Here is a 72089-nt window from a genome sequence, read left to right as displayed (position 1 = left end):
CTCTGATGCGAAGGCGCCAGAACCGGCTGGTACCCCAGTACGCACTGGAAGGGCGAGAGGTTAGTGGAGGAGTGGCGGAGCGAGTTCTGAGACATCTCGGCCCAGGGCACGAACGCCGCCCACTCCCCCGGCCGGTCCTGACAATAAGACCGCAGAAACCTACCCACATCCTGGTTCACTCTCTTCACCTGCCCATTACTCTCGGGGTGAAAACCCAAGGTAAGGCTGATCGAGACCCCCAGACGTTCCATGAACGCCCTCCAGACCTTCAAAGTGAACTGGGGACCCCGATCAGACACTATATCCTCAGACACCCCGTAGTGCCGGAAGACGTGTGTAAACAAGGCCTCCGCAGTCTGTAGGGCCGTAGGGATCCCGGGCAGAAGGAGGAGACGACAGGACTTGGAAAAATGGTCCACAACGACCAGGTTCATGGTGTTACCCTGTGAGGGAGGAAGATCGGTGAGGAAATCGACCGACAGATGCGACCAAGGACGTTGTGGAATGGGTAAGGGGTGTAGCTTACCTCTGGGCAGGTGCCTTGGAGCCTTACACTGGGCGCACACTGAGCAGGAGGAAACATAAACCCTCACGTCCTTTGCCAAGGTGGGTCACCAGTACTTTCCACTCAGACAGTGCACCGTCCGACCTATGCCTGGATGACCAGAGGAGGGTGACTTGTGAGCCCAATAGATCAACCGGTCACGGACAGCAGACGGAACGTACAGACGCCCGGCGGGACACTGGAGGGGAGCGGGCTCTGCACGTAATGCTCGCTCAATGTCCGTGTCCAGCTCCCATACTACCGGCGCCACCAGGCAGGAGGCCGGGAGTATAGGGGTAGGATCCATGGGCAGCTCCTCTGTGTCATACAGCCGGGACAGTGCGTCTGCCTTAACATTCTGGGAACCTGGTCTGAAAGAAAGGGTGAAAACAAAACGGGTAAAAAACATGGCCCACCTTGCCTGACGAGGATTCAGTCTCCTCGCTGCTCGGATGTACTCCAGGTTGCGGTGGTCAGTCCAGATGAGAAAAGGGTGTTGAGCCCCCTCAAGCCAATGTCTCCACGCCTTCAAGGCCTTGACGACAGCCAACAGCTCCCGGTCCCCCATGACATAATTTTGCTCCGCCGGGCTGAGCTTCTTCAAGAAGAAGGCACAGGGGTGGAGCTTCGGTGGCGTACCCGAGCGCTGCGAGAGCACGGCTCCTATCCCAGCCTCGGACGCGTCCACCTCCACCATGAACGCCAAAGAGGGATCCAGATGCACCGGAGCTGAAGTAAACAGAGCCCTTAGGTGACCAAAAGCCCTGTCCGCCTCAGCCGACCACTGCAAACGCCCTGGGCCCCCCTTCAGCAGTGAGGTAATGGGAGCCGCTACCTGACCAAAACCCTGGATAAATCTCCGGTAGTAATTGGCAAACCCTAAAAAACGCTGCACCTCCTTTACCGTGGTGGGAGTCAGCCAATTACGCATGGCTGAAATGTCGTCACTCTCCATCTCCACACCTGAGGTGGAAATGCAGTATCCTAGGAAGCAGACAGACTGCTGGAAGAACAGGCATTTCTCAGCCTTGACATACAGGTCATGCTCCAACAGTCGAGCAAGCACCTTGCGCACCATGGACACATGCTTGGCACATGCAGCGGAGTATATCAGAATGTCATCGATATACAACACAACACCCTGCCTGTGCAGGTCCCTGAAAAACTCGTCCACAAAGGCCTGGAAGACTGACGGAGCATTCATCAACCTGTACGGCATAACAAGGTACTCATAATGCCCTGAGGTAGTACTGAACGCCGTCTTCCACTCGTCTCCCTCCCGGATACGCACCAGGTTGTAAGCGCTCCTGAGATCCAGTTTAGTGAAGAAGCGCGCCCCGTGCATTGACTCAATCGCTGTGGCTATGAGAGGTAGCGGGTAACTGTACTTCACAGTGATCTGGTTAAGGGCTCGATAGTCAATACACGGGCGCAGACCTCCCTCCTTCTTCTTCACAAAAAAGAAACTCGAGGAGGCGGGTAAAGTGGAGGACCGAATGTACCCCTGACGCAGAGAGAGTCTCCATAGCCGCCGTCTCCGCCTGTAACAGGGGATACACGTGACTCCTGGGAAGTGCAGCGTTTACCTGAAGGTTTATCGCACAATCCCCCCGACGATGGGGTGGTAATTGAGTCGCCTTCTTCTTCGAGAAGGCGAGAGCCAAATCAGAATTTTTGGGGGGAATGCGCACGGTTGAGACCTGGTCTGGACTTTCCACCATAATAGCACCAATGGAAACCCCCAAACACCTCCCCCAGCACTCTTGCGACCACCCCGTGAGAGCCCTCCGTTGCCATGAAACAGTGGGGTCATGACAGGCTAACCAGGGAAGGCCTAGCACCATGGGAAACTCAGGAGAGTCAATGAGGAAGAGCCTGATTCTCTCCCTGTGACCCCCCTGTATCACTATGACCAAAATGAGCGGTGGCCTCCCTGATAAAACCGGACCCTAATGGTCGACTGTCCAACGCGTGAACTGGAAAGGGCCTAACCACTGGAACAATGGGGATCCCTAAACTTTGGGCGAATGCTCTGTCGATAAAATTCCCAGCCGCGCCTGAATCAACGAGCACCTTATGCTGGGAATGCGGAGAAAACTCAGGAAAGTTGGTTTGCAAAAACAGGTGGGCAACAGAGGGCTCTGGGTGAGAATGGTGCAAGCTCACCTGGGATTACGCCAGAGCGCTCTGCCAGCTGCCTCGACCCCCCAGAGGAACCAACCCGACACCGACCGGCAGTGTGACCCACAGATGGTGCACGTGAAGGCCCCCCCTCCGGCCTCCCTGAGCGCAGCACCCCCCAGCTCCATAGGCACCGGAGCGGTGGTGCTGGGAGATGGAACCGACAGAGCCGCGTCTGAACGTCCGCGGGTGACCAGCAGGTTATCCAGCCGGATGGACAGGTCCAACACCTGGTCAAAGGTGAGGGTGGTGTCCCTGCAGGCCAACTCCCGACGGACGTCCTCACGCAAGCTGCAGCGATAATGGTCGATCAGGGCCCTGTCGTTCCATCCCGCTGCGGCGGCCAGAGCCCGAAGTCCAGGGTGAACTCCTGGGCGCTCCTCGTCCCCTGCCTCAGGTGGAAAAGACGTTCACCCGCCTCTCTACCCTTGGGTGGGTGGTCGATGACTGCCCGGAAGCGGCGGGTGAACTCCTCGAAGTGGTCCAGCTCCGCATCTCCTTCTACCCACACGGCGTTAGCCCACTCCAGGGCTTTCCCTGAGAGGCACGAGACGAGGGCGGACACCCCCTCGTCAAGTAGGCTATATCCTCCTCTATTTCAGCAATAACCATGGAACTCTGTGATGACACAGCCAATTATTGCGGAATGCATCGACGTCAAACTATTATGGTTTGATCTACGCTCCGCTCCATAACAATTTATTTAGCCTACATGTCTTTTTCTGAATATTAACAACTGTTACTAATGATCCGCAGCAACAACCACATGGCCGTGACAGCATTTACAGGGGAAGCAAATGAAGGTAAACAAAACAATGTAATTAAATTGTTTTTGGGTTAGGAAAGCATGTACGAGTCATATAAAGGCTATGTAGGCTATACCAGCTAAAGGGAACTAACAGTAATTTGGCAGTTGAATATGTGTTGTTATTAGGCCTACTGATGGTCGATACTGATAGTGGCTAATATTTAACATGATAGAAATAGGAAACGGAGAAAGTCGCAGTAACCTATGATTAAGACATTTGAGAGTGGCCATCCCTACAAGTTAAAAGGCTGTACAATTTAAATTCTGCATAATAGCACAGCATTTCATGAACTTTACTGTCATATGCAGTAGCCGTGCGTGGGGAAGCCACAGTACACGCTTGTATTTTTTGTTGTCCTAGGCTACCTGGCTAAAATGCTTCTCAGGCCAGGGGCACAACAATGTATGAATTAATGGTTGGATCAGATTCACCGTTCTAATCATTGGCCAGTATAGAGAATTAAGTAAAACCACAAGTCCAAATCTCTATCTCCATCCATGGATAATTTAGGAAAGGGACAATTTTAGCTAGCTAGCTAGCTAGCTAGCCCACCGGAGGACAACAACATAATGAGATTCAACAATTGAAGTTTTTTTTGGTCAATGACGTATGCTCTCAATGGGATTTGATAGGATTTGACGTCAAAATCCAAGCTGGCCACCATTGACACTTTTTTTTGGTGCGCCAGGACCATTCACAGTTTAGCTCAATGCTGAATGGCAAGTTTTTTAATACTTTTTTTTATCACTGGAGGCCAAATGCTCACAGGCTTCACTTACCTTCAACGCTATGGGCGGCAACAATATCATACTCGTTTGGACCAGACAGCATCAGATAGATTGCCAACACGTAGAAAGACAGAGAGGTGCTGTTTCGCTTGCTCGGATGATTTCTCCTGTGAGATACATTCAGCCTCTTGCGAATTGAAGAAAAATGATGAGACACAGAGAGACAAAAGATCTATTATTTTTCTTTTTTCTTGGTAAATATTTTTGGGAAGCCTGGCTTCCCCTGGCAGCCATGAATACACACCACTGGCCATATGACATATCACATTTGCCTCTAGTGATTATAAGGTTGCATAGATCTAAAACAAGTGTAATTTATATTAACATTTCACTTATCAAAAGAGATGACTAATTTACCTAGCTCTTATCAATAGCTCTTATCAAGTTGTAAATTACAGTGCATGGAGAATTAAAAAATAAAGTAGATACTTTTTCCACTTGGAACCGGTAGGTTCCCTCAACCTTATTCATGGTTTTCTCTCTGGTAAAGGTGGTGGAATTCTAAAGGAATTAAGTCAAGGCTCTATGTAGTAGTGTGTGCCTCCCATAGTCTGTTCTGGACTTGGGGACTGTGAAGAGACCTCTTGTGGCATGTCTTGTGGGGTATGCATTTGTGTCCAAGCTGTGTGCCAGTAGTTTAGAGACAGCTCGGTGCATTCAAGATGTCAATACCTCTCATAAATAAAAGTAGTGATGAAGTCAATCTCTCCTCCACTTTCAGCCCTTCTCCCCCGTGTCGTGACTTGACTTTAACATTAATCTGAAGACTATTATTTATCTAAGTACCTGAATATGTTTAATTGTTACCCAATTAAATGTATAATGTAACAATTAACTAATTAGGATCTGGGGCACCACGGGAGTGGTTCTTTAAAGAGTTACCATCTCCCGAATTAAACTCTAAAGGTCTGTAACGGGTGTCGTAAGGATTAGACCAAGGTGCAGCGGGAACGTGTATACTCATCTTCTTTATTAAATCAAAAGAAGGAAAAACAAACAAATCACGTATACAAAACAACGAACGACACTAAACAGTCCTGTCAGGTGCACAGACACAGAACAGGAGACGGCTACCCACAAATCCCATAGAAAAAACACCCCTCTTAAATAAGACCTTCAATTAGAAGCAACTAGGAGCAGCTGCTTCCAATTGAAGGTCAACCCCATTAACTAAACATAGAAATAGAAAGACTAGAACTAACATAGAAATAAACTAACAAGAACATAGCCCAACTAACCCCGAAACACTCTAAACAAACACCCCTCTTACATAGGAACATAGCCCAACAAACCCCGAACCACATAAAACAAACACCCCCTGCCACGTCTTGACCAAACTACAATAACAAATAACCCCTTTACTGGTCAGGACGTGACAAGGTCTTTACCTATCACATCTATAAACAGTCAACTTGTAAATCATAACCTCATATCATATCATCATTCTGAACAGTTGTAACTCCTTGCATCTGCTAAAACCTGAACCTTACCTATGATTCAGTACTACACAAATTGGTTACATATTTTATTTACTAGCTAATTAAATGGTAACACAGGATAAACATACACACTTAACACGTTAAAACCTGGTCTCTAGCAGACTGACAAAAGAGATGGAGAGGATGAGAAAGAGAGGGACAGAGACACTTAACATTGGTGCATTTAGAAACTACTCTCACCTACAGTAATCGTATACTTTGCACACGAACCGCCGCCCGCTTTGAGTAAGAAATTCTGAATGTATTTACATGAAATGCCTTGGTTCGCCGGATCTTTCTCGGTGGAAAGGGAGTTGGGCCTTTTTGCGGCATGCTGGTAAGGCTCTGATTATCCAAAGGGGTTCCAACAAGTCTTCTACTGTTGTTCTTCTCCGTAGTTGTCCGGTATCCGGTGACTTGTCGTGTAGTCCTGAACAGAACTACAGAGTTTATTTTCCTTCCGTTAGCTCTTGAAGATGCTTCTTTAAAGATAGGCTAGCCAGCTGTGTCGATGGTTCCCCGTGGGGTGATGAGAGTAGCATAATATGATGATTTGAGCAGAGTAATAGAATGGTCCCACTTAAATTCGCTTTCGAAGATACTTTACTTAGGACAGCTAATCAGCCGTACCAGTGATTGTCCGGGAGGTGAGTTTACCATCTCTACCTCATGTTGAGATTCAAAGGTCAGACCACTTTAAACGTGCAGCTGCAGCTTGACGTTTTTCTGGTCTGCTATGTTAATTTCTTAATTCATAATTTAAACAGTTTGTTCAACAGGGACGATTCCGTCAGGCTGACACGCTCTCTGAACTCACTCGGGGCGTGACTTGTAACTTGTACAAAATTATGTAAAACAATTATCTCTTATAGTTTCTCAAATCACATACCTCTCTTAACAAAATCACTTTCATAATTTTTCATATTACATGCACAACGCATAGTATGGAAACTTCGTACATGTAGTGGGTATACTTTCCAAGTTACAGTATTTCCTTCATAACATTTTTAATGACAACACAAAATAACAAACAAAATGACATTAGTGTTCTATAGATCGCCTCTGACCATTCCCCACATTTCATTCCCCACGTTCTATCTTCCGTTTAAGAATGATGGAGGCCACTGTGTTCTTGGGAATCGTCAATGCTGCAGACATTTTTTGGTACACTTCTCCAGATCTATGCATCGACACAATCCTATCTCCGAACTCTACGAACAATTCCTTCAACCTTATGCCTTGGTTTTTGCTCTGACATGCACTGTCAACTGTGGGACCTTATATAGACAGGTGTGTGCCTTTCCAAATCATGTCCAATCAATTTAATTTGCACACAGGTGGACTCCAATCAAGTTGTAGAAACATCTCAAGGATGATCAATGGAAACAGGATGCACCTGAGCTCAATTTCGAGTCTCATAGCAAATACTTATGTAAATAAGGTATTTCTGTTTTTTATATTTAATACATTTCTATAAATCTCTAAAAACCTGTTCTCGGTTTGTCATTATGGGATATTGTGTGTAGATTGCTGAGGATTTTTATTTATTTAATACATTTTAGAATAAGGCTGTAAAGTAACAAAATGTGGAAATAGTCAAGGGGTCTGAATACTTTCTGATGGCACTGTAACTATATCGGTTGACAGATATTATCGGCCGATATTAGCCTTTCTCATAAATATTGTAACGGTCTTTATTCCACCAACAAAGCACCGATATTATATATACTGAACAAAAATATAAAAGCAACATGCAACAATTTCTAATATTTTGCTGAGTTATGGTTCATATGAGGAAATCAGTCAATTTAAATTCATTAATTAGGGCCTAATCTAGGGATAATTAAGATGTCTTATCTGCATAATATGCTTATGTGATATACTTGTTATTAGAATGTATCCCTTTGGACTCTAGTGTTGGCAGTTGCACTTCTTTCCTCAGCTGGGGCTCAGTCAACTGGAGCCCAGAGAGGAAGTGTGGCTCAGTTGGTAGAGCATGGTGTTTGCAACGCCAGGGTTGTGGGTTCGATTCCCACGGGGGACCAGTACGGAGAAAAAATTTATGAAATGTATGCATTCACTACTGTAAGTCACTCTGGATAAGAGCGTCTGCTAAATGACTAAAATGTAAAAAAATGAGAGGTCCGGCTTGTCTTCTAAATGTCCCTGGTGCCATGCAGAATATCAGAAAGGGAAGAGGACAGGAGGGAACATTGTCTTCATAAGTGAATGTATCTGTTAAACCATGTGAAGGGATGGTGTGATTAATGGGGAACCAATTATTGGTTTCCACAATGTCTGTGCGCCAGTCACTCCCTCCTTTGGCCTTGGGGAATGTGTGTGGTAGTGTCTAGAGCTGACAATTGATTTATGCCATTAGATGAGTTGGTGTTTTTGTGCTAGGAGTAACGGGAACAAGATAGCAACCTCGTCTTAGGTGCCAAACTGAACGATAATTTATAGTGAATGCTATCTGGCTGCGGGATACTCCTTTTTAATTTATAAAGTCTCACTTTGTGAACTGTTCCTAATATCTGTGGTTTGTTATGTCGACTAGGGGGTGGATCTTTGCTATAAAAGATCTCAGTAGCCATTGTGTTGTCACTTTCAACAGATCATTAGAAAATGGTGAATCGTTGAAAGTCATTGCTATTGCAAAGCTCTTATTACTAAAGATTTAGTTTAAGTATAACTCTGACTTGTGTGATAAGTTTGTCTCTCCTTATTTGATAGTAAAGAAATTAACCACCACAGGCCTGTGGATGTTGTTCCACTGCTCTTCAATGGCTGTGCGATATTTCTGGATATTGGTGGGAACTGGAACACACAGCCATACACCTCGATTCAGAGCATTCCAAACATGCTCAATGGGTGACTAGTCTGGTGAGTATGCAGGCCATGGAAGGACATTTTCAGCTTCCAGGAATTGTGTACAGATCCTTGCGACATGGGGCAGTGCAATACCATGCTGATTATATGAGATGTGAGACGTGAGATACAGCAGGAGGCTCCTACTGTAAGTTGGGTCACAGCCAGAAACTGTAGGTGCATCAACATCATATGTCTGCATCATCAACATATGTGAGTGCTAATATGAGCATAAACTGTGATATCACAATATACTATCACTTCATGGCATGGTATACTGAGAACTGCTTAGTTATTAGGTCATTTATGCCACACTCTTAGATAAATAAGTATATATTGTTTTCCGTATCCAACTCCTCTGAGACACCCTCGGAGGTTTCCTTATTTCCTTAAATGAAAAGTTATCAAAAAACGGTTGTGTCTTAACATTTTGAAGGTTAGAAAGATTAAACGTGGTCAATAGCATTGAGGAAGTCTTCTATTTCCTCAATGCTAATGACCACACTTGATCTTTCTGACCTTGGCTTATAGCTACAGTACCTTCAGAAAGTATTCACCCCCCTTAAATTTTTCCAAATGTTGTTTTACTGTCACGACTGTCTTCGTCTTCTGACGATATTGCGAAATCGTCGTCTGAAAATGTAGACCAATAAGCAGCGGATGTCGTGTTCATTTTTGAATTTAATTAATTGCTCACGTGAACACTATACAAAAAATAATAAACAATGACAGTGCAACAGTTTTGCAGGCTATCCTAACACAGTGCAAAAACAATCTCCCACAACAGACAAACACACCCTCATATATGGGACTCTCAATCAAAGGCAAATAGACAACACCTGCCTTCAATTGAGAGTCCCAACCCCAATGAACCCAAACATAGAAACAGACACACTAGACTCAACATAGAATTACATAAACATAGATCATAAACCAAAACCCGGAAATACTAAATCAAACGCTCTCTTACCAAAACACCACCCTGAACCACATAAAACAAATACCCTCTGCCACGTCCTGACCAAACTACAATAACAATTAACCCTTTTACTGGCCAGGACGTGACATTTACAGCCTGAATTTAAATTGACTACATTTATATTTTGTGTCACTGATCTACACACAGTACTTTTTTGTAGATGTTAGAAATGAAATTAATACACATAAAATGTCTTGAGTCCAAAAGTATTAATTCCCATTGTTATGGCAAGCCTACATTTGTTAGGGTGCAAAAATGTGCATAAGAAATCGCAAAACAAGATGCATGGACTCATTTCGTGTTCAATAATAATGGTCAACATGATTTTTGAATGGCTACCCCATCTCTCTACCCAACACATAAAATTATCTGTTAAAGTCCCTCAATCGAGTAGTGAATTTCAAGTACAGATTCAACCACAAAGACAAGGGAGGTTTTCGATTCCTCGCATAGGAATGGCACCGATTGGTCCATGTGTAAACATTTTAAAAGCAGACGCTGAATATCCCTTTGAGCATGGTGAAGTTATTAATTAGGCTTTGGATGGTGTATCAATACACCCAGTCACTGCAAGGATACAGGTGTCCTTCCTAATTCAATTGCCGGAGAGGAAGAAACTGTTCAAGGATTTCACCATGAGGCTTATGGTGATTTTAAAACAGTTACCGAGTTTAATGGTTGTGATATGAGAAAACTGAGGATGGATCAACAACATTGTAGTTACTCTACATTAAAAACCTAAATGACAGAGTGACCTGAATGAAGCCGGTACAGAATAACACATATTCCAAAACATTCATCCTGTTTGCAGCAAGGCCTTTAAGGAATACTGCAACAACAACAAAAAATTGTCCTGAATACAAAGTGTTATGTTTGAGGCGTATCCAACACAACACATCACTTAGTACTACTCTTCATATTTTCAAAACATGGTGGTGGCTGCATCATGTTATGGGTATGCTTGCCATCAAGGACTAGGGAGTTTCTTCGGATAAAAAAAACAGAATAAAGCTATTAACACAGGCTAAACCCTAGATCTATTGTGTTATATTCTCCTACATTTCACATTTCCACAAACTTCAAAGTGTTCCCTCTCAAATGGTATCAAGAATATGCATATCCTTGCTTCAGGTCCTGAGCTACAGGTAGTTAGATTTGGGTATGTCATTTTAGGCAAAAATTTAAAAAAGGGTCCGATCCTTAAGAGAGCTGTATGGCAAGACTTAAAAATGTCTGTCTAGCAATGATCAACAATACATTTGACAGAGCTTGAATAATTCTAAAAATAGAAATGTGAAAATATTGTACAATCCAAGTGTGCAAAGCTCTTATAGAGTACCCAGTAAGATTCACAGCTGTAATCACCGCCAAAGGTGCTCCTAGAAATGATTGACTTAGGGCTTGGAATACTTATGTAAATTAGATATGTCTGTATTTTATTTTCAATAAATTAGCAAAAATATCTAAAAACATGTTTTACTTCGTCGTTATGGGGTATTTTGTGTAGATGGGTGGGGAGAAATCTATTAAACCCTTTTGAATTCAGGCTGTAACACAACAAAATGTTGAATAAGTCAAGGGGTATGAATATTTTCCGAAGGCACTGTATAGGGTTTCCTCCTTGCAACAAGATGTCAATTTAGTTCACTGGAGAAAAAAAACTGTGTCTAATCCAAAACAGCACGTACCATTTTGCCAGAGGGGGATAAAACTGGTGCTTGGCTGTGATAGGGCAAGAAATTGACACCATTTTTTGCATAATGTTGATATACATGATGTCCTTGGTCTATAATGTGTTTGTCTTGAATATGGTTGGGTGAGGAAAAACTGGAAGTCTTTCATGTCATGATGAGAGTTGTGTGGATTTCAGACTACACCCTGATTGACAGAATAGTCCAGTTTTTGGATTATTGTTGCTACGGACTTCACTGGTAATTAATTTGTAGGCAATTTCGAAAGATTACACAGTCTTTTACTAAAAGACTAAACAAACAAAAAGGCATTTGACAAACACATGTAAATACACTTCAAGGTAATAACTGCTTTCTTTTCAAATAAAAGCAAACCATACTTTATTCCACATGACCACAGTGTATGGTTGAGATACTTGGAATGAGTGATGGTTATTCAAACAGAACGTTGTTACTGTTAAGAGGACTTTGCATCAGGTATCCCAGATTTGAGCAACTCCCAATGGAAGAGAAATGTGGGTTGGATTGACAGTTCCCTAGCAATAGGGTTGAGCCTTAAAAATAAAAGTGCTTCTCAGGCATAGGGGGTGCTATTAGACGTGAGATACATCCAGGTTGGGTCACAGCCAGATACTGTAGGTGCATCAACATCATATGCCTGTATCATCAACATACAGTATGTGAGTGCCAATGTGAGCATAAACTATGATATTAGAATTTAATATTACTTCATGGCATGGTGTACTGAGAGCTGCTTAGTTATTAGGTCAGTTATGCCATGTACAGGTGTGGTATCTTAATTTGATCACTGTTGTCACTGAGAATTTTCCTGCGGTGCATGAAATTCAAATGAGCCTTAATTTACATAAATTCCCTGAAAATCCCAAATGTTCTTCCTCTCTCGCTTGCTCAAACACTACAGTACTAGACAGAATAAATGTCCTAATACTGTATGTCCTTTTACTGCGACCTTCAAATGTGTAAAAATGTATCCGAAATGCAGCCATATACATTAACAACTGTCGTTTTTTAAAGCTTAGTAAGACAAGATAGATATTGGTCTCCAATATGACATACATGTGTATCTGAAATACAGCTGTAGGCTACACCTAACCTATAGCTTAGTGTAATCTATCAAAACTAATTTCTGGTTAGAAATGACCCCTTTATTTTACTCCTGAGACTGGTCAAATTAAGATGCTACACCTCACTGGGCACAAACAGGTTGAATCAATGTTGTTTTTACATAATTTGTCAACATATTGTCAAATCAAATGTAATTCGTCACATGAACCGAATTTAACAGGTGGAGACTTTACAGTGAAATGCTTACTTACAAGCCCTTTCCCAACAATACAAAACTATTGTTTAGAGGTTGAAATTTCAATCACAGGATTATGTCATAATTTTATTAGATACGCTACAGCCAAGCAGCAGGCTGTTAGCCAGGCTGCCAGCCTGCCAGCTTAGTGGAGTCTACCCCTAGCACAGTCAGTGTACCGGTAGTCAGCTAAGTTTTTCCCATTGAGACTGTGTCTGTGCCTCCATCTAGGTCAGGCAAAACTAAACATCACGGTTTTCGCAGTAGCAATCTCACTGGAATAAAGACCGCCTCCATTCCTGTCATTAAGAGACATCTCAAAATAGGACTACTTAATGTTAGATCCTTTACTTACAAGGCAGTCATAGTCAATGAACTAATCACATATCATAACATTGATGTGATTGGACTGACTGAAACATGTCTCAAGCCTGATGAATTTACTGTGTTAAAGGAAGCCTCTCCTGCTGGCTACATTAGTGACCATATCCCCCACGCACCACGCAAAGGTGGAGGTGTTGCTCACATCTATGACAGCAAATTTAAAGAAAAAAAAATGACTGCGTTTTCGTCTTTTTAGCTTCTAGTCATGAACTCTATGCAGCCTACTCAATCACGTTGTGTAGCTACTGTTTACAGGCCACCTGGGCCATATACAGCGTCCCTCACAGTTCCCTGAATTCCTGTCGGACCTCGTTGTCATTGCAGATAATATTCATATTTTTGGTGACTTCAACATTCAAATTGAGAAGTCCACAGACCGACTCCAAAAGGCTTTAGAAGCCATCATCGACTCAGTGGGTTTTGTCCAACATGTCTCGGGACCTATGCATTGCCACAATCATACCCGGTATCTAGATGTGTCCTGTGGAATAGGTATTGTGGATCTAAATATTTTTCCTCATAATACTGGACTATCGGATCACCATCTTAGTATGTTTGCAATTGCAACAAATAATTTGCTCAGACCCCACCCAACGATTATCAAAAGCCGCGCTATAAATTCTCAGACAACCCAAAGATTCCTAAATTCCCTTCCAGACTCCCTCCGCCTACCCAAAGACGTCATGGTACAAAAATCTGTTGACTACCAAACCGAGGATCTAAACTTAACCTTGCGTAATACCCTAGAAGCAGTCGCACCTCTAAAAACCAAAACATTTCTCACAAGAAACCAGCTCCTTGGTATACAGAAAAGATCCAAGTCCTGAAGCAAGCTTCCAGACAATTGTAATGGAAATGGCGCGCCACCAAATTGGAAGTAATCTGATTACCTTAGAAAAACCGTATTGTGCAATATCGAAGAGCCCTCACTGCTGCTTAATCATTCCTTTTCCAACCTGACTGAGTAGAATAAAAACAATCCAAAGCTAACTAAAAACAGCATTCCCCAAGTGAGGATATCCTTTGCTTCAGCAGTGATGAATTAATGAACTTCTTCGACGATAACATCATTCATTAGAAAGCAAATACAGACTCCTCTTTGAATATGCATTCTTATCTGTTGAAAATATATCAGTATGTCTCTGTGGATGGTTTGTCCTCTAACAAATGGTAAGTTTCGGTGTTCCTCAAGGTTCCGTTTTAGGACCATTGTTGTTTTCACTATATGTATTCTACCTCTTGGTGATGTCATTTAGAAACACAATGTCAACTTGCACTGCTATGCAGATGACACAGTGGTATATTTCAATAAAACATGGTGAAGCCCTAAAATTGCCTACTCTGGAAGCCTGTGTTTCAGACAAGGAAGTGGATGGTGGCAATTGTATTATTTCTAAACTCGGACAAAACAGAGATCATAGTTGTAGGTCCCAAGAAACAAAGGGATCTGCTAGGGGACCTGGAATCATCGGCCTGAGGAGGGAAACATGAAAGGAAGGTGAGATCCGGTAGTTAGTGGGGAGTTTGAGATGATAGGTTACCTCATTGACACTCCAGAGGACCTTGAAGGGCCCCACAACTGGGAGCTCAGCTTCTGGCAGGGCAGGCGGAGCAGGAGGTTCCTGGTGGAGACCAAGATGCGATCACCAGGATGGAACACGGGAGCCTCACTGCGGTGGCAGTACGCCTGATCCTTCTGACGGCGGACAGCATGCTGGAGCCTCAGATGGGTGGAACCTTTCGTCCACTGCAAGGACCTTGGTCTGGCTCGGAGTCAATAGAGGCAGGGCTGGCTGATATCCCAGGATGCACTGGAAGGGAGTCAGCTGGGTGGAGGAGTGTCGAAATGAGTTCTGGGCGTATTCTGCCCAGGGAAGGAACCGGGCCCACTCCCCTTGCTCGTCCTGGCAGTGACTCCTTAGGAACATCCCCAGCTCCTGGTTGGTCCTCTCCACCTGCCCGTTCAAGACCCACAACATGAACTGGGGACCACGGCCGGGAACTATGTCCTCCAGAAAGCCATAGTACCGGAAGACCTGCTGGAATATTGCCTCAGCGACCTGGAGAGCGGTGGGTAGACCAGAGAGAGGGATAAAACGGCAGGATTTAGATAATCTATCAACAATAAACATAATAGTGGTAAAACCATCAGAACGGTGGAGATCAGTTACAAAATCTATGGACAGATGTGACCAGGGCCGCTGAGGCATGGGAAGGGGAGTTGACATAGTGGGTGACGTCCTGCACTAAGGTGGGCCACCAGTACTTCTTGCAGAGGGATTGGATAGTGAGGGTGATACCTGGGTGTCCAGTGGTGAGGGATGTGTGTGCCCAGGTCAACAGCTGATCTTTTACCCCCGTGGGAACGTAGATGCGCTCCGGAGGGCAGGTGGCAGGAGCAGGTTCCCTCTCCAGAGCCTGGGGGATGTCCAAATCTAGGTCCCAAAACACAGAGCCAACGACACAGGAGAACCAATTGATGGGCACTTACAGGGCCCCTCCACCGGTGTGGAACCACAGGGTACGAGAAAGCATGTCGTCCGACATCCTGGTCCCCAGGTGGTAATTTTCATGCTCGACCATACAATGGTGGGGTTGTGATGTTGGAACCACGGGAAGCCGAGGATTACCTTGTGTAGAGGTGCGGAGGTGATGAAGAGGGAAGGCTTTCCTGATGCATGGGTCCCATGGTGAGGGTAAGTGGTGCGGTGATGTGCGTAAATGTGCCGGATCCCAATGGTCGGGTATCCAGGGCTTGGATAGGAAAAGTAGAGATATGATGTTAAGTTCAGGGAGGATGCAAGGGCCTGATCGATGAAGTTCCCAGCAGCACCAGAGTCCACTACAGCTGTAGAGACAACACTTGAATAACAGCTAGCCTGTGAAATAAGAACCATAAAGGGTTTGGCGGAAAGCGATGATAAGAAATACTCATGCGTACACTGGGAGATGGAAAGTCACGGGGCCGCCCCTCTGCTCTAGTGGACCCCGGGTTAGAGCACAAAGGACACAGCTGAAACTGGTGCCCCCCCTGGTTGCAATAGGGACAGAGCCCCAGCTGTCTCTGGCAATGCCACTCTACCGCAGAGAGGTGTGTGGCCCCTGCCTCCATGGGTTCAGGCTCTGCCTCAGGATAGCCAAAGGAGGGAGGCGAGTGACGAGGTGCACACTGGCGCTCCCAAAGAAGGTTATTCAGACAGATGGCCATCGAGATGAGAGCATTCAAGGAAATGTTGTCTTCTCGACATGTCAACTCCATCTTGACCTCCTTGCACAGTCCACTGCAGAATAGAGTGCGGAGCGCCGGCTCATTCCATCCACTGGAAGCTGCCACAATCCGAAAGGTGAGGGCGTACTCTGCAACAGTCTGGGCACCCTGCCAGAGCTGGAAAAGTTGCTCACCTCCCTGTTGCCCTTTGGAGGATGGTCGAAGATCACCCTGAACAGAGCCATGAACCTCTCATAGGAACCCAGCTCCTCCTCTCCTCTCTCCCAGACCGCCGTAGCCCACTCCAATGGCCGTCCGGTCAGCAGGAAAATTACCGTGGCAACCTTGGACCTCTCAGTGGTGCGGGCGCCCATCTGATAGGCGAAATAGAGGGAGCACTGGAGTAGGAAGCCACGGCATTTCGATGGAGTTCCGTTATATTTCTCTGGAAGGGACAGTCGGCATCGCTGACCTGGGCGGACGACTGGGTATGCTGGGGGGCTGGCTCACTGTGAGGCCCTCTGATAGGGGAATGGGTAACCTAGCTGGTGGTGTTGAAGTGGTGGAGAACGCAGAGGACGTCCTCCATGGCCGTAACCAGTTTCACCAGCAGGTCTTGGTGTTGATGGAGTAGATGACCCGTCTGGAAGAGAGTTGAATCTTCTTCGGCTTCCATATTGTTGAGGTGTTATTCTGTAACGCATACGCCGGGAATCAGGAAACAGGTGCAGAAGGTGAGTTTAATAATGAACCGAAACAGATGAACAAACATGAGAAGCGTACTGAAGGTGAGAGAAAACAATAACACCTAGTGACCGATGACAACTGAGGGCTAAATAAAGTGGGAGTAATCAAGGAGAGAATGACGACCAGGTGTGCGTAATGATGGTGAACAGGTGTGCGCAATAATGTAGCCAGGACTGGTGGTTAGTAGGCCAGCGATGTCAAGATCCGGAGGGAGGGAGCAGGAGCAGGCTGACAGCTCAACACTCCGGCTACCCAGATAAAGTACTAAATAAACTTCTAGTTAGTTCCATATACGACTGCAAGAATCTTCACCCAGCAGTGCTATTTGCAGAGTTAGCTCAGCCATTCCTGAACTTGCAACCAAAACAAGCTATATATGGACAGTACCAAAACAAATTATCTAATGATTCTCTTTGAAGCAAAATAGTCTCTTTGAAGCAAAATATGCAGAGCTGGGATGGTTGTATCCCCCACATACAGTTGAAGTCAGAAGTTTATATACACCTTAGCCAAATACATTTAAACTCAGTTTTTCACAATTCCTGACATTTAATCCTAATAAATATTCCCTGTCTTAGGTCAGTTAGGATCACCACTTTGTTTTAAGAACGTGAAATGTCAGAATAATAGTAGAGAGAATGATTTATTTCAGCTTTTATTTATTTCATCACATTCCCAGTGGGTCAGAAGTTTACATACACTCAATTAGTATTTGGTAGCATTGCCTTAAAATTGTTTAACTTGGGTCAAACATTTCAGGTAGCCTTCCACAAGCTTCCCACAGTAAGTTGGGTGAATTTTGGCCCATTCCTCCTCACAGAACTTGTGTAACTGAGCCAGGTTTGTAGGCCTCCTTGCTCGCACACACTTTTTCAGTTCTGCCAACAATTTTCCTATAGGATTGAGGTCATGTCTTTTTGATGACCACTCCAATACCTTGACTTTGTTGTCCTTAAGCCATTTTGCCACAACTTTGGAAGTATGGTTGGGGTCATTGTCCATTTGGAAGACCCATTTGCGACCAAGATTTAACTTCCTGACTGATGTCTTGAGATGTTGCGCCAATATATCCACATAATTTTCCTACCTCATGAGCCATCTATTTTGTGAAGTGCACCAGTCCCTCCTGCAGCAAAGCACCCCCACAACATGATTCTGCCAGCCCCGTGCTTCACGGTTGGGATGGTGTTCTTCGGCTTGCAAGCCTCCCCCTTTTTCCTCCAAATATAACGATGGTCATTATGGCCAGACAGTTCTATTTTTGTTTCATCAGACCAGAGGACATTTCTCCAAAAAGTACAATCTTTGTCCCCATGTGCAGTTGCAAAACGTAGTCTGGCTTTTTTATGGCGGTCTTGGAGCAGTGGCTTCTTCCTTGCTGAGCGGCCTTTCAGATTATGTCGATATAGGACTCGTTTTACTGTGGATATAGATACTTTTGTACCTGTTTCCTCCAGCATCTTCACAAGGTTCTTTGCTGTTGTTCTGGGATTGATTTGCACTTTTCGGACCAAAGTACGTTCATCTCTAGGAGACAGAACGCCTTCTCCTTCCTGAGCGGTATGACGGCTGCGTGGTCCCATGGTGTTTATACTTGCGTACTATTGTTTGTACAGATGAACCTGGTACCTTCAGGCGTTTGGAAATTGCTCCCAAGGATGAACCAGACTTGTGGAGTTCTACATAAAACATTCTGAGGTCTTGGCTGATTTCTTTTGATTTTCCCATGATGTCAAGCATAGAGGCACTGAGTTTGAAGGTAGGCCTTGAAATACATCCACAGATACACCTCCAATTGACTCAAATTATGTCAATTAGCCTATCAGAAACATCTAAAGCCATGATGTCATTTTCGGGAATTTTCCAAGTTGTTTAAAGGCACAGTCAACTTAATGTATGTAAACTTCTGACCCACTGGAATTTTGAAAAAAGGTATTATAAGTGAAATAATCTGTCTGTTAACAATTATTGGAAAAATTACTTGTGTCATGCACAAAGTAGATGCCCTAACTGAATTGCCAAAACTATAATTTGTTTACAAGAAATTTGTGGAGTGGAATCCAATGTTGTTTTGTGCATCAGTTCATAAACCACCTGCCATGGAATCGCTACATCGAAAATCTCTTCCCAACTATTTTGCAATCTATATGGCACAGCTATCAATTTTGGAGTCCTTAAATGAAACTGGAATACTTTTTTATTCATCACAATTGTCTTTAGCTAAATTTGATCATTAATGCAGGCCGACAGACAAGTTCCTTATTTTCTCCCCCTTCCACTGGCCTCTTTCCATTTTTGCGGTAATGCTGCAATTAGTTGGTTGTAATTTTGAGTAGAGCAGATATTTCCATATTTTGTTGTTAGCTGCATGTGACATAACTTCAACAGTCCTATTTATGATATCATTTGCAAAGATTATATATTTAATTTAATTTTAATTTTAAATATATATATTTTTTTATCAATTAGTATATTTGCGTTTAACCATAATATTTGTTGTAATATTTGTTCTGTCTTTTTCTGGTTGATTAAACTGAAATTGCAACCAACTTTCTATAGCTTCTTTAAAAAATATATACATTTTGGGCATTATTTCATTTTCAAATAACCCAAAGTGAGTGGTTGTAATCTAAATAAAGGGGGAAAGGCCATTTTTGAACTTGGGGTGAGAAATTCTTACTAATCTGCAAGAGAACCAATTCGGATTTAAGTATAACCTTTGAATGACTGAAACCTTTAGTGAGAGGTCAAATGCTTTAAAATGTTATAATTTCTTCCCGCCAAATTTATATTCCATATATAAATAGGCCCGTTTTAATTTGTCTGGCTTGCCGTTCCAAATAAAATGGAATATTTTTTGTTCATGTACAGCGCATTTTCCACATTTTGTTACATTATAACCTTATTCTAAAATGGATTAAATAGTGTTTCCCCCTCATCAATCTACACACAATACCCCAAAATGACAAAACAAAATCAGGTTTTTATGCATTTTTGTTAATTTATATATTCGTAAAAAACACGTAAATATCACATTTACATAAGTATTCAGAACTTTTACTCAGTACTTTGTTGAAGCACCTTCGGCAGTGATTACAGCATTGGGTCTTCTTGGGTATGACGCTACAAGCTTGGCACACCTGGATTTGGGGAGTTTCTCCAATTCTTCTCTGCATATCCTTTCAAGCTCTGACAGGTTGGATGGGGAGCGTCGCTGCACAGCTATTTTCAGTTCTCTCCGAGATGTTCGATTGGGTTCAAATCCAAGCTCTGGCTGGGCCACTCAAGGACATTCAGAGACTTGTCCCAAAGCCACTCCTGCGCTGTCTTGGCTATGTGCTTAGGGTTGTTGTCCTGTTGGAAAGTGAACCTTCGCCCCAGTCTGAGGTCCTGAGCGCTCTGGAAGAGGGTTTCATCAAGCTTCTCTCTGTTCTTTGCTCTGTTCATCTTTCCCTCGATCCTGACTAGTCTCCCAGTCCCTACCACCGAAAAACACCCCCACAGCATGATGCTGCCACCACCATGCTTCCCCGTAGGGACGGTGCCAGGTTTCCCCCAGACAGGATGCTTGGAATTCAGGCCAAAGAGTTCAATCTTGGTTTCATTAGAGAATCTTGTTTCAGTCAGAGTCCTTTAGGTTCCTTTTGGCAAACTCCTAGCAGGCTGTCATGTGCCTTTTACTGAGGAGGGGCTTCCGTCTGACCACTCTACCATAAAGGTCTGATTGGTGGAGTACTGCAGAGATAGTTGTCCTTCTGGAAGGTTCTCCCATCTCCACAGAGGAGCTCTGTCAGAGTGACCATCAGGTTCTTGGTCACCTCCCTGACCAAGGCCCTTCTCCCCAGATTGCTCAGTTTGGCCCGGGCAGGCAGCTCTAGGAGGAGTCTTGGTGGTTCCAAACTTCTTCCATTTAAGAATGATGGAGGCCACTGTGTTCTTGGGGACCTTCAATGCTGCAGACATTTTTTGGTTCCTTTCTCCAGATCAGAGCCTCGACACAATCCTGTCTCGGAGCTTTACGGTCAATTCCTTCGACCTCCTGGATTTGTTTTTACTCTGACATGATGGCGCCGAAGAACATGGCTGACGTTTTACATTCTCTCTACCAATTGTGTTACCTTAGCCTCCTAGTAGGAGGGAGGTGCAACATGAAGGAAAACACGCACAAAACGAAGTTGCCACACACAGGGAAACTCAATACACACACGGAGGAGAAACCTTGACTCCTAAACAAAATCTCGAAACGGTAACACTACCGAAAGAAACGAAAACCCTGTGGTGCAGACACGCACCCCTAATGTAGTAAACATACAAACAATCCCGCACAAAGACTAGCAGGCAGCGGGGTGTAAATAAACCCACCGAAATCAACTAAATGAACACAGGTGTGAAAAAACAGACAGACACAAACGAAAAGGAAAAATGGATCGGTGGCAGCTAGTAGGCCGGCGACGACAACTGCCGAGCACTGCCCAAACAGGGAGAGGAGCCACCTTCGGTGGAAGTCGTGACAGTACCCCCCCCGACACGCAGCTCCCGCAGCGCACCGACGCCGGCCTCGAGGACGACCCGGAGGACGAGGCGCAGGGCGATCCGGATGGAGGCGGTGAAACTCACTCAGCAGAGATGAGTCCAAGACGTCCTCCACCGGCACCCAGCATCTCTCCTCCGGATCGTACCCCTCCCAATCCACGAGATACTGCAGGCCCCTCACCCGACGCCTGGAATCCAGTATGGATTGAACAGTGTATGTCGGGGCCCCCTCAATGTCCAGGGGGGGGCGGAAGGACCTCCTGCACATCAGCTTCTTGAAGCGGACCAGCTACCACCGGCCTGAGGAGAGACACATGAAACGAGGGGTTAATACGGTAATAACGGGGGAGCTGTAACCTATAACACATCTCGTTTATTCTCCTCAGCACTTTAAATGGCCCCACAAACCGTGGACCCAGCTTCCCGCAGGGCAGGCCGAGGGGCAGGTTTCGGGTCTAGAGCCAGACCCGATCCCCTGGCGCGAACACTGGGGCCTCACTGCGGTGGCGGTCAGCGCTCATTTTCTGCCGGCCTTCGGCCCATTTTAGATGCCCCTGGACAGCCTCCCAGGTCTCGAGCGCTGCACCCAATCCTCCACCACAGGAGCCTCGGTCTGGCTCGGATGCCATAGTACCAGGACCGGCTGATACCCCAACACACACTGAAAGGGCGAAATGTTCGTTGAGGAGTGGCGGAGCGAGTTCTGGGCCATCTCTGCCCATGGAACGTACCTCGCCCACTCCCCTGGCCGGTCCTGGCAATACAACCGCAGAAACCTACCCACATCCTAGTTTACTCTCTCCACCTGCCCATTACTCTCGGGGTGAAAGCCAGAGGACAGGCTGACCGAGACCCCCAGATGCTCCATGAACGCCCTCCAAACCCGGGACGTGAACTGGGGACCTCGATCAGAAACTACGTCCTCAGGCACCCCGTAGTGCCGGAAGACATGTGGTAACAGAGCCGCCGCAGTCTGTAGGGCCGTAGGGAGACCGGGCAAAGGGAGGAGACGACAGGACTTAGAAAACCGATCCACAACGACCAGGATCATGGTGTTCCCCTGGGACGGAGGAAGATCGGTCAGGAAGTCTACCGATAGGTGTGACCATGGCCGCTGTGGAACGGGGAGGGGTTGTAACTTCCCTCTGGGCAGGTGTCTAGGAGCCTTGCACTGAGTGCACACCGAACAGGAGGAGACGTAAACCCTCACGTCCTTGGCTAAAGTGGGCCACCAGTACTTCCCCCTAAGGCTTCGCACCGTCCTATCGATACCCGGATGATCAGAGGAGGGTAACGTGTGCGCCCACCGAATCAATCTATCGCGGACAGCAAGCGGGACGTACTTCCGTCCAGCAGGACACTGAGGTGGAGTAGGCTCCGATCGAGATGCCCACTCGATGTCCGCATCCACCTCCCACAACACCGGCACCACCAGACAAGAGGCCGGAAGTATGGTGGTTGGATGGACCGCTCCTCTGTATCATACAGACGGGACAGTGCGTCTGCCTTAGCATTCTGGGAACCTGGTCTATACGATATCGTAAATCTGAATCTGGTGAAAAACATGGCCCACCTTGCCTGGCGAGGGTTCAGTCTCCTCGCCGCCCGGATGTACTCCAGATTACGGTGGTCAGTCCAGATGAGGAAAGGGTGTTGAGCCCCCTCAACCCAATGTCTCCACACTTTCAGAGCCTTTACGACAGCCAGCAACTCCCGGTCCCCCACGTCATAGTTTCGCTTCAGTGGCGCGCCCGAGCGCTGTGAGAGCACGGCTCCAATCCCAGGCTCGGATGCGTCCACCTCCACCATGAATGCCAAAGAGGGATCTGGATGAACCAACACGGGAGCCTCGGTAAACAGAGTCTTCAGGCGACCAAAAGCTCTGTCCGCCTCAGCCGACTACCGCAGACGCATCGGCTCCCCCTTCAGCAGTGAGGTAATGGGAGCAGCCACCTGCCCAAAACCCCGGATAAACCTCCGGTAGTAATTGGCAAACCCTATAAACCGCTGCACCTCCTTTACCGTGGTGGGAGTCGGCCAATTACGCACGGCTGCAATGTGGTCACACTCCATTACCCCCCCTGATGTGGAAATGCGATACCCCAGGAAGGAGACGGACTGTTTGAAGAACACGCATTTCTCAGCCTTGACGTATAAGTCATGCTCCAACAGTCGCCCAAGTACTCTGCGCACCAGAGACACATGCGCGGCGCGTGTAGCGGAATATATCAGAATGTCATCGATATAAGCCACCACACCCTGCCCGTGCAGGTCCCTGAGAATCTCGTCTACAAAGGATTGGAAAATGGCTGGAGCATTCTTCAACCCATGCGGCATGACGAGGTACTCATAATGGCCGGACGTGGTACTAAATGCTGTCTTCCACTCATCTCCCTCCCGGATACGCACCAAGTTATACGCGCTCCTGAGATCCAGTTTTGTGAAGAAGCGTGCTCCGTGAAATGACTCAGTCGCCGTAGCGATGAGAGGTAGCGGGTAACTGTAACCCACCATAATCGAATTTAGACCTCTATAGTCAATGCACGGACGCAGACCTCCCTCCTTCTTCTTCACAAAAAAGAAACTCGAGGAGGCAGGTGACGTGGAGGGCCGAATGTACCCCTGCTTCAGAGATACAGAGACATATGTTTCCATAGCCAACGTCTCTTCCTGTGACAGGGAATACACGTGACTCCTGGGAAGTGCGGCGTTTATCCGGAGGTTTATTGCACAATCCACTAAACGATGAGGTGGTAATTGGGTTGCCCTCTTTTTACAGAAGGCGATAGCCAAATCGGCATATACGGGGGGAATGCGCACGGTGGAGATTTGGTCTGGACTCTCCACCGTCGTTGCACCGATGGAAACTCCCACACACCTACCTGAGCACTCCTCTGACCACCCCTTTAGAGCCCTCTGTTGCCACAAAATAGTGGGGTTAGGAAAGGCCAAGCAGGGAATCCCCAGCACCACCTGAAACGCAGGAGAATCAATGAGGAAGAAACGAATTCTCTCCTCATGACCCCCCTGCGTAACCATGTCCATTGGAGCCGTGGCCTCCCTGACCACCCCTGACCCTAATGGTCAACTATCTAGGGAGTGCACGACTGCCGATCCAACGACTGCCGAGCACTGCCCGAACAGGGAGAGGAGCCACCTTCGGTGGAAGTCGTGACAAATTGTGAAATTTTGTTATTTTCTTAGCATTTTGTGTAACTTATTTATTTACTTATTGTGTACATAATGTTGCTGCTGTCGTCTCTTATGACAGAAAATAACTTCTGGACATCAGAAGAGCGATTACTCACCGCGGCCTGGAAGAAACCTTTTCCTTTACCAAGTCCTACGAGAAGGATATCCTGCTTTCACTGGAACAGGCCCAGATCCACAACTTTTGCGTGAAGAAAAGACGCCAAAGGGGATGCAGATCGGGGATCCTTCTGAGAATCCGGAGGCGAGCGAACAAACTCCCAATGCCTTTCATTCTTGCTAGCGTGCGATCGTTGGAAAATAAAATTGATTACCTACTATTAAGATGATCCTACCAACGGGACATTAAAAACTGTAACATCTTCTGTTTCACCGAGACGTGTCTGAACAAAGAAACGGACAATATAGAGCTGGCGGGATTTTCCATGCAACGGCAGAACAGAGACGCTACATCTGGTAAGACGAGGGGTGGGGGTGTGTGTCTTTTTTGTCAATAATAGCTGGTGCGCAATGTCTAATATCAAAGAAGTCTTGAGGTATTGCTCGCCTGAGGTAGAGTACCTTAAAATAAGCTGTCGACCACACTATCTACAAAGAAAGTTCTCATCTGTAATTTTCATAGTCGTCTATTTACCACCGCAAAACGAAGCTGGCACTAAGCCCGCTATCAACCAACTCTATAAGGTCATAAGCGAAGAAGAAAATGCTCACCCAGAAGCGGCGCTCCTAGTGGCCAGGGACTTTAATGCAGGCAAACTTACATCAGTTTAACCCAATTTTTGGTCGTACTGAATGGATTACTGTATCATCATAACAGGGTTGACCTTTGGGTTGCTGAGCCAGCACCTACTCAGAACCCTGATGGTCATAGGGGTCGTGAGGAGCCAGGGGATCACAGGACGCCCGCTCCCTCGCCCATCAATACTCCCCTCAGACAGTCAGATGACATGCCTGTGCGTGATCCCGCAGTCTTCACAGAAAAGCCCCCTGTCTTTTCACGCTGTGGGCGGCTGTCCCAGCCACCTAAAATACTTAATCTGTAGGTTTCCTCCTATAGATTCCAGACAGAAAAAATTTAAAAATAAATGGGAAAGTGAACAGACTATCAAAATGTGTTGTTTATTTTATACCTGGGGGAAAAAAACTAAACTGTTCATGTTGGATATTATTACTAGATTTGCTTTGTTAGTGTATTGACATCTCCTGTCCTATTTTATAAACGGGAAGATGTTATGGGTGTAAGTTGGCACGTTAATGTCATCTGTTGGTAAATGTTCAGTGCTGCAACACAAGTGTTTTTACCAGTGTGCTTGATGTACCCGGATGTATTACAATGTGCTGAACAAGACTGGTTACTCGCATCATTGACTCCTTCTCATCATTTAACATCCAAACAAATGCTGCTATGGCAATTAACTATTTGATAATGACTAACATCACTAACAAACCCAATTTCTCACTCTCCCTTTCCCTCTTTGTCATGTGTTGTTAAGTACAATAGGCTAATCATCCATAAATGCTGCGCTCTAACATAACTTTGACCAATCTGAGTCATAACTCACTGGGCACACACTGGTTGAATCAACGTTGTTTCCAAGCCATTTCAATGAATTTACGCTGAACCAATGTGGAATAGATGTTGAATTGATGTCAGAGCCCAGTGGGAAGCCACTGATCTGTATACACACAGCTGCCCTACTGGTGAGGGATGCTTGTTTGTGTCTCCATCACAGAGACAGGCCCAAGCCATGAGTCAGTCCCACGGATCGATACAAACTCAGGTTAGATCAGAGAAAACAGATAAAGGTTCAGAGGCTGGGATAGGACAGCTTATTGATTGCAGACAAATCCCAGACGTCATCCTTGCCCCTATAAGCCAAGCGAATGACCTTCAGACTTTAAGCAAATTGAAAATGTAATTACTCTGACTGTCGAGAATCTTGTTTACCCCCTAATTTCAGGATTTCCTTTTACTATAAATTTCATCATAGCGGCGCATACATTAAAATGTTCTGATGCACGCAGGTAGGAGCACTGTTAGAAAATGTGGACAACAGCTACACTCCAATAATCTGTTTGATTGTAACCAGATTATACTGTCTATCAGAGGTGGAAAAGGTATTCAATTGTCATACTTGAGTAAAAGTAAAGATAACTTCATATAAAATGACTCAAGTAAAAGTGAAAGTAACCCAGTAAAATACTACCTGAATAAAAATCTAAAAGTATCAGATTTTAAATGTACTTACAGTAAGTACAGTGGTGGTAAACGTACTCAATTGTCATACTTGAGTAAAATTAGAGAGTAAAAGTAAATGCTACACATCAAATTCCTTATATTTAGCAAACCAGACGGCACAATTTCCTTTTGTATTACTTTTTTTGACAGCCATGGGCACACCCCAACACTCAGACATAATTTACAAAGGAAGCATTTATGTTTAGTGAGTCCAACAGATCAGAGGCAGTAGGGATGACCAGGGACGTTCTCTTGATAAGTGTGTGAATTGGACCTTTTCCCTTTGCTGCTAAGCATTGAAATTGTAACTAGTACTTTTGGGTGTCAGGGATAATGTATGGAGTGAAAAGTGCATAATTTTCTTTAGGAATGTAGTGAAGTAAAAGTAAAAGTAGTCAACAAATTTAAATAGTAAAGTAAAATACAGATAATCAAAAAGAAAGTTGTATTGTACTGAAGTCCTTTACACCGCTGCTGTCTATTGTGTCTCAAATTATATTCTGAGGTCTATTTGCTTGATTGAGTTGCACACAACTCAGTGAGGCAGTGAAGCTCTCTTTAGAATCTGGCCTCATCAGTATTTGGGTGGTGTAGGTGGACAGCTAGACAGTCACGTGATTCTTTCACATGCCTCATTGTTCCAGTATCATTGGCCATGGCTCCCTGCTGTGGACCCCAGCCTACCACACACAGGCCCACGCTTTGCCAGCCAAACAACTAATACCATTCATAGGAAGAGAGGAGTGCCACAGTGCTTAGTAGAGAGACCACATAGGGTAACCATGAGTGTCCACCAAAGTCTGCTAAATATTTAGATACAGTTATACTTGTACCAGTGTTGTGATCCAGAATGTTATTTTGTCTTACAGACAATTTTACACCATTTAACTTGCTATGGTGTCAGTCTCAAAGGACAAGGTAAGAAATCCAAACAATTTGAAGAATATGTATTGTATTTTCTCCATGCTGAAGTTCTGTAGTGACTGGTTGTACAGTATATGTGCATGTAAGAGAGTGAGAGGTGAGTGCGTGTGGGGGTGAGTGAGAGTAAAGAGAGAGAGAGAGAGAGCTAAAGAGAGAGAAAAGAGAAAAAGAGAAAACAGAGAGAGCACATGTTTTACAGAGCACACTGAATTGTTTAGATGAATATACAGATTACAACTTCAATTCACTAATGGTTTTGTGGACAGACAAATAACAGCAAGCCTGGGGGACTATTTATAGTCCTGCTACAGGGAACCACCCAGACTGAGGTTGAAGCTGGTACTTTACTCTAAATGTGACCCTTTCCCTGAAAGACTAATGTCTAATTAAAAATCCACACAGCTAGTTATGACGTGGATTGTTTAGATGGGGATTCTATGTAGATTCCAAACTATTACTTCCTGTGCGTTGACAATCATAGATCGCTGCTGTGTGGTTTCCTGATTTCCCTTCCTCCATTTCCTCTTTCTCACACTTTCGCTCACACTCCTTATACTCCCCAGGGGGAAGGCCTCTTAGCCCCCTCCCCACACACACTCCATAGCCCTTAACACCCAGCTCATACAAGGCTACAGTAGATGAGTCCTCTAACTGAATTGGTTGATATACTGAACAGTATAAAAGAGGAACTACTCTGTTTGCAGTTTGGGGAGGAGGGTAAGTGTGGGGGAGGAGAGCAAACAAGAAGTTCTGGCTCTTATCTCCTAGAGAGAGAGAGAGAGAGAGAGAGAGAGAGAGAGAGAGAGAGAGAGAGAGAGTGAAACAGCCATGACACAGACAAATCGGCTGAGATTCTTGGCTGCTGACGTGATGTATAAACCGTTATGAGGAGAGAAATTTTGCTGGGGGAAGTCTAGTCTACAGTATACTGCACAAACTTAATGGGGCCTTGAGGGGAGAGCACTGAGGGCATGGGGGGAGACCGGAAGTGTTGCCCAACATGAGGGAACTGTTTGAGGCAAGAGCACATGGCAAAAACACATGTTTGGTATTTCACCATAAAGATGTGTTCTGTAGACATTCCATACACTATTTCATAGAGTCCCATATACCACTACTCCTAGCTGAACACCCACAATACTACAGCCCCAACCGCAGATCCTCCAGCCAGGAGAGAGACCTTTTAGAGAGTCGATCCTGAGTGCTGGGCTGGACCTGCTGCTGTGTGTCACTGAACAAATGTTTTAATGCTTTTTATCGGATTAGCCCACTTAAAGAGCAGCAGGCTGGTCGATGGTCCATTCCGACTGATGGGTAATAACATTATCCTGGGCTGGGATTGGCAGAGACAGCCAGGCAGAGCCATCCTGCCATTGATTCAGAACCCTCCAGGGCCACTCTGATGCTGCCCTCCATCAAATCACTCATTTGTTTATGAAATATTGATATTAGCTGCGATCTCTTCCTGAGGATGGGTAAACGTGGCTGGTAGGAGAAGAACAGTGTTTAAACAGGACTTTGGATCTACTAGATAGGGTTTATTAGAATTCCTGAGCAGGTTAAAATATTAAATCCAACAAACCTGTTGCTGATTGGTCATTAATGTCCCCTAACATTAGGGGGCTCAGCCATTCTGTGCAAACAACATGATGGATTTCGTGTCCTGTCTCCTCAATGCTGATTGTCACAGAGTGGAAGTATATAGGCATAGATTCCAATGGAAATGTCAGCCTTCACTTCTTTTCTATTTCGTCCTTATTTTGGGGCGATTTGGAGATGGAAGACAGGGATCAATACTCTGACATACTCTGACATACTCTACTTACATCAGCTACATGTGGTCCTGTTGAATTATAGGAATCTTTGAATACTTTATGAAAGTGAAAGTAAACATCAAGATGTTTTGGAAAATGTCTTCAGATTAGGATTATGTTCTAGTTTTGAAAGGTTTAACATTTTACCACATATTGCAAATAATCTGGTATGAAAAATCTAACATGGTCATGCACAATATATGGTAAAAACCCTAAAATGTTAATCCCTAACTGCTTTGAGACAGCTGCAGATTGTCATTCTGAGGGAGTCTTGGAGAAGACCAATGAGAAGCCTGTTGATCTGTTTGTTGATAGCGCCCTCTGTCTTCAGAGTAGCTCCATGTCACCATACAACCTTTCTCATTCATTATGGAGAAACCCAGATAATATTGTCAACCAGATGAACAAAGTAACCTTAGCTCCTTCCCCACAAAGCAGACTCCCTCAAAAGATCAGGCTAGCAAACAGAAGCTTTGATCGTTCCATATTGTCAGTTGGAATTGACGTGCTATCACAGGGAAAGCTCTTTATGCAGGAGTAGAGCTCCATGGATCAATAGACGTTACCCAGGAAAAGCCCACAGAACCACTAATGAATACAAGAGATTCCATGGGTTTATGCTGTATGGTTTCTGCAATAAGAGCTGAACTAACCACTAACCTACAGTAATAAACAGACCATGGAGAGGGACAACAATACTCCATTCCTGTATTTAAAAAAATACAAATGTAAACCCCACCAGCCTATGAATTGAGACGTTGCAATTATTTCCATACTTATATACTATACTGTGGTAGGCTGCATGAAGAGGAAAATGAAGTCCAGGGATGCCCTGTTAACCCCAATTTTCCATCCTCCAGGGAAAAAGTTGGCAATGGAATTCAATTTTGTGGCATTGTTTATCCTGTTGTGATGATGCATTTCACCAGTGGTCTGCAGGACAGGTTTTATGGGGTGTTTGAAGAGAAGTGATCTTTCATGGTGAATATTTGACACACCCATCGGTCTGCAGCATTCAATCTCTTCAAACACCACCTGTTTTTCAATGGTGGTAAATGTATGATCAATGAGACCCTTCGTATGGAACTCATACCCTTGACTATGAAACTCAACCTTCAGAGAGGAGAAATGTTACCCTATTATATCACCCTAGTAAACAACAAGAAATCTCCTAAACCCTGTTTTCCTCACACATCCCATAGACACATTAAGAGAGGGTGCATGGAAGACAAGAGGATGATTAAAAAAGGTATATTTCCTACTGCACTGTATATTACAGACTGCGCTCAATCAATTTTGACAGGCTGGATTGACAATAGTGTACCACTGAGGCTAAAACCCTGGCAGAACCGTATAGCTACTCCACCGGCCAAGAAATTATGGCCGTTTCCACCGCTCTCCACCTCCAACACCGATAATGAGTGATTCCATCATGCTGATCCAAGCACTTTGGAGCTCGTCTACAGGATATTAGCGCAGCCAAAGGTTATTCATAGACTATCTAACCAAAGCTGTGGACAGGAAACGCTGACTTATGTGCAAATATCAATTCAATTAGTAGGGGCCCCGGTGAGTGCGGGTGCACTAGCTTGCTTTAATGGCAATAGACGTCAACATGTTTACACAAGACAGGCAAGACACACATATATACATCCAATAACAGCCGATGTGTTGCCGTTTATTGTCACAAAGTATAATGACAAATTTAGAATTCGGATGTTGTTTTTATTATGACTGAATTAGTAGGAATTAGAAAGATTAGTCAATTAAACATCACTTCACATCCATGCTGTAACAACTGGCATGAATAATCTGTTCACAAATAGGCACAGCTAGGGAGGTAATACCATTAAAGTTCTGCTACTGCAGCATGCCTGCTATGGGTTCAGAAGCAAGGGTTTGAGTGTATTGTGAAGACAAGGCACAGTAGAGAACACTGCCAAGTTGTTTTCACGGATGGCAAAATAGCTTCCATGCTCTCTTTCACTGTAATGTAGGCCAGCCTCTGTCGTAGAGAGACAAAATGAGAGCATAGCTCAGCAGTTGCAATCTCATCAAAATCATCTCTGTGGAATTGTGGGCAGCAAGGTTATTCCTATCTGGTAGTAGGGTAAGATGCATTGAGTTAAGCTATTTAACTACGAGAGAGTATTGAGTAAAATTTGGTCATAAGCTATGGTAGGGGTTAGTTACTTATAATAAAATGCATATACAGTTCATTAAATACTCTGCAAACACTGGACTATTGTAACACTGCCTCCAATTAGCAATGCATTCAGATTTCTATACAGTGAATCTAATTGCCACCAAAGCTACTTGCTATACACAGTGCATAGTATTACGTAATGGATAGGACAAACTGCATGTCGTATTCACAAAACCGCATCACCATTTACCATCATTTCCCACACGTCCTCTTTGAGTCGGTCAATTCAGAATTTAGAATAACCCTTCAGGTTGATTACATAATGATCCCTATTTGTCTGACTTGTTGCACCTCTATCAGCATCACTCTGAGTGTATGCACAGCGCCACGTTCTTGTGCCTCTCCCAGTAGTGACAGTCCTCAGGGAAGCTCCAGTTGGCCTCACTCTGCTTATGGTGACTGACAGCATGCACCACAAACCCTGCCAGCTGCTTCTCCAGGACCCCCACCACGGACTGGGCATCACCCTTCTTCCCCGGGCCCTCCATCAGTTGCCGGATGCAGTCGCGGGGCACTGGTTGGGGACTGGTGCTGTAGGAAACCACCAGGTTGGTATCGTTCACCTGCAGCATCTCAAACCAATTCTGACCGGCCATGTGTTGGAAGTGGTCCCCGGCACGCCAGTTCCGATAGCTGCTGCCAGAGTGGTTGACCACTCGGACCGACCAGCTCACCCAGTCGTACTTCCTGGTGAGAAATTCCTGTACTTCCTGAGCCGTGTCCTGAAGATTGCGTTCCTCTTTTTCCTGGAGAAGACGCTGGGCGTCAAGGTAGGCCTGTTCAGGGAAGGCTGCTACGCAGGCCTCGATGCATGCCTTCATCTTTGATTCCACTTCCTCGATTTTTCTGCTCCAGACGTGGATGGTTTCCTGCTCCTCATCGGGGCCCTTGGTGAGGGCACAGTGGCCCAGCAGGGAAATCAGGCCCAGGCAGAAGAGCTCCTTCATCCTCACACAGAAGTCCTCCAGTACGCGCCTGTTTCTTGCCTCATACCTGAGACAGATGGAGAACCAACCACTCAGTTGTTATGAATAACAATAAAAGTAGTCATCCTATTTACCATAATCACAAGTTAGCAGTTCAAATTCATGCCACAAGTGTTCTCAAACTACAACACTCAACAAATGCCATGCTCCCCAGGTGCGGAAAGGCCCATTAAGCATGGTTAAGAACACTTTACCTCTCCACCACCTCCAAGATGGACTCCCCAAAGCTGTTGGTGCCCATCAGAGCATCATACAGCACATACAGGTTCTTCTCCCCTCCGGTCTTGGAGAAGTGCTCCAGAAACAGCCTCTTCTTGACCTCCTGAAACTGTGGCTTGGCCTCCAGAATGCCCATATATTTCCGGAACTGGTTCCTGATGTTCTCCTCCACCGAGAAGTACTGGGAATCCAGCCTGCCCTTCTTAATCTCACAATCAATGTCCTCCAGCTGGGTGGACAGTACGTCCAGCTTGTTCCTCACGGCCAGGAACTGCTCTTTGACATAGAAGACCTCTTTGCTCTGCACGTTGTCCAGGGCTAGTCGTAGAACAGGGGCGGCTGCCACACAGAGAGGGAATAGCTCCCCTACTGCGCTGGCCAACACCTCAGCCCCTCGCTCAAAACTCTCCATCACAGCCTCGATGGCCTCTTTCTTCTGGGCCACCACCTTCTCCAGAGGACTTGCCATGCTCTGGAGGGAGAATCAATAGGAAAGTTAAACTATGTGTCAATGCTTGGCATAGGTGTGCCAGTCTTCAGGAATCATGCTCAAAATCTGGAGGGAAAAGCTGCATAGTAATCTCAACTAAAGTGGTTGAATGCCCTATAATAACATTTAACATTCAAATCCTTATTGGGGCGCAGGGTGTGAGTTTTCCCTCCAGAGGAACACACTTGGACATTTATGGGCCACATCGCTATTCAATCTTAAAGGGGCAATCAGCAGTTCCTACATACATTTTTGGACTTATAAAGTAATGATATGTACCCATTGATTCCTGAAAAAATATAACTTATAAATGCCTCATGAGCTTAGTTCAACTATCGTACTGTATCAGAACCAAAAATATAAGCTTGTTTAACTCCAATGTTTGTCAACAAAGTCAATGTAAACAAACATATATTTTTTTATATTATGGATGGTCAGTCCTTACATCCATAGGACTGTTTATGATTATTTATTTTTTCGTTACAAACGTTATCGCAGTGGGGTGTTTTTTGTTATTGTTTCTACCGCTGATTGTCCCTTTAATGATTGACAGTCAGTAAAAAAAAATACATAGAATATCATAATTAAATCAATAAAGTGCTGTAGTCAGGCCGCAAGTGTAATCACTGGCCATGAATGCCACTATTTACAGACACGTTTTCGAGATGCTTGTATACAAGAGCTACATTTTTATATGTCTGATATTGTCAAGGTCAAAGGTAAAAATCTGTATAATATTGAATGAGATGCAACATTTGCATGTAAAACAAATGACAATCTAAAGCCAAAAGGGATGATACATTTATCATGTCATAAAATGACTGAAATAGACAGAGGTGTGAGCAGCCCTTCACTGGGTCTGTTTATGCCTCATTTGGTATCAGAACCGACCAAACTCAAGCAATATATTTAAAAAATCCCCTAGGATCCCTTGTCTGCAAACTCTAATAGGCTAAATGATTGCGTCCTTGGTCAGACCACAATCCGTAGAGGATGGACCGTCATACAGACACTGCGTCATTTTGAAATACATGATGTCTAAATAAATAAACACCAGTTAAATGTGTTTTATTGGAATATCTTCGATTATGTTTTTGCCAACCGTCTGTGTTGTAATATCCAATGTTTGAGAAAAAAATATTAACAATTTATAGCACATTTTGATACTGAGTTTAATTTACTTCTACATTTGTATTACTCCAACTGCAATTAATAACTATTGCAGTCGGGTAGGTAGAATAATATAATAATTCTGTGTTTTTATTCATGCCCATGTATGATGGAGACGCACTGTATGGGTACATTTACGCACGCATTTGGCTAAGCCCCATGAGTAACACTGGGCACACCTTGCAGTCCTTACCCCTGTCTTGTTGTTCGAGAAACCCATTCCTCTCTTACAACAGCACAGCGTTTCTTTACCTGGTAGTGGCTCGACTTGTCCTTCACGCCCGATCAGCCCCAACAGCTGCAGTTAAGATTTTTTTTCTTCAGTTTTCCCACAGCTTTCTTTTCACTGTGATGTTGAGGAGAGGTACAAAAAGAGAGCAGGATTCACCGCCACGCATTTAATATCTGCAGTTTTATACGTAGAGACAAAGAGAGAGAGGTGGGAGATAGATAGGGGTCGAGAGAGAGAGAGAGAGAGAGAGCGAGAGAGGAGCGCACACTATGCGGTGGAATATTTTTGGATTCCCTCTCCCCTGTCTTTACCGCCAGTGCTTACATTTAGATGATTTTGGTAAGCTCTTATGAGAGAGGGAAAGATAGATGTGACTGTGACTGACTGTAATTTTCACAGATTCTCAGGTACAGGCGTTTGGCTGAAGATCTTGGAAGAAGACTATTGCGCACTTTGCGTGAAAGAGTCAGCTCTTGAAAATGGGTGCGGGATGTGCAGAAATGGTCTATTCTGAAATTGTTAAAACAATTCGGTATGTACAACACTTTTGTATAAATGTGTGATAGTGTGACATGTTTTAGCAGTTAAGACATTGATCGATGGGTGAGACGTCGATACCTTTTACCGAGCGCATCTCCCCTACAGGGAAAGCTTTTATGTACTACCTATAGCAGATAAAATATTTTGTAGCCTAATCTTTTTTGTTTAACCAACATTCTATTCAGGAGTTTTCTTATTGAAATCCAATTAATGAAGTGTTGTATACAATTTGGGAATGTTCATGACTGTTTGAAGCTTTTTGACCTCATAATCCAAATAATATTGTGCCATGTTGTGTCTAATATTGTATTGGCTTATATGACAGTTCAATTACATTGATGAAATTGGTCCATTTTACAGTTTTTTACAATGAATTGAAAGAACTCCCTAGTGTCTAAAACAATTAATTGCATCAGTTTTATTCCCCCCCCTCTCTCTGTGCGCGCCATAGACTTGGTGCGCGAGCGCGCCTCGCCTACTCCCAATCCCCGCATGATCAGAAACCATTACGCAAATCATTATTTATAAATCATTATAATATGCCTATAGATTTGGTTAATGCACAATTATAACTTTCTATTCATTGATATGTTATGAAACGATGACATAACACAATTGAATTTAACGGCATTTAATTGCCATTCAATAAAACATATATCCTATTTTTCAGTGTCTTGGAAGCATGCAGCGGCCTGTCTCAAACGATGACTTCTGACTGATGCATAAAGTTGTGGGAGCTGCACATATAGGCCAACTGCACATGAAACAAGTGAATCCGACAAGTCATGAAGTTATGCAGGTAAGACAATATCCTATTTCTCAGACAGTTGGCCTACTTGTCTTAATACATCTCAGTTTTGGTCCACCGACTCAGGGGAGGGGAGTGTGGGGGGAAACCTGTTTTTCCGGCAGGCATGGGGACATACCACAGACGAGTAGCCTATATCTGTGTGCGCTGTCTAGATGTATCTTCTTTAACAGTGCAGTGGCCTAAAAACAAAAGCAGACTTTTAAGTAAGCCTACTCTCATAGTAACATATTTTCCCAAATTAATGTATTTTTCATTTAGACCCACCATGAGGCTTATCAAAACGGCCCATAGGCCTATACACTGACTTTGTAATACAGTTTGGTATACACCAGGCCCTCTGGTGGAAATATACAGTCCACTCTTTGAAAAAAGGGTTATTTGGCTGTCCCCACAGGAGAACCCTTTTGGGTTCCATGTAGAATCCTCTGTAGAAAGGGTTCTACATGAAACCCAAAAAGGTTCTACCTGGAAACAAGCATCTTCACGCAACAGCATCTCCTGGCAACTAGAAAATGACATTCACTAATAGATCATAGTGATTTATTATAACGATGTTATAACTACTTATGAGTTATGACAGCTAATAGCAAATGTTAAAATGCACTTCATCATTAGGTATTAAATTCACTTATATGGCATCGTGTGTTGGTGCCTACAGTAGCAGTGCTACCACGTTTACTTATCAGGATTCCAAGTCTATTCTGACACCTGGAGGTATGAAATTATGCTACAGCAGGGATCTCCTACCCTGTTCCTGGAGAGGAACCCTCCTGTAGGTTTTCACTCAAACCCCAATTGTAGCTTATCAACCAGCTAATTATTAGAATCAGGTGTGCTAGATTAGGGTTGGAGTGAAAACCTGCTGGTAGGTAGCTCTCCAGGAACAGAGATGGAGAGCCATGTACTACAGCCACTACCTGATTGGCTTTTTGCAACACATGGACCCAATCCCAAAAGGACCCTATACATTTATTCTTATTTATTTTACCTTTATTTAACTAGGCAAGTCAGTTAAGAACAAATCCTTATTTTCAATGATGGCCTAGGAACATACAGTTGAAGTCGGAAGTTTACATACACTTAGGTTGGAGTCATTAAAACTCGTTTTTCAACCACTCCACAAATGTCTTGTTAGTTTTGGCAAGTCGGTTAGGACATCTACTTTGTGCATGACACAAGTGAGGATTTTCCAACAATTATTTACAGACAGATTATTTCAGTTATAATTCACTGTATCACAATCCCAGTGGGTCAGAAGTTTACAAACACTAAATTGACTGTGCATTTAAACAACTTGGAAAATTCCAGAAAATTATGTCATGGCTTTAGAAGCTTCTGATAGGCTAATTGACATCGTTTGAGTCAACTGGAGGTGTACCTGGGGATGTATTTCAAGGCCTACCTTCAAACTCAGTGCCTCTTTGCTTGACATCATGGGAAAATCCCAAAGAAATCAGCCAAGACCTCCACAAGTCTGGTTCATCCTTGGGAGCAGTTTCCACATGCCTGAAGGTACCACATTCATCTGTACAAACAGTAGTACACAAGTATAAACACCATGGGACCACGCAGCCGTCACACTGCTCAGGAAGAAGACACGTTCTGTCTCATAGAGATGAACATACTTTGGTACGAAAAGTGCAAATCAATCCCAGAACAACAGCAAAGGACCTTGTGAAGATGCTGGAGGAAACAGGTACAAAAGTATCTATATCCACAGTAAAACGAGTCCTATATCGACATAACCTGAAAGGTTGCTCAGCAAGGAAGAAGCCACTGCTCCAAAACCGCAATAAAAAAGCTAAAGACTATGGTTTGCAACTGCACATGGGGACGAAGATCGTACTTTTTGGAGAAATGTCCTCTGGTCTGATGAAACAAAAATAGAATGGTTTGGCCATAATGACCCTCGTTATGTTTGGAGGAAAAAGGGGGAGGCTTGCAAGCCGAAGAACACCATCCCAACCGTGAAGCATGGGGTTGGCAGCATCATGTTGTGGTGGTGCTTTGCTGAAGGAGGGAATGGTGCACTTCACAAAATAGATGGCATCATGAGGGAAAATTCTGTGGATATATTGGCGCAACATCTCAAGACATCAGTCAGGAAGTTAAAGCTTGGGTCTTCCAAATGGACAATGACCCCAAGCATCCTTCCAAAGTTGTGGCAAAATGGCTTAAGGACAACAAAGTCAAGGTATTGGAGTCGCCATCACAAAGCCCTGACCTCAATCCTATAGAAAATTTGTGGGCAGAACTGAAAAAGCGTGTGCGAGCAAGGAGGCCTACAAAACTGACTCAGTTACACCAGCTCTGTCATGAGGAATGGGCCAAAATTCACCCAACTTATTGTGGGAAGCTAGTGGAAGGCTACCCGAAACGTTTGACCCAAGTTAAACAATTTTAAGGCAATGCTACCAAATACTAATTGAGTGTATGTAAACTTTTGACCCACTGGCAATGTGATGAAATAAATAAAAGATGAAATAAATCATTCTCTCTACTATTATTCTGACATTTCACATTCTTAAAAGAAAGTGATGATCCTAACTGACCTAAGACAGGGAATTTTTACTAGGATTAAATGTCAGGAATTGTGAAAAACTGAGTTTAAATGTATTTGGCTAAGGTGTATGTAAACTTCCAACTTCAACTGTACATGATGCACTTGTGGAGATCTGATAACATTAGACATATGCAATCAATATGGTAATAGCTCCACCTTGCCCTCTGATAAGCTAAGTGGAAGTTTTACCATATTGCATATATACAAGTCAAATCCTCTCAGATCTTTGCAAGTGGATAGGCTCTAGGGGTCCATTTGGGATTAGGCCATGGACTCAGGGGCAGACTGGCCATAGGGCAGTTTGAGCAAATGCCAGATAAATAGTTAGTTTTTTTGTTTCACAAAATTATTATTTGGCGAATAATTTGGGTATTGGGGAAGAAAATGGGCCAGTGTGTTAGAAATGTTAATTCCTATTTCTGGTCCCAGTCTATCCCTGCATGGACTTCTCAATTCTCAGCGCCTACCTTTTTCAATGTCCCAGATAAAGTCAGGTCCATAATTATTGGCATCCTTGAAAATGAGCAAAAAAGACTGTATAAAATAAATAATACAAATAATACAAATACTGAGCTACTGTGCCTACAGAAAGTCTACACTCCCTTGAACTTTTTTCCCTACAGATCTACACAATCTACTCCACATTTTCAAAGTGAAAGAAAGTTATACAAAAACATTTTGAAATAATAATAATAATACCGAAATATCATAATTGGATAATGTGTATTTTGCATTAAGATGTGTGTAATTGTCCTACAGAAAAATAAAATCCCAGGGTTTTCAAAAGACTGAGGTGAATTATTTTGATCCTAACAAACTCCCCAGTCTCTGCCGGTGACAACCATACCCATAACATGATGCTGCCACCACAATATTTTAAAATACAAAGGGATCAGCAACTTTACATTCACTCCATATTACTGGCCTGTATGACAAAGGGAATAAAGAAGCCTGTTTTTAAAAAATCCACTCCAAATCATCCATTCTGTTTGCAACAAGGCCGTTAAGTAATACTGCAAGACAAAACAGCAAATAAATAAACTTTTTGGCCTAAATTCAAAACTACATTGTGGTGGCAGCATTACATTATGGGTATGCTTGTCATCGGCAGAGACTGGGGAGTATGTCAGGATCAAAATAAATATTAAAGGAGCAAAGCCAAAGTAAAAAGTTAGAGAAAAACCCGCCTCAGTCTTCTGAAAACCTAACCCTGGGATAGGGTTTTATTTTTCAGTGAGACAATTACACACATGTTAATGCCAAATACACACCAGAATGGCTTTCCAAGAGATGTACCTGAGTGGTCTAGTCTCAGTCCTGACTTAAATTTGCTTGAAAATCAGAGACAATATTTGAATATTGCTGTCCATCAATGATTCCCAACCAAATGTAATGAGCTTGAGCAATTTTGATAAAAACAATGGATATATGTTGCCCTAAGAGTTGTGCAAAGTTGGTGGAATGTTATACCAAATGATTCACAGCTGTAATGGCTGACAAAGGTGCTTCCACCAAGTATTAACTAAGGGGGGGGAGACTCCAATTATGATTTCAGTTATTTTGTATTAGTATCGAAATATTTCATTAACCTTCTTTCACTTTGAAAATGTTGAGTAGGTTGTTTAGATCTGTAGAATTTTTTGGGGAATTTAATCCCTTTTTAGTTAACATTTTTAGGCAGCAAAATTGAAGAGGGTGTAGACTTTATATTGCATGCTCAAAAACATTAATAAATTATTATTTTATACTAATACAATTGCTCAGAGAACGAAAATATATCATTTTTAACCCTATCTTTTGAGACTTGTTAAAAGTCTCAAAAGATAGGGTTAAAAATGATAGATTTTTGCACCCGTTTTCAAAACTCTAGCAGCCTCCCTTTGCGACGGTAACTACACTGAGCCTTTATCGAATTGTATTATTTATTGTATACACTTTTTTTTAATCAAGGGTGCCAAAAATCATGGACCTGACTGTATGTATTGCCCCTCATCATCATTTTGAGATAAACCAAGTTAAAATGATAATACTATTGTGAATTCCTCAATATATTTTAATGCATAAAATCAACCTAATACAAGTGATATTTAACTTTCAATCTTTATTGATAATGCTGCATAGTACAACCAGGCAACAAAGAACAACATAACAAAAAACAGGCTATGAAGTTTAAATGAGGAGCATATATTTTCAGAAAGCCCTAAAGAGGTAAATATATTCCCATCTATTCATTTTAACAGTGCAGAATTATAACTATTTAACAGCCATACATCTCGGTTGTAACAATATGAAAGACAGGGACTGGTACCACAGAATAGCCATTCCATTGAATATAGGGTTATGAAACATAGATATGGAGAGCTCTCTTGGATCTGTGAGCATAGAAATGGCATCATTAACACTGGAAATCTGAGTAGTGGGGTTAATAGCACAGAAGAGATCAAATCAAACAGCAGTGCTTTAGAGCACAAGGACAAATGAAGTAAAGAACAGAAAACATAACTTTGTGAACCCTTTCTTAGGCAAGACACAGTAGGGACCACAGCGTAAGAGGAGACACTGTTGGTCAGGATTCTTATCAAAATAAAAACTACTATGGCAAATTAAGATATATAAAATCCCGAAAACATCTACAAAACATCCCCATAATGTATTTGAGTATTTTTCTTTATATATTACATTACTTTTGGTGTAAATTGCTTCAAAATATGAAAATAATATAATAGATTAAGTGAAAAGAAAGGGGGTCACAGAGCAAAGATAATTCCCCAGAAATCAAATTATTTAGGGTGTGTTCGTAATTTGCGCGCTCTGGGCCTTCATATTTTTTGAGTGTTGTCAGATTCTCCGTTTGTATATTCAGAGCGTTTTGCTCTCGGAGCGTTTAGAGGGCACAATGGACGCTCTGGCCGGGGAGTAGGGTTGATCTGAGCGTTCTGACCTCACAACGGCAGTCAAGCACCTAAGCTAACTGGCTAAAGTTGGCTAGCTTGCTAGCTACTTCAAGACACAAATGAGAGAACACCTCACTCATGTTGTCTATAGAGTGTTGGTGACTAACTGTGCTGCTGGCAACAATTTAAATACGTTTGCTTTGCAGATGTTTACTGACATCGGTCATATTCAACGGGTGTTGCGTGTTCGAAAATGAATGTGTTATTCTGCGCTCTGACACACTCAGACGAGAGTGCTCTGAAATCGTAGTAGATGGCCAGAGTGAATTTATGAACGCACCCTTGGTAAAAACAAACAAACATTTTTGCTAATACTTAATTTATCTGAGATACAAGCGAACCCATAAGAGAGGAAGCACTTAAAGCTAATGTATACTTTGACCTTTTGTATTGTTGTGTGATTAGTTGTCACATATAGTTTAGTGTTGTCACTGCACTTGGTTGGCTCACATCACACCCACCATAATGTAGTGTGTTCATGAAAACAAACAAACACCAAACAATATGGTTGAAAAGGAAACAGTAGTGTTTTTGGACAGTATAGTAGGCCGGTTTTGGTATTAAATTAAAACAGGCTACAAGTGTTTAGTGTTAGTTACAGTATGATTATCATTCCACTGACTTCATTATCCGGGCCAAAGCGCTTTGACAGACAGTCTAGTGTTTTTGTTGAATAATTATGGAAGCAACATAATGCTAGTGTTGTGTGTGTGGGGGGGGGGGGTTAACTATAGGATCCCCGCCAAAAATACATTCTTAGATAACTTTGGATATTTGTTTTAAGTTAGATTTTGGTTAAGTTAGATTTTACGGTGCATTATTTATCAATAGTTTTTTTATGCCATTTCCAATTAAATGCTAAATAACAGTTCATTTAGCTGCAGATATATAGTTACAAATTACCCACAGTAATAAGTAAAGTAATACTAATTAACCAACAGTAAAGTCAATTGTTTTTGTATTTAGGCAATTGGCATGCTATGTTAATAGTGTCCACAGTATAGATAATGTTTTTTTTTACTGAAAGTGCTAGGTTGCATCAGTGGCACTATTAGAATTGCATGGAGTATATATCTGTTCAAATAGATACCCATTATGTTGAATCTTACATTCATGCAACAGAATGAGCCTGTTCTCTGTGTCTCCCTCTAAATCACCAGCAAATACCATCAAGAGAACATATTTTTCGAAAGTGCTGAATATTGTCAGACATTAAAACCACTCCATCTTACTCTTTAGAAGATAGGAATGGCATAGTTAAATCTAATTGAGAGCCAGTCCAAATGTTGATCGTCAGACCGCTGTGTATGCAGGTTTCCATATCAACATTCACGTATATTATATAGGTCTGTTCATTGACTACTGCTGTGGATGAGGCAAATCACTAACTGTTTTCATTCAATCTACTTACCTCTAACTCATAGATACCAACAGTGAATAGCCATGTGATCACTAAAGAATAATGAATCCACATCACATGAGGCTGCTGAGGGGAGAAGGGCTCATAATAATGGCCGGAACTGAGCATATGGAATGGCAAACACCCGGAAACTGTGTTTGATGTATTGGATACCATTCCACGAATTCTGCTCCAGTCATTACCACGAGCCCATCCTCCCTAGTTAAGGTGCCAGCAACCTCCTATGATCCACATTGATAGTCAATTAACTGGTTGAATAAATAGAGATGTTGTATACACAGCTGTCCTGGAGTAAGGAGAAAAGTGATGGGGGGGTTCCTAAGTCATAGAGGGAATGTGGAGAGAGTCCTACGTATGGAGGACAAGTAGCAGCCTCTACACCTCCTTCTCCTCCTCTTCTTCACTTGCATTTCTGGAGGGCCTCCTGCATCCTCTCCTGCACGTTCTCCATCTTCTCGGTCCACTCGTCGCTGATGCCCTCCTCGTCATCTCCGATGACAGCGGCGTAACCCATGAGGGCGATTAGGCCGATGCAGAAGAGGTATGTGAGGCGCGTGCACAGGTTCTCCATGGTGCGGCGGTCGCCCTGCGAGTGCTTCAGGTACACCTCCAGGATGGGCCGGCTGAACAGCTTGGGCTTGCCCACCACACCCTCGTAGAGTGTGTGCAGGTTCTGGTCGCCTAGGTCATTGGAGTAGCTCTCCTCGAAGTCGTCCTTCTTGCGCTCACAGTGCTCGGGCCGTGCCTCCACCATCTCCATGAACTTGCGGAACTGGCTGCGCAGGTTTTCCTCCACACGGCAGTACTGGCCGTCCAGCGTCTCCTTCTTGATCTGTAGCAGGGCGCCGCAGTTCTGCTGGGACAGCTGGTCCAGGGCACGGTTGACCGAGCCAAACTCGCGCTTCAGTGTCCGGATGTCCTCATCGTCCACGTGGTGCAGCACCACTCGGATTAGAGAGCCGGCCACGCCAAAAATGGGGTTGACCACAGCCGCAGCAGATGAGATGGTGGCCACACACTGCAGCACCTTCACCAGGCCCTGTTTCAGCTTGGCCCGGTCCTCCACGATCTCCATCTCCGACATGATGACAAGCAGGGGGTCACGAAACAGAAGTCAAAACCAGGTAGTGCTTGAAAGGGTTGGGGAGGATGGTAGCTTCTGATTGAGAGACAGGAGTCTAAGAGAAAGAGAGAGAGTAGAGCAATCTATTTACAAGTTCTTAAAAAAAGAAAAGAGAATGTTTTAAACTCTAATAGTGTTACATTTAAGACAAAAAAGTATCTATATTGTTCCACACTACACAGAGTTAATGTTACACTTTCGAAAGTGTTGGCTTTTTAACTTTTTTGCTTTTTTTAGGGGCGGCAGGTGCCTAGTGGTTAGAGCGTTGGGCCAGTAACCGAAAGGTTGCTGGATTTAATCCCAAAGCTAACAAGGTCAGCTGTCGTTCTGCCCCAGTAGGCCGTAATTGTAAAAAAGAATGTGTTCTTAACTGACGTGCCAAGTTAAATTAAAATGTTAAAAAATTAACACTCACGGAGTTTCTGTAACTTTGTAAATAGTTTGAAATGAACACTGGCCAACACTGTTGAAAATCAACTTCATCAGTATGTTGTACGCTTTGCAACATTCTCTGTGTAAATGTTTTGAACCTAATAAAGAAGACTATATTTTATCACCATTGGTGCCATTTACATAACTCCATGTAAGAGCATAAAAATGAATAACAATTAACAACAAGTGCAAAAAAGCATTTATTTAGAAAGTCAAGAAGCAAAAGTACACTTAATCGAAGGAAGAAAAAACTATGATATACAAGGTTACCATAAAGTATGCATTCAGACACATTTCTGAAAATAAACATGACAGAGTCGGCAGTGGTAAATAGAAAACATGAGGGCTGAAGTGCAACACTAATCATAGCAAAATATTATACAATCTAGATTTAATCCATTCCATTCATTGACAAAGAATATCACCCACCACCCAAAAGGAAATTCTTTTTATTTTTAAATTGAGGGAAGAGGACTAGTCTCCAAACAGCTTTTAACCTTACAGGGATACTTCTGGATTTTGCCAATGAGGCCCTTTATCTACTTCCCCAGAGTTAGATGACTCGCAGATACCCATAGACTTCCAGTCATTGCGCTAATGCTAGTTAGCAGTGACTCACAAAACTACCTTAACTTCCTTCATACTGGACACAGACATAAAAATAGAACCAATGAGTTCATCTGACTCTGGTGAAGTAGATAAAGGGCCTCATTGCCAAAATCCCAAAGTATCCCTTTAACGCCCTCATATGCCCACCCGACCCTGGGAGTGAATGAGGATCAGTTCCCCTCACACTGAGCCAGCGCCTCATCCATCTTGGCCTGAATCTTCTCCACCCTGGGGGCCCATTTCTCCCTGACTTCAGCCTCATCATCCTCTGTGACCACCGTATATGCCATTAGTGTCATCAGGCCCATGCGAAAGACATTAGCCAGTTGGGAACACTTTTTCTCCATGACGTCTCGGTTTTGCTTGTAGTGCTCAAGGTACACCTCCAGCAAACCCCTTTGTTCAAAGGTTTTATTCTCGTTTATGACACTGCTGTAGTATGTGTCTAGAGCAAGGGTATCCTTGTCTCTCTCATAGACTTCCTGGAAATCTTTCATGTAGCGCTCTCTTCCCTCAGGGTCGTTTTTGAACTGTTTCACCATGGTGTTGAGGGCGGTGTACTGGTGCTTGATATACTCCTCATACTTGCTGTACTTCTCATTGACCTCGTTCAGGTGAATCTGGTTCAGAATCTGCTGGTTTGTCTTGGAGATGCTTTCCAACTTGGCATGTATGTGGCCCAATTGTTGGGTGTCCAGGTCTTGGGTGAGGTCTTTGGCGACCAGGTCCTTTGTCACCTTCACCACTGCAGTGACAATGTTGAAGAGTGGGTTGATGGTGGCGGCGAAGGAGGAGACTTTCTCCATGCCTTGTAGGATTATGACCACTGTCTCCTTGTCCATGGCTGCTGCTGCACATACGACTTCACTGTCGTCCTAGAGAGAGAAGAGAGTATTTTAGTATGTACATCGCTCATGTCTGCAAGTAGTGCCAACTTTATTGCATTTGAATCATGTGGGGTGATTTGCTTTGACTTGTATTCAGAATATTCAGAAAGCAGCCTTGTGAATATTTAATAAACTTTTTAGTGTGTACGTAACATTCTGCAACTGCATCTGGAATGTAGCTGAATAATAATAGAATATTGTCATACAGCTGAAGAACAGATTACTGTCTGCTCTTTTAACATCGGCTGACTCTCTACAAGATTGGGACACAACATTATGCCCCTTATTTTTAACAAACAGAACATTATAAGTATTCTGCTGTAGCCAATGGCAGATGGTTGCTGTCCAGTTCTGAAACTGGAGTTTAAAATACCATATATGTCACACATTAGATGGAAATGTTAGTTAAATAAATACTCTTCTCAGAGTATTGATTAATGTACCATTTTTTATGCAATCATTGGAAGGGATTACATCTTTTGATATCAGTGTGATCTACAACTTGCACTATTCAATCTGAAATTGTGACCAAAAAATATGTTATTGTGCTAGATAAATTCAATGTCCATTGATTTAATCTAAAATTATGACTAGTAATCGAATCTTACCTGAGTCAAGTCTGTAGCTGTTTCCGCCTTCTGGTTCTGTAGTAGTACTCTTGGTAGTTGTGGTTCTGTAGTAGTAGTGGTAGTAGTAGAAGTAATAGTTGTAGTGGTCTGGTACTGTGGCTCTGTTGTCTCTGAACTAGCAGCCTTTACATCCATCTGTGGACCTTGGCCAGTCCTCCGTGCCATGTAAGGGCAGGGTGTGGGAGTGGCTCATGCATACACAATGCTGATTGGGTTACGGGGAAAAGGCTACTCTTCAATCCACTTTTGATTGGTTCACTATCCCATGACTGCAGTGTCGAGTGACGCCAACTTCCATGGAAATCTTTCTTTAATGTGAATGGAACTAGAGGAATGAGGAGTGACAATGACAAAGTGCTAAAAGATTTTTGTAATATTTTGTCTTTGTTTTGTCTTTGTCTTCAGGTTTACATGGAAATTATCTAGAAAGTTATGATGCAACTGCACACACAAATAGCTACTGAGATGAGGGTGTCCATGGTTGCTGTTTCAAGACAGCTTCCAATGTAGCACATGAGGATATGTAAAACTTACTCCTCGGCCTGAAGTGTCCCCACCCCGCAACAGCTAAAATAAAAGTTTACGTAAAACAGAAATATAGGTAAAATTGTGAACGCTTTAATCAAAGTGGAGATGATATGTAGGCTACATTAAGAAGTGTCAGTGCCTTTGTATCATTGTTGTGAATAAAATATCTAAGTAGAATTCTGCATCTTTAAAATTCTGTATTTGTATCTGTTGACAAGTGAGTGGAGGAATTGTAATGGCTTACGCTGAAGGGTCTGACTAGCTCCTGGTCTGTGACTCTGATGCCTGAAATAAATAACATGCACTTACAACTAATAATCACTGTACCTGAGCACAGCTTATAGTGTCCTTTCAATTTCCAGTTGATATTGGACAGCAGTGAAGGTGTTAACAGCCATCTCTGTTAGTGAAACCTAAATCAGTGTGCTGCTAACAGCTTTGCTTCCTCAACTGTCCCCGTGTCCCCTTACTGGGCTCAAACCAGTGGTGCTCTAATCGCAAACACACGTGACCGCCACACGTGGCCGCCCTCCTTGACAACTTACTAAATAGTTGCTCTATAGAAAATGATCCGATACGATAGCACCATTGGAGACATTTAAGCTAGCTGTGTGGAGTAAGCTTATGGCACTTTCTTACCTCCATTACATTAGCATAGCAGCCCTCCTTTTCAGTATTTCAGCACAAGGCCGATGTGAATGTGCCTTTCTGGAGGGGACTGATAGCTCCAGTGAGGAAGTCATACATTTTGAGTGGTAGTTAGAAGCAATGTGCGCTAACAGCCACTGGGCGGGACACAGTCATACAGAGAAGCAGAGACGACAGACTCTGAGCACAATCTTGGTGTAAGAGAAACCTGTTGTGGGGCAGCACGGTTGACTTAAACTGTAGTGTACTACGTCAAAGACACTATATGATGCAACTGCACACAAAAAGCTACTGGGATGAAGGTGTTCACAGCTGCCCTCAACCGTACCACAGCTATCGAGCAACTGACACCCAGAGTTGTAGCAACAAACAAAATAATGTTATACACATTGCAGTAAGTTTCCATAAAACACCCTTATTATTTGACAGAAATGTAGGTAAAATAGTGAAAGCGTGATCAAAGTGGAGTATATAGGCTATATTAAGAAGTGTCAGACAGAGCCTTTGTATTATCCATGTGAGTAAAATATCTAAGTAAAATGATCTGAGTAAAATTTGTAAAGAAGTATTTGTAGCCGTTGACAAGTGAGTGGAGGAATTGTAATTGCTTACGTTGGAGGGTTTGACAAGCTCCTGGACTGCGACTTCGGGCTCTGATCGATGTGACGCCTAAAGAAAAGACAACATCCATCAAGATTTGGGGAAAATATGACTGCATCTGTGCACCAGCCAATAGTGTTCTTTCAATTTCTAGATGAGATTAGACAGCATTTCTCTCTACAGCCTTTCATGCAGTTTTTAAAAGGGGATCACATTGCCTACTATACAGAGACATTGTATTTGGCAGTGAAGGAGTTAACAGCTATCTCTGTTAGCATAGCAGCCCTCCGTTCAACACTTCAGCACCACGCTGCTTTGAATGTGCCTCTATGGAAAAGACTGATCGCGCCAGTGTAGCCGCGATATCAGCGCTAGCAGGCGAAATGTGGAAGTCGTGCCCCTCAACTGGTGGTCAGAAGCAATGGAAGCTAACAGACACTGGGCAGGACTGAGTCATACAGAGAAGCAGAGACGACAACAGACTGAGCTTAATCTTGGTGGAAGAGAAACCTGTACTATGGCAACACAGTTGCTTAAACTGTTGTGTACTACATCAAAGCCACTACTTTACATTAAGTGAAATAATTTCACGGTGCTAATTTAACCTGCACGAGTTGAATTAGAGTGATGGACATTTTCAAAGATCGGCAGTGGTTGCTAAAGGTGTACCTAGATCACTGCGCCCGAAACCGAGGTGGCTTAAAGGCAAAATGCTGGGTAATCTCTTCCACATGTTTGAAATACAAATACAAAATATGTTGTTGTTGTTTTTTTAGCTGTGTTTGTCTTCAGGTGTGGGTTTACATGGACATGATCTTGAAAGGTATTATGATGCCACATGATGCACACAAAGACCTACTGAGATGAGGGTGCTCATGGTTGCGTTTCTGTTTTACAGCTGCTAACAACAGTCACACAGCTGTCGTGCAACTGACTCCCATTGTCAGCTGTTTCTAAAAAGAGTGCACAGAAGAGATGTAGCCAAAATAAAATAGGGGGGGGGGGGCTACTCTTCAATCCACTTTTTGTTGGCTCACATGGCTACTGCTGCAGTAGAACATACAGTAGCTACAAACCAAAACAGAAGTCTAAAATCTGGAGTAGCAGTGGCATTTGGCAGTGAAGGAGTTAACAATTTTCTCTAAGCATAGCAGCCCTCTGTTCAGCACTTCAGCACCAGGCCGATTTGAATGTGCCTCTATGGAAGAGACTGATAGCTCCAGTGTCGCTGCGATAGCAACGCTAGCAGGCTAAATGAGGAAATCATGCCCTTCGAGTGGTAGTTAGAAGCAATGTGCGCTAACAGCCACTGGGTGGGACACTGAGTCATACAGAGAAGCAGAGACGACAGACAGCTCAATCTTGGTGGAAGAGAAACCTGTTGTAGGGCAGCACGGTTGACATAACCATAGTACTACATCAAAGACACTACTGTACATGAAGTTAAATCATTTCACCGTGTTCTAGTGGAGGAATTCAGAGGCTAATTTAACTTATATGAGTTGAGAATTAATGTCTGAGAAGTGATTTCTCATTCTTCACAGTGGTACTTGAGCTCATGTTCAAATGTGTTACAGAAACACGTAATTGTAGACTAAGGTGTTTTTGAAAAAGCACAGCCTTAATGTACCAAAGTCACGAGTTGACTTTGACAGATATCAGACTGAGAGCGGTGTCAAAGTGAGAGCCTGCTCATAATCTCTTTTAGTCTCTCACCTCATTGAGTGCAAATGACAGGATAGGAATGCCTGCTGAGACCACAGCCACTACAAACATACACACCAGTTGTGGGATTACAACAGTGGCTAAATGTACATGGGTTCTGGCAGAGGTTCACCCACATGTACAGGCGGAGACAAGGGTTTATCAAGAGTTGCCTGTTTGTCTTTGGTCCCACTCACTCTTCTGTGCCTGAATCTGCCAGAGGGGGCAGTAAATGTACATATTTTTATGGGGGAAAAAACTCAGTCAGATTTCAGCACCAACGATATGGACTGCGTAGCAATGTCACTCCAGAGCACGTTTTAACCCTTTACATTCAGGCAAATATTAGTTTGTGGGTTTGGATAGGTTGTTATTTAAATTAATATGGGGGAAAGAAGCAAATGGGGAGATAGTAGCTTAAAGAAATCTGATTAAAATGCCCAGTTTTCATGAGAATATGATCTGGCTTTCCCTTACCACATCGGTGAGACAACATATGCCACTTTCTGAGATCTGAAATATATCTATGGATACAATTTCTAATTCATTTGGGTAATTATTTCTCTTTTTGTGTCTTTCCCTTTACAGATAACACCACATCTGAGAAAGAACTTGTTACCCATCACCCCCGACTCAACCCAATACGGCTTTGAAAAGTAGGTCATGAAAGGGTTAATTGTTTTCTTTAACCTGGGGGGCATTTTTTTAACTTCTAAAACTAAGAAAACAGCAAAGAATTAAGTAAATTAAGAAACATAAAGCACTACTACAGACATTTTCACATTAATACTCTGTCTATCATCATCACAGAAATGCAAGCAAGCGGCAGTGTAATTTAACCCTTTGTGCAAATGAAGCCTGTGCTTAACTGTTCCTCCCAATTTAATGCTTTATAACTGGTGGTTTCAATTCTACCCATCCCATAGTAAACTGTGTTTCTACTCAGTAGAAAAGTGTATGCATGGAAAAGTTGATGTATATGGGCTGTCAACCCAATATGTTATTTCAGGGAAACAGCTGACCAGGCCCCACGCCTTAACGTCTCCCTTTCAGGTTAACCGATCACCACTGTGCTACTGTACAGCTGAGCCTTCAGAGACTCAGGACACTGCAGCACTCCCTGTTTGAAGCAGTTAGTCTAGGCCCATGTCCTGAAACCTCAAATACCACCATTATTTCCTAAATAATTAACTTAATTCTAAGTTAAAGCTGGTCATTTGTATTCAAACAACACATTTTGCCTGAGCATGAATGCAAACAAAGCAGTTGCGATGGTGCTTCAATCAGGAAGTGGGCAGTTACTCTCACCACTCTCCCTACAGTGGAGCGGCCATCTTTACAGCTCTCTAAAAAAGCACATAGCAGAGCAAGCTAACTAAATTCTACAGGTTCTCACACACTAAAATCTTTACAAAGTTTACCATTTGCATGTTTGCTCTTTATTTTAATAATTTTCTCTCTTATTGTTCAATCATGACAGCTTCCCATCTTTCTTTACAGAGCACAGCCTGTGAGGCAGTTTGGGCACTTCCCTTTGGACAACAGCCTTGAGACCAATATAAATCTGACAATAACTGACGAATTAACACAATAGACAACAATACAGTTTCTTCCGGAGTTTTACTGACTGAGTTTTACTGACTAAATCCAACCAACATCTCCTCTGCAGTAGCATAGAGCTAGCAAGCTCCCTTCCCTTCCCAGCTATGGCTCCCCCTAGCCGTGCTTCCATATTTCCTTGTTTATGCACAGCATAATGGCCTGACCCTCCCTTCTTTATAGCATTATACAGACACCACCTAGCACCTGAAAACCTCAATTTTTCTGGATATATTTTGAGATTAGAGTCTCTATATACCTAATATTCATCCAATGGCACCCTAACCATCGTGGAACATAGCTTTTCTTACCTTTACAAAGTGCCTCTCTCTATACCTCTCTCTCTCCAAAGTCCCAACCTCTAGCCTCCTTCTTCTTCCCAGAAATCCCTGCAAAAGGGGCACTTCCATGTAAGTTGAATGTGTAGGGGTGCTCATTTTGGACTCAACCATTACTGTAAAATACAGAAGGCCCCAGATGCTCAGTAAGGGCCTATTTGGGTACATAGTCCCACAGGCGTCAACATGTCCTTTCAAACGGTATGCCACTGGCCCTATAGTAAATAACCCTCCCCTAACTCCCTCTGTCCTCCCCCCCAATGGCTTTCACATCATATGGCCCATCCACCAGTCATACAGCCAATACTGAGAAGCAATTGTCACTTGCTGCACAAATGAGCTCTCAGAGAGTTTACACTGGGTTTTTGTGGACTCACCAAGCCTTGGGGCCTCTTAGAGTGGCCCAAAATCATTGCTGGGGTATATTTTGGACACACAGAGACCCCTTTTTATTGAAACAAACCATTTGAATGCAGAGGAAAATATTCTGGTGTGAATATGATGCAATCAAGCAAAAAGAGAGCACTGTCTCCAAGTGTCCCTCTCCAAAAGTGCAGAGATGTATCCACTGGGACAAGGAGCTTTCCACTCACACAATGAGAAGGTAATTAAGCTCCTGAAGTTTAAAATTTAATTTTTAAGAATGTTTTTCTTCATATATTACTAAACAAATCATCATTTTAAGGGGTGGCGGATGACAAATGCCAATTTTGGGGTCCGCACTTTGAAAGCCCAACAGGTAAGCTCACTAATTGACAGGACACATTGCAGTGCATAAGGTAAGGACTTCATTCTTGTTCAAAACTATATGTATATAGTTAAATAAAATATTTATTTTAAATATTTTAAGATGTCATATATCAATGGTGTATCGTCTCAAACTGAAACGATACATATTTACCATATAGTCTACAATATACACCTACCACTTTATTATAATATTTTATTCAGCACTAGCCTATACTAGCCTACAGTTGAGAGCATGGTCCTGAAACAAGATAACATGCTAATGTTTTTAAAATAAGCTTATCAGAAAACGAACAAAACATAGCCTAGCAGTTTAAGACTTGACTGAGGGCCAAATTTGATATAGCCTACCTGAATAAGCAGCTATATTTCAGGATCTGACAGTAGGCATCATCAAGAGATGAAATGAGTATGCTTTTAAAATGTCCAGTGTTTTCAAACCAAACACTAAAACCTCGTCTTATTTCACAGTATTTCCAAAGTAGAAGTGGTGTGAAAAACAAATGCCAGTATTTGGTTTCCTGCGAGTCCAGACTTGAGATGATCTTTGTCCTAAACCAATAAGCCCCCAAGCCAGTCGTCAACTGCCCAAAGCAACAGCAGATCAATCCAACCCTTCAGTATCAAAATAGAGCGTAAAACGTGGTCTTCATTTTAAAACCTTGAATAACAAACGCCTAAACACCTGCCCAGAACGAATCTCGGCACTACAGCACAGATATGCTATTTAAAATGAATCATGTATTCGTAAACAATGTTAAATTATATTTAATAGAATAAAAATGAGACACTAGGTACATTCAGAATATGGAGACAGGCTTCAGCGCAGGACTGGGGATGTCAGCTGCTGGCGCGCGCCTGTCGCGTTTGTTCACGAGAACAGCCGCAGCTGTCTGACTAGAATAGAGCACATTTGTGAGCAGAATGAGCACCGATAACAGAAATTAACTGGTCATTTATCTGAACAGTAGCCAATAGCCATGGTGGTAGTAAGCTTTATATTTTAGTTGTCAGTCGGCGGTTTGAATGCGTAAATATTTACATGTAGGCCTACACAAACCTGGACGTTGCGAAAAATAGACGCCCTTGTTGATGGGGGTTTGTTTGCAGACAGGCAGACCATTGCATGGGCTACAAGGGAAACGCTAACCAAAATACCGGTACATACTATTCGACAAATTAGGCCTTTATAAGAGCATATGATTTGAGCATTTTACATTTTAAACCATTCCTTCTAGCTACCTAAAGTTGAATTATACATAAGGGATTAATGCAAGGCTAAATTTCGCATTTCACTACAAGTCCTAACACATATCAATAAAATCAATCAATATCTGCAGTGTAACAGTATCGCATTCCCATAATGATATGAGGCAGTGCAGAGCAGGCTATGTGGCTACGCTATGTTCTGCGTGCGTAAAACACGCGCCAACGTCACTACGCTTCTACATTGGAACATAGCATATAGATGAAATACAGTAATGAATGAATGCCTTCACTTTTGTTTCAAGTTCTTTATAATGTTGTAATTTTTGAATATCTGTACTATTTATCAGGAGCGTCATGTACTCCAAAAATCTGAGGGGGCACAAAGTATGTGAGGATGGCTTGGGGGTGGTCAGGAGGGGGGCTTGGCTCCTGTTCATTAGTTGGACAATTTTGCATTTTTCAAACACATTAAACGTATTTGTCTTGCCCTCTAAAGCCACAATCATTATGCTTAATTCTATGTTAAACACTTTTGTTTTTCTGCATATCTAAGCATACCTTTTGAGCTGTCTGTATCCTCCTGATTAGTGGTTATTCTTTAAAGAAACTAAATATGCTTCTCTGCATCTCTGCTAAAATATGGGTAAAATATTGAAAGGAATGTGAGTCTTATTCAGGACATTTAGTTATTGCTTGCTTTTCTAAAGTCTACCGATCTTGCCAGCAGGCATGCCAGCGAAGATGATAGTTAGACAAGCTAGCTACTCTAACTTGATTGATTGCCTCAACCTATTTGGGATAGCTAAAGCCAAAATAAAATTGCTAGGTGGCTAGTAGTATTGAATTGTTTTATTAAATTCAGATTGTGTGTCCGTGATCTACACAGAATACCCCATAATGTCAAAGTGAAATTGTGTTTTTAGAAATATTAACACATTAATACTTTTTTAAAATCTGTCTTGAGTCAATAAGTATGCAATCGTTTTGTTATGGCAAGCCTAAATAAGTTGAGAAGTAAAAATGTGCGTAACAAGTCACATAATAAGTTGCCTGGACTTGCTCTGTATACAATAATACTGTTTAACATGACTACCCCATCTCTGTACCTCACACATACAATTATCTGTAAGGTCCCTAAGTCGAGCAGTGAATTTCAAGCACAGATTCAACTACAAAGACGGGGGGGGGGGGGGTCGTCTAGGTTTTGCAAAGAAGGGCACATATTGGTAGAAGGGGGGGAAAAAAAGCAGACATTGAGCATTGTGCAGTTATTAATTGTACACATTAGATGGTGTATCAATCCACCCAGTCACTACAAAGATACAGGCATCCTTCATAAGTCAGTTGCCAGAGAGGAAGGACACCACTCTTGGATTTCACCATGAGGCCAATGGTGACTTTAAAACAGTAACAGAGTTTAATGGCTGTGATAGGAGATAACTGAGGATGGATCAACAACATCGTTACTCCGCAATAGTAACATAAATTACAGAGTGAAAAGAAGGAAGTCTGTACAGAATAACAAATATTCCAAAACATGCATCCTGTTTGCACTAAAGTAATACTGCAAAAAATGTGGCAAATACATTAACTTTTTGTCCTGAATACAAAGTGTTATGTTTGGGCAAATCCAACACATCACTGAGTACCACTCTTCATATTTTCAACAATGGTGGTAGCTGCATCATGTTATGGGTTGGAAAGAACTAGGGAGTATTTTTAGGATAAAAAGAAACGGAATAGAGCTAAGCACAGGCAAAATCCTTGAGGAAAACCTGGTTCAGTCTGCTTTCCAACTGACACTGGGAGACAAATTTAAATTTCTACAGGACAATAATCTAAAACACAAGGCTAAATATGCACTGGAGTTGCTTACCAAGACGTCATTGAATGTTCCTGAGTGACTTAGTTACAGTTTTGACTTAAATAATCAGCTTCAAAATCTATGGCAAGACTTGAAAATAGTAGTCTAGCAGTGATCAAAAACCAACTTGACAGAGCTTGACATATTTTTTAAAGAATAATGGGCAAATATTGTACAATTCAGATGTGCAAATCTCTTAGAGGCTTACCCATAAAGACTCACAGCTGTAATCACTGCCAAAGGTGATTCTAACATGTATTGACTCAGGGAGTTTAATACTTATCTAATCAAGATATATTAGTGTTTTATTTTCCATTAATGCAAAATATATATACTTTTTCTTCCACTGACATTACAGGGTATTTTGTGTATATCATTGACCAAAAAATGATAATGAAATCAATTTGAATCCCACTTTGTAACAAAACAAAATGTGGAAAAGGTTGAGTGTGAATACCATCTGAAGGCACTGTATATAATGTAAATATCTTTAAACAGGACAAATCTGAGTGGGCATGTGCCCCTGTGCCCCCTTTGGGCATGACACCTCTGCTATTTATGTTTGTGTTATTGTTATAATAAACAATGTGAAAATAAATACACCAGAGCAATATTTCAGGATAAGGTTCTTCTGTCCATGATATGCCATACATGTTGATGTTTCTGTTCATTTTTATGTTTTCTATAAGCACTAGGGCTAGGCAATGGAAGATGGAGCCTACATGCAATAGATTATTACAAATGACATAGACTGGCTATACTGTATGCTGCTTTAGTGACGATATTCAATGCAAAATTGTACAGAGATTTTTTTTTGTCAATAAAATTGTATATTTCAAGACGTTAAAGTGTAAAGTGGTAGATTGTTACTATAACCTCTTCTCATATACATTGTTTATAATTCAGAGACACAGTGGCGGATTTAGGTATAGGCAACATGGGCAGCCGCCCAGGGCGGCATCTTGCCGGGGGTGGCACGGGGTCTCCACACAAAATAATTTGTAATGGTGACATTTGCACAATAGGTTTTCGATCGCTCATTTGCACGTCACGTCAATGATATCATGTCACCGTGTGGGACTGTGGGTCAATTAACCTTGTCAGAGTGGGCGCCCTGATTCTAGTTTTTGAGCTAGGCAGACTACTGGAAGCCAGAGGTAGGGGGAGCGGGGGAATCTATCAAATAGTGCACCTCTAACTTTGTACAATACTAATGCAATTAGTAAAATCAGTCACACTACAAAATGCTACCAAATAAACCACAATTCAATCACAATACTGTGAATATATAGTTTCACAGACATTTTCTGGTTTGTGCGAAATCTTTAAGAATAATATAAAACCAGTCTGCACACCACCAAGGTGAATTAGTTTAGTCTTGACTCTTGGTTGACAGTGTTGGGGGATGGGTCATGTATTGATGCTTGAGTGCCAAATCAACACAAATAGATAAGAAATGGTCTAAGCCATCAGGTGCTCAGTTTAGGAAAAAAAGGAAAGAAGAAGAGGAGAAACGCGCAAAAGATAAAGGTATGCAGCTATGTCATCTCTTTATGAGTATAATATTATGCATGTAATGAAATAGGCTAGTATAACACTTTTGTTTGTTAGACTATGTTGCTTGCTATGCTATTCTGTCCAACTAGCTTCCATAACATTGGATATAATTTCACACAGTTTCATCATGATAATGTGTGTAGCCTGCAGCAAAACGATTACAACCTAACTAGCACATTATTGATTTGGTTAACTTTCATTGAGGTGACATAAAGGTTTTCTGTGATTATATTGACTAGGTCCCAAGCTTAGTAAGGGGAATTTCCAATGCTGTAGGCTAACTTAAAAGACATCTATATTATGCTGATATTTTTTTATTTTGTGATATATTGAGTATTTTGGGGTGAATAAAAATGACTTTTTTTTGGGGGGGGGGATTCATAATTAAGCAATTAATAAAGGATTCATAATTAAGTAATTTGTGCTTCTTTTTTCTGTGACGAGTAGAGAGTAGAGTAGTACTTTATTGGTCCCGACTTGGTAAATGGATTTAGCACTAAGCATCATCAATAAATTACAAGGACAAGAGATGACATGCAACAAACACATGATGAAAACAGATAGACACATACAGTATGAAGGCACCTGCACCTTAGAGGCCATAAAATATAGAGTTCAATTCAAAGGAGTTAAGAAATGCTGTTGTCTATCCTACTCTGGGGAAACAAGCAGCAACAACATTCACAATAAATCAATTCATTATTATACTCAATAAGAAGCCTCATTGCTGTGGATAAGAACAACCGTCTAAACCTCTCTGTGCAGCTTCTTTGCAGGATGAACCTGCTACTGAAGCTGCCCCTGTGCTGCACTATAGTGCTGTGGAGTGGGTGGGTGTCATTGTCCATGATCATGTGTGTCTTAGCTTGCAGCCTTTTTATGAATATGTCCTGCATTGATTCTAGACTGCAGCTGATTGTAGCACTGGCTTTCTTGATGATTTTGTCAAGCTGGTTTAACTCCTCCTTGGCCCATTCCAGCACATCCCCGCTGTAGAACATGCAAAGCATTTTGTCACCGACAATATCTAAGCTTTCCTAAAAAATACAGTCTGGATTGGGCTTTTTTGTAGACACTGTGAATTCTCCTTCCAGTTCAGCTTGTTGTCCACTATTACACCCAAGTTCTTGTAAGAGTCAACAATACTAAGGTCTTTACCATTAATACAAATTTGATTGAAAACATTTTTTCCCCTAAAATCTACCACTAGCTTTTTGGTCTTTAGTAGATTCAGGTCCAGGTAGTTGGCCTCACACCATGTCACAAAGGACTCTGTTGTTTCCCTGTGGTGAGCATTGTCTCCTCTCATGATACATTTTACTATAGCAGTCACCAGTTCATTGTTGTGTGTAAAGACATTTGTGTAAAGGATAAACAGGAAAGGTGACAGGACCGTCCCTTGCGGGGGCCCCCATGTTTGTTCAGTCTTACGAACCGTGGTCTATTGATCAGATCACAATCCATTTGATTATGTGTGGGTTGACATGAATGTTCGTTAGCTTTTGGGCCAGCAGGTGGGGTTGTATGGTATTGAATGCACTGGAGAAGTCAAAGAATATTGTGCTCTGTGGGGGAGATAGAGAAGAGCATCTTCAACAGCAGTTTTAGGGCGGTCTGCAAATAGCAAAGGATCCAGGTAGGCTGCCACCTAGGCTCTTAATAAGGGTATTCAAACTTGTTGGATCATAAGGTAATAAAGATATATAAATGAGTCATATTCTTCCAAAATCAAGGGATTTATTTTAGTCATAATTCTATAACACCTATCCAATTGTTTCAGATAAGGACTATTTGAAATCCAAAACAATACTTCAGTTTGTTAAATGTTATTCATTTGCAAAAGATGGACAGTAAATGAATAAGGAAAAACATTTGTCTCGCTTTATTGCTATTACAAACTGTACAATATTTGATGCTAAATTGAACACCTAATAGAATAACGCTGCAAGTATGGATGATAAGGTAAGTTCAACATGTCAGGAAACTCCTGAACATGCACAAACAGGAAACAGGAAACTCCTGAACATGCACAAACAGGAAACAGGAAACTCCTGAACATGCACAAACAGTGCCTCCTGTTGATAGGCTCAATGACATCAATTACAGAGATGAACTAGGTATCTATTCAGTCCTGAAACTGTTAAAGGCCATGCTCAAGATCTCATTTTAAGTAAGTGGTCTGTATGGAATGTCAAAAGAAGACTGTCCAGTAGCTATCCACACTTTCCACCCTACTGCCTGCCCCTGTGGTGTCCCCTAGTCTCCCCAGGTGTCTCTGTGTTCTGGGGGAGGTGGCAGGGCTGTGTGGGGTTCGTCTGAAGGGAGGACAATTCGCGGGCACGACGCCGTCTGGATGCTTCTCTCCAGGCCTCCCTCTGCTGTCTCTGAGTCTCTTCAGGTAGATCTGATATCAGCACCCTCTTCTGATAATACCTGAAGAGAGAATGAGTATGAACACAGGCTCCACAACACAGATACACAGCAATCTAGGGCTGTCGTAGTAGAACTGCCCAACCTTTGCTTTTGGATGTGCTTATTGTTTTCTCGGTATTATCACTGCACTGTTGGAGATAGAAACACAAGAAATTCGCTCCACCTGCGATAACATCTGCAAATAAACTTTGATTTGATAACCAGTCATAAATACAGACCGTGCGCAAATTGAAGTAAGCCTAAACCTTGGTGGACAGTCATCGTTTTACATTTCAGTAGATGTATGTATTTTGTCTGGATTGGTACATTTCCACAAGGAGATTAAAATAATGAATGACGCTGTTTCTCTGCCTTAAGTCGTTTATTTATCGGGCCTCTCACACAGACAGATGCTTGATAGAAAACATGAACATGCATACAGCTGTTGCACATTTAAAAAATACTATTATGGCTAAACAGAGTTTGGAGAGCACGCCTCTGTGGTGTAGTGCAGCTCGCTCTACTCTGTCTTCTTGGCAGGTGGCTGGTAGTCAGGTTCCATGTCCTCTTCATCTCCCTCAGTTCTATCTCCATCGTCTTCTACCACTTCCACATCTGCAGCCCTTTCATCCACTCCTTCCCCAGTGCTAACATCACCCTCGTCTCCGTCCTGTCCCGCTTGTCCTTCCAGGACACTACCACTGGTGGCTTCTGTGGAGTTGTCAGGCATATCTGTTTGAAGAAAAATGGCAGGTATTTTTTATAAATAATAAAATAATGTAGCATACATTCTGCAATCTTCACCTTAATGTGTTGTTACACAGAGGGGAGTTGTTGGTATATGCTGTTGTATGTATGTTGTTGAACGTATACTGACTGTACAAAACATTAAGGACACCTACTACCATTGAAAGGCACATATTTTGTCTTGCCCATTAAACCTGAATGGTACACATACACAATCCATATCTCAATTGTTGCAAGTCTTACAAATCCTTCTTTAACCTGCCTCCTCCCCGTCATCTACACTGACTTGAAGTGGATTTAACAAGTGACATCAATAAGGGATCATAGCTTTCACCTGGATTCACCTGGTCAGTTTATGTCATGGAAAGAGCAGGTGTCCTTAATGTTTTGTACACTCAGTGTATGTTGTGTATGCTGTTGAGAGTGGAGAGTAACTTACGCTTCAGTAAAGATTCATAGTATTTGAGCAGCTCCTGGAGGCAGTCCTCCTCCAGACCTGGCTGAGGGTTGGTGGGCATCATGATTTCTACTCCCCAGCAGCCTCCACGGGACTGCTTCCCTATGAGGAGGACGGGCCTAAAGCCCAGAGCATGCACTTTCCGGAGCTGAAGAAGACAAAGGTTTACATCATTATTTCAATCAGATGGCTGCTAATCAGCAATAAAATGGGAATTAGTTCAATTCAAATGGAAAAAAGCTAAGAATGTGTCCAGAAATGTAGAGGGTTACCATTATAAAAAGTGAGTCCAGGAACCTGGCAACGTTGTTGTGCAGGATGGTCTTTCTTGCCCACTCCATCAGTGTCTTGTCCATTGCCTTATTGCGTAATTTGTGGTATTTCTTGAAAGGCTGCACAGCTTTGCAGCTCTCACATATTTTAGAAGCACAATTTAACAACTTTTTGCAGTTGTCACACACCTTCTTCGTTGAGCCATGAGTTCTATTGGTTCAATTTGATAAAGAATGAACAAAGAAACAAACAGAAACATGTCAAGGAGAGCACATGGGTAGTACATTTGATTTGACAATAAACAGTAGATGCAGTCAAAATGACCTCTTGAACAGGTACCCTGAGTGTCGCCTATTACAATCAGCTAGATTGGGTGAGTTTTGATCATAGCCTCCCCACTTACTATTAATCCCATTTAAGTGCAACATTGTTTAAATAACCTACCCAGCAGCAGAGCGCACACATCAAGTACAGGTTGAATGAATGGGGGATTAATGGAGATTTTATTGATTTATGGCCAATTGTATTTAAACTTGCTTAACATTTTACTGTAATTTAAAGTGCAAAATTGATTAGCTACCAGTCAGAAAAAAGCACTGCACTGTAAGGAGTAAACAAATTCCATTCCTCAAGATAGATTGGCAATGGCAAAATGCAGTTTAATCCAAAACAGGACGTTTTATCACAAATAAGTAATATTGAAAAAGATAACAGCAGAGCCTCATGCAGTCTTTGTAATTCTATTATTAAATCATCACCATATGTATAACAAATCACTGTGTATATTTAATGAAAAATAACTCCAACATATACTGTATGTTTAACCATTTATTTCACTGAGCCTCCTTTGGCCCTTAAAATGCTCAGTTTGATCATGTGGGTGTTAGGAAAAACATTTGAATACAGTATTTACATACACAGACCAGATTGTCTGATAGTGGGCTCTAGACCATCCTCCCTTACCCAGATGAACAATCATAGGTCTATTATAATTAGATCACATTGCGACGTCATGAGGTGGGCCAAAAAGTTCCATCCCAACTAGACAGGTACTTAGACAAATTCCAGGCAATTTTCAAACAGCTCTTACACAAAAAAGGGAATAATTTTCACAATTTCTATGTTTTATTTCAACCTCATCGTGTGGAAATATATTTAAAAAAGCAGGAAAATCAAGTTTAACTGCACTGCCCCTTTAACACTGTAGGGAAATGGAAACTCGTTACGAACAAAATAGAATTTATCACACTGATTTTGTTTACAATAAGTCTACAAAACGTCTTAAATCTGTCAACAACAAAAAACACTTCCGGTAATCATTTATAACGTCATTATAACATAAAAGTTATACAATCACGTTTCCCCATCACAGACAGGGCCAGCCAACAGAAACATAGGACAAATATTCCAAGATGCATATCATGATAGATCTCAATTGCAATCTGTAGTGGTGATTGATTGATATTAAACAAGAGCAACATTTGAAGCTATGCATCATGTATGTGCATCCTTGTTTGTATCTCCTATGAAACTGGTTCTACCATTCAAATTCAGTAAGGTCTTTGAGGAAGGTGGCAACTGCATCGGTCTTCCTTTGCACAACTCTTCCAGTCCTGCGGCTCACTCCGGCTTCTGAATCAAGGTATGAAGAGCATTTGGTTCCTTCATTTGGGTTGATCCCTACTAGAAACCTAAACAGTCAACATGGAAGAGTTAGTCAATCCAGGCATTGCTTTCACAATTCTTTAAATTTGGGTTGTAAAGCTACCGGTAATTTACCAATCTACCTGAATCTTCAGTCATTTTGTTAATTAATAGAAAATGTATGGCAATCTATTGTAACTTTGGTCATTTATACTTGAATAACTTAAAGAAAAAAAATAATGAATACTATATATGAATACATATGTGTCCATATTGTCCATGAGTTTCTAGTAGATAGACTATAAGGTTCAAGAGAAAATAGCCGAATTAATGAACAAATCTAATTAACGTTATTTTCAATTAACTCTGCAACTCTTCCAACGATTTACTTTTTACAACTGCCCCCAGTTTGATGCCAAAACATTGACAACAAATACATACTGACATAGTAAAATAAATAAGTGTGTAAAAAATATCTAAAAGGATACTTCATGCTGAAACCCTCATATTAAACACCAATGATATTGACTAAATTGATGGATTATATTTAGGATGTTTTACAGCTTTGTTTTTCTATTTTAAAATCATCTTTAATTATTTCATATATTTACATGTGATAAAGCCACACAGAGGGCCAGAGATAATTACAGACACCTGTGATAATCTGAGGTACCCAAAAGGGCCACTATATGTATTGTAATGGATTACATAAAATCCTTGAAAGATACCAAAAATCTGGTAGTTTTGTGGTAAACGAAAGTTTCCAGTAATATACCCTCCCTTTGCAACACTAAGTAAGTCTCTCAAAACTGAGATACGCAAAAATGAAATGTAATTTAACGGCAAGGCATGCAAGACAAATGTAAGTGCTGGATCAATAAATGTTCAATACTTGCCTCTGAATAAGCTCCAGTGTTGCTGATGCTGTCTCCTGGTACTCTGTATTAAACACGTAGAAACAGCCGAAGAGAACAGAGAGGGCAGCAGCAAAGTCGGACTGATTTTCCAAAACACAGACCACTCTCCCCTCGATCGACACCATCCATTTAGACGAAGCCAGCAGGGAACTCCCTGAAGTATACAGTAATAATGATTGTGTTACACAAGATATTTTCTAATATAGGCCTACACAATATATTTCTGTTCCACCACAATTAAATATTACAGTATTTAGGCTAGAATTCATCTTATTGTTCTATTCTTCTGTGTAGCGTTAACATTATGTAGTTAAGTACCAGTATGTATTTCTGGTGGTTTATCTAGCCCCACCATGGTCATAATCTGAGTTCTGAATATGATCATCTCCAGTCCATACACAAAATGTTGTCATTACCAAGCATGATAAGTCTTGGAGTGGCCGGCAAATGCAACTGCGCCTCTACATCCATCTGGGTGTCATTCACCTACATTAAACACAAAAAGAAGGTTGTTGAATCCTGATATGATCAATCATGTGTGTAAAAGCACAGTATAATGTATATAGTCCCAGTATGAAACAATCAGAATACAATGTTTTTTATTTGAATAAAATCACACACAATAACTTACATCAGCCAAGAGGAAGAGAGAGTCCTCTTTCTCTCTGAAGTGAGACAGCACCAGAAGAATGGCGGCACAGGCTGTGAGGTCCTTGTTGTTACTGACGTCACCTTCAATGTCATTGAGGAGACTTTGGATGCCTCTCCTCCAGTTGGGTTTCTGACTTCGGAAGAAATTGACAATGGTCTTTCCCTTGCTCAGCAGAGCGTCACTGAGGCAGCGGTCGATCTCAACTCCAGTGAGCATGTGGAAGTGGGCGCAGAGCCATCTCTTGGTAAAAAGAAAAGGCCATTGTTCCTTGACGTCACCGATGCTTGGGGCTGGCCATGCATTTATCATGTGGCGTTGGTTAATGTACGTAAGCCTCATGAATTCATCCACATCTCCCCTGTCCACACCTCTGGGGCCTGCACTGTTGAAAATGGTGGCCATAATCTGTCTCTTGTTTTCCAGGGACTCAGGAGTCTCTCCTTCCGGAAGGTCCTGTGGGTGCCAGTTGATGCACCCATAACTATCCACTTTTGTTCTTGCTGTTTTGGCTTGTCTGTTGCTGTGTTCCCCTTTTTTGCTCGTCTTGGGTCTGCGTATTCTATTTTCAGTGTTCCGGTTCACATGCTCCACTCTGGTCTTTATTTGGGTGAGCAAGGAGGAGTACCTTCTGCTAAGCAGTTCCCCTTCTTTTGACAGGTCTGCAAAGCTCTCTGGATATTCTGCAACTATGGCTTTGGCTATTTCTGCACATACTTTCTTGTTGGGGTTGAGGCAGTGTACACGCATTGCATCAACGGTGATCCTCACCATCAGCCGCCTATCTGCCGCCTCAACTCTTCGTCCCTCTGCAATGGCTCGCCTGAGGCTTTCAGGCGTCTGCTGCCAAGGGACATGAAAGTTGCTGATCCAATCCTCATCATCATCCTCCTCCTCCCTAAAAAGCAATACCAATTGCATGGGATAAATTGATGGTTGCTTGCGTGGCAAGTGTTCACAGTGCTATACAAAGCCAATATGTTATTATATGTTTATTTTTGTCTGAGCCAAGATGATTTGGTACCTCCAATGCATCCCGGTAGAGAATTATTGACAATGATGATGGGAGGTTCTTGTAACAGTCCATTTTCATTCAAATTTGACCATTTGTCATGTCCTCATTAGCAACAAGATGGATAATTTTGTACTGGTCTTTCACTGTTGACAGTCCAAGAATAGGTGTCAGAGTCTCTTTGATAGGGATCTACTGACAGAAGCATATCCTGCCTGTAGCATTGGAACCAAGACATCTGAGCTGAATTGGCTCAACATAGTGTCCGGTTAGACCATAAACCTTTTCCGTTTATACTTTACGCAGACCTTTCGTGACAATCAATGATTTAAAAAAAATATCTATTAACTTCATTGGGATAGGGGGCAGCATTGGGAAGTTTGGATGAAAAGCGTGCCCAGAGTAAATTGCCTGTTACTCAGGCCCAGAAGCTAGGATATGCATATAATTGGTAGATTTGGATAGAAAACACAGTAAAGTTTCCAAAACTGTTAAAATAATGTCTGTGAGTATAACAGAACTCATATGGCAGGCAAAAACCTGAGAAAGATTTCCCACTTCCTGGTTGGATTTAAGGTTTGTAGTTTAAGTGATTGCCTATCCAATATCCTGTGTCTGTGGGGTCAGATTTCACTTCCTAAGGCTTCCAGTAGATGTCAACAGTCTTTAGAAGTTGTTTCAGGCTTGTATTGTGAAAGGGGATTGAATAAGAGCTGTTTCAACAAGTGGTCAAGCTGAAAGACTTTAGTTTAGTCTCGCTCGTTCTCTTTCATTTCTAATGACAACGGAATTGTCCGGTTAGAATATTATTGAAGATTTATGATAAAAACATCCTAAAGATTGATTGTATACATCGTTTGAAATGTTTCTACAAACTTTAATGGAACTTTTTTGACTTTTCGTCTGGACTTTGTGCCCGCGCTTCGTGCATTTGGATTACTGGACTAAACGCGTGAACAAAAAGGAGGTATTTGGACATAAAGATGAACTTTAACGAACAAAACACACATTTATTGTCTGACATGGAGTCCTGTTAGTGCCATCCAGTGAAGATCATCAAAGGTTAGTGATTTATTTTAACGCTATTTCTGACACCTCTCCTTCTTTGGAAAATGGCTGTATGGTTTTCTGTGGCTAGGCGCTGACCTAACATAATCGCATGGTGTGCTTTCGCCGTAAAGCCTTTTTGAAATCGGACACTGTGGCTGGATTAACAAGAAGTTTATCTTTAAAATGGTGTATAATACTTGTATGTTTGAAGAATTTTAATTATGAGATTTCTGTTGTTTGAATTTGGCGCCCTGCAATTTCACTGGCTGTTGGCGAGGTGGGACGCTCACGTCCCGAACGATCCCAGAGAGGTTAAAATATTCTCCCGACAGTGAAGCACTGTTGATTTTAACACCATTTGTCATTTAGCAGACGCTCTTATCCAGAGCGACTTAAAGGATCAATTTGGGTTAAGTCCCTTGCGCAAGGGCACATCGGCAGATTTTTCACCTAGTCGGCTCGGGGATTTGAACAAGCAACCTTTCGGTTAGTGGCCCAACGCTCTTAACAGAAAATATGTTTTTATGTGAAGTACAGTAATGTTACAGTAATATAACAGGAAGCTTTATATTACGGAAGATTACTGTATTGTTTTCCCACCTTGAAAAAACGCCCCATATTATAATGTAATCTACTGTGTTACACTGCAAAACAGAGTATTTTACTGTGGATTTGTCTTTCACAGCACAGATAAATAAAAAAATAACTGACAACCCAAAATCCAGTCAAAGCACTAAAATATGCTAAACATGTCAGAAATATTGCATGCTCCGTGTTTTGCAAGACAACTTAATTAAATTGAATCGCAATTTAAGTGAAATTGTGGACACCCAGACTGTGTGGATTAAAGGTCATACCGGCATTTTGCCCTCTCCTTGTAGGCCCGCAACTTCTCAGGGTCAGCACGGATTCTCTCTCTGTATTGCCGCTGTGTCTCTGCGGTTGACAGCCTCCCTGATGTCAAGAGACAATAGAACCGTATTGTTATTGGCATGATCCTCTTAAACCTGAATTTAACTTGGATTTTACCATGAACTGCGTAGCAGACAGTTGTTTTTAAACCCATAAGACCCCTTACAACTTTACAATCCCCTCACCACTCCACTATAAAAAAACACAACAACAAACAGAAAAGGACAGAGACAAGACACACAAGCATACTTTTCACATGCTCTGTCGATGTCTCCTCAGACAGTTCTGAACGTCTATCGCCTGGACTCTGGCTTCCAGCAACAGAAGACGTTCCATCAGACTCTTTCCCCAAGACGTGCATCGGGCCTAAGCCCTCCTGTTGTTCTGCAATGCTCTCCTCACTCATCTCCCATTTGATGTAGAAGGACCCAGTGTCAGCAGGCTCCTCTTTTATCACTGGGCTGGTGACTGGAATGGCTGATGGGGACTGGCTTCTGGCTCGATCTGCTGAAAGCCCAGGAGTCCCTGCATTGAGACCTGGGATTGAAACAAATACATGATATCTAAAGCAGGGGTTGGTCACAAACTGGCCAGGTTTGAGCATAGACATGTTCAAATTGCCTTTACCAGCAGGGCGGTTAAAATGAACAAGATTACAAGATGTCTCATCATAGGCGTTGCAATGCTAAATGGGGCAGTACCTAGTACACAATGATCATCTGCAGAGCATATACTGTGGAAAGTTGGGTAGTTAGCTACATGACCTCATGTACCAGATTTGTCTCAGTACTGGCAACGGCATTACTTTAGCATATGGGGAATATCAACTATGAATACATTCATCCTCATGATATCATAGTGTCTATAATGATGTACACACTGACATTTATGCACCGGTGACTTGAGTGGGAATGTACAGTATTATGAACTACTGATAACCAAGCAATCAGGACAGAGCTACTCACTGGGGAAATCCATTCTCCAATCATTTTCGCTTGCCACCTCGTTCTCATGGCACATCGGTTTCCCAAAATCTCTTTCTGGTGAAAGTCCAGACAATTCAAAGGATAGGCCTACTCGAAATGTTGTTAATTCGTCTTCAGCTTTTTTAAGCTTATATTTAAGGGTTTCATTTTCTTTGTCCCTCTCTGCCACCTTCCTTTCATATTCCAGTATTTTGGTACTGTTCATATTGTAAATAACATCCATGACAGTATTTACCGCTGTTCTGATAGCATTTTCCACTGCACGAGCGTTTTCTTCTTTATGTAAACAGGAATTCATTGCTCTACTTGGGAGATTAAAAAAAAAACTTTAAAAAAAACTCAACTTGACAACCTTAGGTTGTGTGGGTTTCTAAGTCGGCCAAGTCACAGAGTGAAGCAGCTGATAACTAGCTAACCCTTTTGTCTGTGACACTAACATTACTAGCTAGCTCTGCTGGATAAACAGTCAGCAGCCAACAACTCTACCGATGTGTGCGTCAGTTTGTAACCCTTCAGTGACAATATTATCAAAGAGAGAAAGCGAACGAAAACGTGGTATTTCAAAGGCACTCACACTTGTATAAAATATTCTGAAGAAAATTTATTTGACATGTTTTAGAGAGCAAGTGTATAACAGCTCAATGTTCACCTCGAAGTTCACTTCCGCCGCGCCAATCGCGCGCGTCACGTATCAAATGTGTTTGGGGTGGCTCAATCACAGCACCGTCTAGTGGTAAATCAGTGAATAATAGCAAATGGTGTACAATGTGAATTAATTTACCGACATTTCCAAATAAAATAAAAACATAGAACATTAACAGCCCGAACCAATTCATTGAATAACTATCATTACAATATGATACAGAAATCATCCTCTCAAACAACAAAGGAGATATCAAGAAATATGATCCCAAATTCCCATCTTTGTTCAGCAGCCTAAACTCATCTGTGCAGGCCTAAACTCATCTGTGCAGGCCTAATCCCCCCTACTGTCTGTGGTGTCCCCTAGTCTCCCCAGGTGTCTCTGTGTTCTGTGGGAGGTGGCAGGGCTGTGTGGGGTTCGTTTGGAAGTAGGACATTTTGGGGGCACGACAGGGTCTGGATGCTTCTCTCCAGGCCTCTCTCTTCAATCTGCGGGTCTCTTCAGGTAAATATGATATCGACACTTTCCTCTGCTGATTCCTGAAAAAAAAAGAGTGAGTATGAACACAGATTCTTCAACAAATGCACATACACATGATCAAAGATAAACAAATTGTATGCTCTGTTTTCAAATGTCTGAAATGAACGTCTCCATGTAGGACAATGGAATTAAGATTAATTTAATTCAAGTTAACGTCAATATTCTCATCAAGACTATATTGAAGGTGGACACCCAGACTGTGGTAGTGAAAGGTACAGTAACCTATTTACCTGCGACGTTCCTTCTCCTTGTAGGCCCGGAACTTCTCAGGGTCAGCACGGACTCTCTCTCTGAACCTCCTCTGTGTCTCTGCGCTTGACAGCCTCCCTGAGACAATAGAACCATATTGTCGTTGGCATGACCCTCTTAAACTTGATTTTTTTTCTAATCATCATTTCACATGCATACTTCTCAGATGCCTGGTCGGTCTCTCCCCATACTCATGTCCACTCTGGCTACCAGCAACAGGGTGAGTTCCATCTCTTTGCCTGATTGGAGTTCCACCCCTCTGCTGAGCTTCATACTCTTTTCCCAGGATGTGTATCAGGCCTAGGCCCTCCTGTTGCTCCCCAATGCCCTCCTCACTCATCTCCCATTTAATGTAGAATGTCTCAATGTCAGAGGGCTCCTCTTTTATCACTGGTCTGGTGACTGGACTGGGTGATGGGGACTGGCCTCTGGTTAGCTCTGCTAAAAGCCCAGACTCTTCTGCAGAATGGGAGGTATGGTTCTGGTGATGGGACGTATAAATAGTTGATGCCCCAGTGGGAAGAGCTGTGTCTTTGCACTGGGAAAAAAACCTGTGGAGGAGTCCTTCCACCGAGACCTGTGATCAAAACAAAGATATTTGGACAAAAGTAGGGGTTGGTAAGTGCATGTCAAAGAGCTAAATATTGGGATAAAAACAATGGGGACAATACTCACAGGGGAAATCTATTCTCCACTCAGCTTTGCTTGACACCTCGTTCTGCATTGGTTTCCCTCTTTGCATTTCTGGTGAAAGTGCATAAGTGCTTGACCTGACTTGATGACATTCATTTCCAGACAATTCAAAGGAGCCTCGCAATGCTGTGACCTCAAGTTCTGCTGTTGTAACTTTGCGTTTCAGCGTTTCGTTTTCTTTGTCCTTCTCAGCCAACTTAATTTGGTATGCTTGTATTTTGGCACTGTTGATACTAGAAATAACACTCACAATAGTATGTATCGCTGTTCTAACTGCATTTTCGACTGCTCGAGCGTCGTCTTCATTTTGTAAAACAGAGAACATTGCTCTACTATGGAAATAATTCTTTTTTTTTAAAACACGAAAGCCGGGCACTAAAGACTGCACGTGCACCAAGCAGTGCTAACCGACAGCTTCTAACACAGGTGATGAGATAACAACAAATTGGTAAGAGAACGAACCGGCGGGATTTCAAAGGAACGCGTTAATACCAGAGAAAATAATACATTAAAGAGAACAGACACAGTTCATGTTAATTATCTCCCAACACCATTCACATCCGCATGTATTAGGTCTTTTAAAGGTGGTAGCGAAGTCACAGCGTCGTCTAGTGGTAGCTAACTCAATTAATAATGATTTTGTTTCAAGTTCCACGTTTTAATGTCACATGCACAAGTACAGTGAAATGCCTTTCTTGCAAACTCAAAACCCAACAATGCAATAATCAATAACAATGTATCACTAGAAAGGAACACACGTTAAATAATAATAAGAAATATGAAATACACAATAAAGTAAGTAAGTAGGCATACTATATACAGGAAATATTTAAAAAGTCCGTTCCAATACCATGCATGTGCAGGGATACTGGAGTGATGGAGGTAGATATGTATAAGGGGAACTAGGCAACGGGATATACGATAGACAGAGTAGCAGGAGCTTGCATGTGAGTTGGTGTGCGGTGTGTAGAGTCAGTATAAATGTATGTGCCTAATATTTGTGTTTTTTTGTGTGTGTGTGTGTGTGTGTGTGTGTGTGTGTGTGTGTGTGTGTGTGTGTGTGTGTGTGTGTGAGTTTGTTGTGCTCTGTGAGTGTGCATAGAGACGGTGCAAATATTGAAA

General features: G+C 42.5%; 3 protein-coding genes and 1 long non-coding RNA gene across 9 annotated transcripts; 1 reads left to right on the top strand and 3 right to left on the bottom strand.

Annotated features, from left to right (window-relative positions):
- The first annotated feature begins 27711 nt into the window (after positions 1-27711).
- LOC106605299 (uncharacterized) lies at positions 27712-53545 on the top strand. Of its 2 annotated transcripts, XR_006769917.1 has the most exons (6): positions 27712-27898; positions 35421-35553; positions 36232-36360; positions 51058-51125; positions 51970-53010; positions 53092-53545. It is a non-coding gene; the product is annotated as an uncharacterized lncRNA (long non-coding RNA). The 2 variants fall into 2 exon arrangements; XR_001328821.2 differs by having other exon boundaries at positions 51970-53545.
- Positions 31367-35391, bottom strand: LOC106605295 (protein rapunzel). 2 transcript variants are annotated; one of them, XM_014200772.2, is made up of 3 exons: positions 34983-35391; positions 33105-33601; positions 31367-32917 (listed from the first exon to the last, which is right to left on the bottom strand). In XM_014200772.2, exons 1-3 carry the CDS (start codon positions 35007-35009, stop codon positions 32227-32229), a joined length of 1215 nt encoding a protein of 404 aa, XP_014056247.2. In that variant the 5' UTR covers positions 35010-35391; the 3' UTR covers positions 31367-32226. The 2 variants fall into 2 exon arrangements, with proteins under 2 accessions (XP_014056247.2, XP_014056248.2); XM_014200773.2 differs by having other exon boundaries at positions 35042-35389.
- On the bottom strand, positions 41017-53534 carry LOC106605297 (protein rapunzel). 3 transcript variants are annotated; one of them, XM_045718426.1, is made up of 4 exons: positions 52380-52477; positions 48778-48834; positions 46969-47314; positions 45052-46348 (listed from the first exon to the last, which is right to left on the bottom strand). In XM_045718426.1, exons 3-4 carry the CDS (start codon positions 47152-47154, stop codon positions 45644-45646), a joined length of 891 nt encoding a protein of 296 aa, XP_045574382.1. In that variant the 5' UTR covers positions 47155-47314; positions 48778-48834; positions 52380-52477; the 3' UTR covers positions 45052-45643. The 3 variants fall into 3 exon arrangements, with proteins under 3 accessions (XP_014056252.1, XP_014056251.1, XP_045574382.1); XM_014200777.2 differs by lacking the exons at positions 45052-46348; positions 46969-47314; positions 52380-52477 and adding exons at positions 41017-44487; positions 53505-53534; XM_014200776.2 differs by lacking the exons at positions 45052-46348; positions 46969-47314 and adding an exon at positions 41017-44487.
- Positions 53546-62487: 8942 nt separating the features above from the next.
- On the bottom strand, positions 62488-71555 carry LOC106605294 (uncharacterized). Of its 2 annotated transcripts, none has more exons than XM_014200770.2 (10): positions 70950-71555; positions 70434-70851; positions 70256-70352; positions 68822-70024; positions 68106-68393; positions 67802-67898; positions 64865-65780; positions 64650-64719; positions 64213-64387; positions 62488-63363 (listed from the first exon to the last, which is right to left on the bottom strand). In XM_014200770.2, the coding sequence occupies exons 4-10, from the start codon at positions 69138-69140 to the stop codon at positions 63210-63212; spliced, it is 2019 nt and encodes a 672-aa protein (XP_014056245.1). In that variant the 5' UTR covers positions 69141-70024; positions 70256-70352; positions 70434-70851; positions 70950-71555; the 3' UTR covers positions 62488-63209. The 2 variants fall into 2 exon arrangements, with proteins under 2 accessions (XP_014056245.1, XP_014056246.1); XM_014200771.2 differs by having other exon boundaries at positions 68157-68393.
- Positions 71556-72089: the final 534 nt, after the last annotated feature.

The sequence above is a fragment of the Salmo salar genome, chromosome ssa05 (assembly GCF_905237065.1).
Source record: "Salmo salar chromosome ssa05, Ssal_v3.1, whole genome shotgun sequence".
Lineage (NCBI taxonomy): Eukaryota > Metazoa > Chordata > Actinopteri > Salmoniformes > Salmonidae > Salmo > Salmo salar.
This window is presented reverse-complemented; position numbering and strand designations above follow the sequence as displayed.

Bases quoted from the DNA above. Each gene is read 5' to 3' on its own strand.
- LOC106605295 (XM_014200772.2), bottom strand. From the start codon at position 35,009: ATGGGTTTCTCGAACAACAAGACAGGG. The intron at 33,602-34,982 runs GTAAGGACTGCA...TTCTCCCTCCAG, and splicing joins TCTCGAACAACAAGACAGGG to AGCATGGCAAGTCCTCTGGA. The intron at 32,918-33,104 runs GTAAAGTGTTCT...CATCTGTCTCAG, and splicing joins ATCTTGGAGGTGGTGGAGAG to GTATGAGGCAAGAAACAGGC.
- LOC106605297 (XM_045718426.1), bottom strand. From the start codon at position 47,154: ATGGCACGGAGGACTGGCCAAGGTCCACAGATGGATGTAAAGGCTGCT. The intron at 46,349-46,968 runs GTAAGATTCGAT...TTCTCTCTCTAG, and splicing joins CAGCTACAGACTTGACTCAG to GACGACAGTGAAGTCGTATG.
- LOC106605294 (XM_014200770.2), bottom strand. From the start codon at position 69,140: ATGAATTCCTGTTTACATAAAGAAGAAAACGCTCGTGCAGTGGAAAAT. The intron at 68,394-68,821 runs GTGAGTAGCTCT...TTTCAATCCCAG, and splicing joins TTGGAGAATGGATTTCCCCA to GTCTCAATGCAGGGACTCCT. The intron at 65,781-67,801 runs GTATGACCTTTA...ATTGCTTTTTAG, and splicing joins AAGGAGAGGGCAAAATGCCG to GGAGGAGGAGGATGATGATG.